A 72,089-nucleotide genomic window follows, 5' to 3' on the forward strand; every position below is an offset into this window, starting at 1 on the left:
GTATAAGTCACAAACGATAAGTGGTGGTAGCTTTTACCGGGCTTCCTAATCTGGAACAAAGGTTTATAATTAACCTATTAGATTCCTAACGGTCTTTTATTTGAGCTTAAGCTTTGACCGGTTAGTTTTAGGAATGATACGGTTTACGCACGATTAAGCGAAAGACCGGATAGAATGTGATTTAGACCCGACAAGTTTGAATACTTGTATATTATGGGTATACTAAATACATTCTGGATTTTGAGATAAAAATGATGACGTTTGACCCGGTTCGGTCAATTTACGCAAACTAGTTACGTAAACCGAACCGAACGCAATAAGGGCGATACGGGTAGCCAAATGATTCAAATGCAAGTTCCCTGAAGTAATATGCTTAGAATATGATATTATATCAGTAAGTTATGTTCTATATTGCCCGGAATAGTTTTAAACCCAATTTATGCCTTAGAAGGGCATTTTGGTCATTTAAAAGATAATAAAAGGATAAAATTAGAAATCTGAGTTTCGGGTCTGGTTCATACAGTAAATATACTTAATATAACATATTATATCAGTAGGGTATGACCCATATACCAAATATATCATTTAAAACCAAACTATGCACCGTAGGGGCAATTTAGTAATTTCACAAGGGCTAAAAATGCCAAAACTGGAAACCTGAGTTCAAAATATCATACTTACTGTTATTATATGAAAATATGTGATTTACATCAGTAGGTATAAGTTTTATAGGTTTAAAACAAGTACAACGCTTACTATGCGCTTAAAACGCTAAAAATACGATTTAAGGGCGTTTTCGGGTTTTCACAGTAAATCTGAGATTTTTATATTTCCAGAAGTCTTATAATAATTTATTCATCATACAAAATCAGTAGAAAAAGGTTTCGGGTCAAACGGATGTGTAAAACTCCTTTTATGGCTAAAACGGTCAAAACCGACATAAGCCGATATGACTAGGTGATCTAGGATCCGTTCAGCCAAAAATTACTTAAAAATCATCAAAATTCCCAGAATATTATATATAATCAGTTGGTAAAAAGTTTTGTACCAAAACGTGGCCAGAAACGGGTTCTACGCGAAAAGGACCGTTTATGTAAATTTATAATATAGTTTTACGCTAATGGCCATAACTCACAATCTGGACCACCAACTGATCCGAAACTTTCGGTGCAAGTTTATATAATAAAAATAAAGATTTCTATCCTTTCACTTTTCCAAAAATCCCGTTTTAAATCAAAAAGGGCAAAATAGTCAACTTTATGCATAAACCGGAAACAAGCATTCGAATAGGCTAAGCGTAGACTCAATCAAAGAAAATTCCAGAAAGTTTAACTAAAATAAAAATAGTCAAAAATACTTTCCAATACAGATCTCGAACATGCATGTATGAATCCGAATCGATAGTCTACGAAATAATCGTTTTACAAGACTTTCGGTTCCGATTCGTGGCTATACTATAGATTGTCGAGTTGATGATGATTAAAACACCTTTATATATATATTACAAGTCATTTTTAATGATCAATCAGTTTGCATGTCATCTATATCATTAATCATGTCATTTTTCACAAAAATCGCTTCTGTTGACTTTTTAGAAACAGGTTTGACTCGACATTAAGCATGCATGTAGTGGGAATCAGTTAGTAACCTTTAGAGGGTTTGTTTCCCACATAAATACCAATCTATAACAAGTTTCAATTCGAGAAATTACTGAAAGAAATCCGTTTAATCAGAAAGTCAAAGGTTATGAACACCCAGTTTGACTTTTAGCAATAATCACTACAAAAACGGATTAAAGAACGAATTGAAGGCTTACAAGAGTCCTATAGATGTTAAATGATCACTAGGAGTCGGCCTTGATCTTCAGAAATGCTCCAGAAAGCTTGCTTGAAGTTCTTGAATGTTGAGAGCTTATGTTCTTCAATTGCAAATGACCAAAAGTGATCAATAATCTGATTTAAACACAAATTTTCGAGGCCACTGTAGTTGTAGGCATGCAAGGAACGTTATTGGCTCAATTGGAGGCGAAACCAGCTGGAATGCACCCAAAATCGGACCCAAATCAGCCCAGTTCGCGACTTCTGTCGCTGGGCACTGGGTCGCGGCCCGCGTAGCACCTCAGGCGGGCGCCTGGGGTCTGCTGATCCAAACTTGGCTCATTTGTTGCATGTTTGGTCCCTGTACTTTAGATGCGATGGTTTGGCTACTTATCTTGACCCGTAAACCCCCAAACTTGGTTTCTAAGAACCTTAGGACTTTTACCAACATGGTAATGCCCTCGGATAACTTTGCGCTCAACCGAAAAGCCCTGAAATTCGACGTTGACGCTTTTAGTCCCTTAAGTACGGTTTTGGCCATAACTTTCTCATACGTTGACGAAACTTCATGAAATTTTTACCACATATTCTAGTGAGTATATTTTAGCTATACAAAGCTTCGGGTCTGCCAAAAGTTCACTCAGAGGTATAAATTAAACATGTTGACACTTTTGGCCCCTATAGTTTACAATACTTCACTTTTGTGCAATTTCCGCGTCGTATGATCCATGAACCATCCGTTAAAGGTTATAAACATTATGTGGGGTTATCATAGAGTCTATTTATCCATTGTTGACACTTTGGACCCTTACGTTCCATAGTTTTCACTGTTTGTCACTTTTAGTCCCTCTAAAGTATGTTTTCACATAACGGAACCTTATGACACGTGTCAAGACATTATTGGACGAAATTTTTTTCGAGGTGTTACAATTGAACTTTGGGAGTTGATGAATGCCTTCCACGAGGGGTTGTGTGCCGAGGATGCACGTGATTTAATGTCCATCACAAATGGGACTTTTGGCACAAATTATGAAGATGAGGATTGGGAGTTCTTGGAACAAATGGCCATTACCTCAAAGAGGAAAGCCCAAGCATCAAGGAGAGCACGACCGGCCGTCACGAGATCGCAAGTTCATGCAGTTGACGATGGTAATGTTCAAACTACTAATCAAATTTATGATGTTTGTGTTATTTGCAATGAAATAGGTCATGCGGCTGAAAATTGCCAAGGAGGTGATGGGCAATATGAAGAGGTTCATGCTGTGCAAGGTCAAGGAGGGGGTGGTAGAAACTATAATATGAATTCTAACACTTACCACCCCGGGTTGAGAAACCACCCAAACTTTCGGTATGGGAACCCGTCAAATCAAGCTAACCCGAATTTCCAAGGAAACCAAGGATTTCAAAGGCAATATCAAACGGGTCAAAGCTCTTCGGGTGGAAACGAAGTGATGGAGATGTTGAAAGCGATGCAAGTTGAAATGCAACGAATGAATCAACGTGATGAGGTTCGCATGCAAAAGGACGAGGCCCGTGATAAAGCTATTCAAACTTTGACTACTCAAATGGGTCAACTTGCAAGTGAAGTGGCAATTTTGAAGAAAGCAAAAGGCCAGCTACCAAGTGATACGGTGACAAATCCCAAGAACATAAAAAGCGTTAATATCAATGTGGTAAGCACCGTTCCTAATACCGAATTTAATGAGAAATGTCTAACCTCTTCGTGTCAAATAAATGCAGGTTTGAAAAAGGATGCCGAATTTGAAATGGACAAAGAATATGGAGTGCCAATCGTGCCTATCCGCGTGGGAAAATTAAAAATCCCTCACGCATTGTTGGACTACGGGGCAAGCATGAGTGTGCTACCAAGCGATCTATATGACATGTATGATTTCGGTCCGCTTGAAGATGTAGACACCATGGTGAGCTTGGCGGATGAGAGTTGGAGGCGTCCACGAGGAATAATTAAGAATGTTATGATTCAGTTGGGAGAGTTTGAATACCCGGTGGATTTCCTAGTTTTGGACTATGCTTCTACCAACATGGCATCACAACAAAGGGTAATTTTAGGTCGACCGTTTCTATACACGGCAAATGCTCAAATTAATTGTAGAGACGAGATTATTACCATGACCGAAAAGAACCGTAAGTTGTCTTTTGATGTTCAAACTAGAGTGATTAGTTATGAGTCCATTGAGGGGAAAGGTGGTGAGTCTAGTGATTGTATGAAAAACGTGTTTCAAAGAATGAGAAAAAAGCAACCACCGGACCGTGAAGAAACACATATGGGGTCAAGCAAGAGCGTATTTGATTACCCACTGAGTCAAAACAAGATGGATGCATTTTGCTCAATGGCACAAGGAAGTGATGGAAGTGATAGGAACCGGTTCTTTGAGCCACCTTAAATGAGGATGGCATGGTCTGGCTGAAGACTCGAAACTTAGCGCTGCTCGGGAGGCAACCCGGGGTTTTATATTGATCTTGCTATTTTTATCTTTCTATGTTTCAGGGCCATGGCAACACTCAAGTGTGGGGAAGATGTGCGGAGATTGGTGTGAAGGTGGTGATAGGAAGTCGGATTTTCTACAACATTTGTTATGTCAAACTTCACCAGGTCGATGTACTCTTTCCTTAGTCTTGTTGTGTTCTTTAGCTTTGAAATATTGATAGTTAGTTGTTTGCTTTAGTTTATGGTTGGGAGGTAGGGTGGTGTTTTGATGTTGATGTGTTTGTTGGGTTGTGAAAGTTGGTGGTGTTTTTAGAAATAAAAAAAAATAATAAAAAAAAAAAAGATTGGGGTTCAAGATGCAAAACAATTGTGGGTGTTCTTGTTGAATGCGACCTTTCCCTCAAAACCATACATTGGGACAATGTATCCCAAGTGTGGGGATGGGGGAAATTTTTGAGAAATTCAAAAATTTTTGCAAATCCAAGCGAAACGTGTAAAAATTTGAAAACTTGATATTGTACCATTTAACACACCGACACCCGTTCTTAGCTTTTTCTTGGTGAGAATTGAACCACATATGAGAGTTAATTCTTTGCTTGAGTGGCGGTGTTTGTAGTGTGTAAATAGAACTTGTGTGTGAATGCTTGTTAAATCCTAGAGTTGGCATGCTTTTGAAGATGATAAGGGACTTTTAGGATGCCTCATCTAGATGTGTGAGAGTGCGGGAATTGGTGGGTTGGATCTCATACGTTACATATATGAGCTTGGTATTGTGAGGGGTGGGGGTTTGGTCCATAGAAAGCTATATTTGAGCCTTAAGCCATTCGATTGAAACCCAAAGCCTACTTCCTATATAAATTATACCCTATTGAGATGACCCGGTTTAGGAATTTAGTTGTGATTGTGATGTCTTTGTATATATTGTTGAGTTTTATGTGTTATGAAAAAAAAAAAAAGAAAAAAAAAAGAGAAAAAATATGAGAAAAATACAAAAAGAAGTCATTAGTGCAATAGCAGTTAGAAGTTTATGATGTTTTGGTACATAGTCGTTTGCTTTGGAAATAAAACCGGGTCAAATCAAATTAGCTCTTATATATATGTTCCATCATTTTCCTACCTTTGCACCTAGCCCCATTACAACCCATAAGTTCCTTTAATTCAAAAGCATGCTAGATATTGGTTAGGAGGAAACTTGATTTTCATACAAGCTTATTGTCGCACACACACACATACGCATTGAGTGGTTTAGCATAACGTGCTAATTTTTCTTGTCACCGAGAGTTTTTGTGAGGGGTGTGTTTTGTGGTATGATAAAAAGTTAGTAAAAGGACGGCACTTTAGTTTGGTTCGCATGATTGGTCGCTTATGGTTGAAAATAGTTTTTGAAGTGGTTGCTTGGGACAAGCAACGGGTAAGTGTGGGGATGTGACGGGTGGTCCATAGGACAACCCTTAAAAGGCTTAATATAACGCACATTCTACATTTTATCCGGTTATTTGCTTGAATTAGGTAATCACAAGATGTTGATGATGCAGGTGTTAAAGTGTGCAAGATGCGGGTTTTAGGAGGCACGGATAGATACTAGAAGTTGCGGGACTTAAAAAGAGCGAAAGAATGGAAAGATGGAGAAGTCATGGAAAAGAAGCAAGCTCAGCGCCGTAAGCTACGCCACCAGGCCGTAGCTTACGGCCCCTATCCAATGCCAAAATGACCCGCCGTAAGACAGGAGCAACTTGGCGTAAAGAACACTGACTGCCGTAAGCTACGGTGGTCTGCCGTAGCTTACGGCTCCTAGTTGACTTGTGCACCTTGCTGACCGCCGTAAGCTACGGCAGGTGCCGTAGCTTACGGCTCCGACTGATCCCATCTTGTAACATTCGCATTTATTGGCCATTTTAAGGAGATTTATGATGCCTAATCATGCAATTTCGGTTACTACTTGGCTAGAACGAGTTGGGAGGTATATGAAGAGCACTTGGAAGCTAAGAAACACATCTTGGAACTATCTTTTCACTAAATTCTTGTCTAGTTTTTGTTGGTGAACAATATTTTCCATTTCTTGCATTATGTTAGTTAAAGCCATGAGTGGCTAGATACTTGAATGGCTATCTTGTGTTGAAGGTTTGTGGTAAACTTTTGTGTTTTTATCTATATTTCTAGAATAACAATTCCTTTTCGTTTGAATTGATTGTTATGGTGTATAATTGGTTGTTAGTAACTTGTTGATTCTTATGTTGAACTAATTAGAAACCATACGTTCTTGGTGCCGTTGGCAATCGAGATATCATGGGTATAGTTAGGTTTGGGTAAGGGTTGATTGATCATCGGGTGATAACCTCACGTTCTCGGAATCTGAGTACTTAGTCCCCTTTCATCACTGCAATTGGTTATACATGAACTATGTCTATGTAGTTCTTTCTAGTTGAATGTTAACACAAAAGTTGAAACAAACCGGATACTCAAGATAGTCGTTTATTTCTAAATTGTTTACAACCTCGAGTTTTCATTTTGCAACTTAATTAGTAATTGTAGTTTTAAAAGAAACCAATCCAACCAACTCTTGAATTTTATTTTCTTGCAATTAGTTTAATTTAGTTAACTTAGAGAAGCGCTTCAAATAGCACATTTTCCACAAACTCCCTGTGTTCGATACCCACTTGCCACTATCTACATAGTTGTTATTGGGATTAAATTTGCGTGACCACGACATCACGTCAGTCAACCGTCAACTTCCGACGCTATTTTACATATCCTTGATCCTAAAATGACATTGTACGACATTACACGACGTTCGGGTGCAAAACGGGCTTTAGAAACGAGATCGGGCGGTTTAAAGTGCTAGAAACAGGCTTGTGGGCCTTGGGCCCAAGCCCACAAAACCCTCACTATATAAAGGGTTTTACCCCTAAAATCTCTCATTTTCACCTAAAGTTTCTCTCTCTAACTCTCAAATCCTCTCAACTCTCTCTCTCTCTAGAAACAAGTCCGGCGAGAATTCCGGCGGAGTTCCGGCGACCGGCGAATTTTCCGGCGAATTTTCTGGCGAATTTTCTGGCGGCCGTTTTTCGGCCAAGAGTACACTTTTTCAACTATATCCGACGTTCCGGATCGCGTGGTGAGGTTAGTTTTAGCTAATTCTTAGCGGTTTGAGCTCTATGCCAACTCCGGCGAAATTCCGGTCAAATTCCGGCGAGTCCGTTTTGAACTTTTGACTTTGCAGATGCTTAGATCGGGACTTGAGGAGCATTTCTGCAAATTTTCAAGAAATTTTATTCTCCGGCGAAATTCCGACTTCTGACATGGTTTTGGCGAGGTTCCAGCCGTCCGTTTTCGACGAAAATTATATTTTTGGGCTCCTAGTGACCCGTAGAGTCCATACGAAACACTTTCGTCTCGGGTGAAAATTTAAGTTCGGGACGCTCTCGGGCTCGGGTCAACGCGGTCAACAGGTCAAACACGGGTCAAGAGGCAGTTTTGGGTCATTTTTAGTGCCTCGGTTTAGTTTCGGGTCCGGTCAACACGGGTCAAACGTGGTCAAAGCTGGTCAAAGGTGGTCAAAGCTGGTCAAACTCAGTCAACTGCTGGTCAACGCAATCAACTCAGTCAACACGAGGCTCGGTAAAATTTAAACGATGCGAATTTTGTTATATTATTTATATAAATACTAATTTAACGCGAAACCGAGCTCAAACCGACCCGACTAATGAAAACGACAAATATTATACGAGCTCGACACGACTAGCGAATTGACACTTAGTGACTTGGTTTTAAATATTTAGCGTTTTGATATATTTCACGTAAATTACATAATATGCATTGAATTTATTGAATTTTTGAAAAATATATCGACACTTAGTTGTCGGGGTCGTCCAAAAACAGAGGAAGCTCTGTCCGATTTTCGTTAAAAACCCGGTTTGCAAAACTTATATTGTATTAAAGACGACACTTATCGAGATACTAGTTTTCTTATAAAATAAATGTAGAAGTATATTTATTTTAGCGACGTCTTATAACATATGAAACGAGTTTATAACACTTTGACAAAAATGCATTACTAGTTTACGAAAACCCGACACTTAATTAAAATAAATATAATTCTTTATATTTATTTCAAACGACCAAAACTCGGAAGCTTTTACAACATAACTACAATTAGTTATATTTCATTCAAACGTCGCTAATTCGTGTGATTTTACAAATAAATATAATGTTTATATTTATTTCAAACATCGTGATTCGTATATTTTTGTAAAATAAATATAATTATTTATATTTATTTTAAACATCTTTACTCGAAGTATGATACTTTGCCGTAAGATTCATAACAAACGATATCATTAACCGACTCGATTCAATAACAACGAGCTATATATATATCCTAAACCATTCGGAAACTAAGTCATTTCCAAGACTTAGTTTTATCCCGATTATAAACGGGATCAAATAACCATCGATTGGTTATTCTAAGTCAGAATAAGAACACCTTTGTAGAGTCGTTTGTTAACGACTCGGTAGAGCTCGGACACGTAGTTTATCTACGTTTACATTAGAAAACTTATAAGTATTCCTTCGTAGGAATGTCGTAGTTGCACGCTAGCTACTTCACATTCTTGGAACGACACTACGGAATCACGTTAAGCTAGCTTTGCACAGGAATATTCAGGCGAGTTCATAACCCCCACTTTTTTTTTACTGTTTTACATTTTTGTAAATGTTTTCGGGGTGGAAAGACATGCACGTTTTGCAAAAACATACAAAGTTTTGAACAAACGCAAAACTCGCATTTCTAAATCATATTACGAAGGGATTTCGAGGACCTCAAATGATTTACGAAAGGTTTATACTAAACATACCGGTTTTTACAAAACAAATGCTTGTTTTCGAAATGAGATTGATTTACGGTCGGGGAGACCAGGGGTTTAGTCGGGGAGACCAGGGATTTGGTCGGGGAGGCTAGGGATTTGGTCGGGGAGACCAGGGATTTTCATACATATAGACATATTACAATTATTAAGGACATTTTTATACATGGTATGGTTAGCTTAAGGAGGGTTGGGACGTTCAGATCATGTGAGTGGTGGGTACAACGCTTAAAGCCATTAATCCTCATTGTTAGGACCGAGGGACACAAGAGTGATAGATCTATTTGGGTGTAGCGAGCCTACACCCGTGAGGTCAGGGTGACCCATAGAGGTGACTGTGTCTTCCAGCCGAGGCCCGGTACAAATTTGCTAGGTTTGAGTTTTCCTGCATCACTTCACACATGCCAGTGGCCTTGCAACCCATTGGTGATCTATTTTTCCTTATTGCTACATACCACGGACATTTTTACATCGGGACGTACTTAAACATTTTTACATCGGGACGTACTTTAAAGGTTTTACATACTCACTTTCACATGAACTCGCTCAACTTTATGTTGACTTTTTCCCATGTTTCTTTCTCAGATTGCATTTCTAAGACAAGGCACAGTTGGAATAGGAGAACCATGTAGAGTCGAGTACTTAACAGGCGTTCAATTTCTAGAAGTCTTAGCTTATATTTACTTCCGCTGTGCAATGAAGATACCAGTTCAGTCACGCCAGCTCTGATAATTTCGGGGTGTGACAGATTGGTATCAGAGCTATAGGTTATAGCGAATAAGGTTTTCTGTAGGAATACCTAGGCTCTAACCTCACTTTTCTCTGGGACTTAGACTATTAAGAGATTGAATACATACAGAACGCCTAGTACTCGAATATGGTCTCCAACCGTTGCCGAAAACAAACAAAAAAAATATTGTTATTGTGGTGTTTAACACACGGTACACGAAACAATTACATACAGTACACAACACTCTCAGAGTTTAGGAAACATGCATTTAAGACCTTCGGAAACTTATGTTGAAGTTCATTAAAGGTCATCACGTAGGAACCACGATTATTACTCGGGCACACACTATTATCCATATTGTCTATGATATTTTGACTTCCCGAGCAGGCAGCCTACGCATAACGAAACGCTAGTGCACAAGAATACATGGAACTCAAATTTTACGTCAACGGATGTCGGGGTACATCACATTCTACGCGGAACGTAACGCTAGTGCACAGGTATACGCGAAACTCAATATGTACATCAACGAAGGTTGAAGTACGACACATACGACTATCGAGGCGAGGCCTTTGAAAAGACACGGTGGCGCAATTCAACGACGAAACTAGATTCCTGTCAGCAGGAGAACTATCGATCAGGAAGTAGCGGCTTGGCACGCGTTCCTGCAAACGACACAAAACACGCCAAGGAGAAGATGTATGTCTCCTCATTCCCCTAACTTATAACGACGAATACTCCATGTTCGACATTCCATGGTAATGTCGCCTAACAACTGGTTATCACATGCAACCCCAGGTAAAGTCCTCAAATTTCTTTTATTGAAATTTCGAATTTCACATTTACTGAGTAGATTTTCGTATCTCTACTCCTCTTAATGGTCATTGCATCACAATAACTTCTTACACTATAGCGAGCACTCATTGCTTCATTTCTTGAAAATTTATATGTTACGCATGCATCGTTTGTTACGGATGTGGTTTCGTATCGGATAAGCGTTTCATCAAAATTCAAACATTGTTTGGCTAAACTTAATTATTGATTTGTGATTCGAATGACCCACTTTATTGTAATTGTTGGCTCCTTTGTTATCAAGTCAACATTTTTACATCGGGACGTACTTAAACATTTTTACATTGGGACGTACTTTAAAGGTTTTACATACTCACTTTCACATGAACTCGCTCAACTTTATGTTGACTTTTTCGCATGTTTCTTTCTCAGGTTGCATTTCTAAGACAAGGCACGGTTGGAATAGGAGAACCATGTGGAGTCGAGTACTTAGCAGGCGTTCAATTTCTAGAAGTCTTAGCTTATATTTACTTCCGCTGTGCAATGAAGATACCAGTCCAGTTACGCCAGCTCTGATAATTTCGGGGTGTGACAAATATCCGATATTCAAATGTAAACAGTAGGGTTCTTTTACATGCATAGACCTAATGACAAAAATCCCATATTCAACAAGTGACTATTTTCACCCTCCTTATTTATCCTCCTCGGTATCATCAGATTCAGTCGAATCACTACCTTGACCATGTTCTTTAGTCACCTCAAGCACAAGAGCATCAATGATTGCAGTGGCCTGAGCAGCAACTTCTATCTCATTCTTACCGTCTTCTTCAGTCGGATGCACGGGATCATTGGCAGCAGGTTCTACCTCCTTCTTACCTTCTTCTTCTTCTTCAGTCTTAGATGGATTATTTTGGTGAACCAGGTTGTATATATATATATATATATATATACAAGTGAGTGTGTGTGTGTGTGTATGAGAGAGACAGACGTAATCACCAATAAGATCACTATGTTGATCACAAACATTGCTGCATTTTCTCGCATATTTTTTTGCAATTTCGCTCAACATCTCTGAAGCATCCTCCAAAGGCACTCGAGGACTTCGGTAAATTTCACTGTAAAAACCGAAACATCAGTAAAGTAGAATAATAATGGGTGAATTGACAACTTGATGAAACAAGTCCACAAACCATAGAGTTGGGACATCGGTTTCATCAAAGTGCCCTTCACCATAGCTTTGATGAATCAACTCCGTAGCCCTGTGATCGGTAAACACACGAACTAAGAATCAGCCCAAGCTTATCGATTTCCAAGAGAATATAGCGTGTGGTCAACTAAATCTAGAGTAATTACCTAAGCTGATCCACTTCCACCTTTAAACTTTCAACATCACCTGAGATTAAAAAAATAAAATTGGTATTGTAGGGAGATAGACAAACGAAGTCAAATGGATATAATCACCTGCAACAGAATGAATATTCTGCTTATAGCGTGTAATATCATGACGTGAGTATTCAGACAACAAAACAAAGCGTACTCCATGTCTAGGTACGACTTACTGCAATTAATTAAGAAGAGGTTTTAGAAAGTTTTAATGATAATTCTAAAGATGAATCTGTCATACCAGAATTGCTCAAGATTAAGATCCTCAAAAGTCGTTCCAGTGAAATGCACATACACGGTTGCAGCCCGCCTTGACATTGCAACAGTGAAAATAATTTATTAAAAACGAAAATTGAATCCGATCTATAACGTACTCACGAGAAAACCGAAAATTCCTTTACAAACGACAATCAATCCCTATGATTAAAGCTCAATTTACACGTAAACACAAAACGGCTCAGTTTCATCCTAAACTCACGAGATTCGTACATGATTTGCATGAAAATCTATAAAAACTTGAACGAAATATGAATTGAATCCTAAAACACATTAATTCATGAATTTGAAGCGAAATTACTACCCTACAAATCACGTTAAGAAACGATTAATTGATCGATAATGTACGTACAAGATGTCCATGAAGATTGAAATCATGTTGCATGCAGAAAGAGAGAGTGTGAAACAGATGATTTTTAAAAAATGGCGGGTATATATTATATAAGTGTAGAAGTAAGTCGGTAAGTTACTATATAAGAATATAAGAGAGTAAGTCGGTAAGTTACCATAGGAGATATAAGTAAGTCGGTAAGAAAGTAATTACAGTTCATGTTTTCCAACGTAATGAATATGGTCACTAGGATAGAGGAGTAGCACTGGCAATTCTGACACGATACGATAACACAACACGAACCTACACAAAGTTAACAGGTCTCGTGTTTAATTACGTGTCGTGTTTGTGTGTTACCTGTTTCGTGTTTGTGTCTTATCGTGTTCGTGTTTTAACAGGTGTGTTAGACACGATATGACATGTTAAGATATGTTAAGACTTAAGACTATTATACAATATCTGTTAAGACCTGTTAATGGCTAAATATCAAACATGTAGTAACATAAAATAATATTTAATATTAAAAAAGAAGCAAAAATAATAAAACAATAATAACTAGTATTAAGGTCCCCGCGTTGCGGCGAGGGCGTAAAACCATGCAAAGTAGCACCAATGCCTCGCCAAATAGAAAAGGAGAAAATAAAACCGAATGAAAAGCAGATGTAAAATCTTTGAACCACACACACCTATTGCGTCATGTTAATGTGAAAAATTTAGGATGAAACATAAAACATAGAAAAATACCTAAGCCGATCTAGGACCTGCGCGTTGCGACAAACTTCTCAAACGGGAAAAAATAGACGATAAAACTTTGAACCCCAGACGCATGTTGCGGCGTGTTAACTCGTAAAATTTTGAACGAAATGTAGAACAAAAAACTTGCGAAAGATGAAAACTATGGGGGCCAAAGTTGAAAGTGAAAAAGTGTTGGGGTTAAATTGGAAAAGATGATAAGCTTTGTGTTAAAAGTAAAAAAAAAAAAAAAACAAAAGGGTTAAATTGCATAGATGAGATGTTTTGAGTTAGAAATGAAAAATATTAATAACTTTTTTGAAATACCCCCTAAACATAGTTAATAATAGTAGTAGTACTAATAATAATAATAATAATAATTTAATCACCAAAATGTAACATTTGCTCTGTTATTCAAACATATTTCTCTATCATTTTAAAGAAAACTAATATTGATGATTTCTTTACTTTATAGAGAAACATCTTATAAAAGACCAGGAAGTGGATGTATTATGGATATGTTAACATCCATTTGAAACGCTAGGTGGATGTTTTATGGATATGTTAACATCCATTTGAAACGCTATATATAATTTCATTTGTGTGATGATATTTTTTGTGTCATGCTAATTAGTGTTTTGTTGACAACTTCTCTTGATTAATCACAAAAACGGCAATAAAACGATATAAATCATATTCCAATTATGTATGATGAATTAAATGAACATAAATGAACGGACACTAATGCACGTAAACGAACCACTGAACGTTCACGCACATAATGGAACAAAGGCAACCCCTTTCCACGTTCGGTCATTTAATGTCTGTTTCTTTATTAAACGAACAAATGTCGCCATATGGTTTGTTAAACGTTTGGTTCGTTTACACACCTAATGGAGTGTGTTATCACGAGGGTTGTCGTAAAATGCTTTGGGCCTTGCGTATTAGAAGAAAATATTATTTCTATTTCTAGGCTATAGATAAGCCCAAAATATACTTGGGAGATGGTACAAGGTTAGGACGGCCCGTTTGTATTCAAGGAAGAGAAAGAGAAGGTTAACTTTTTGACTCCTATAGTCCTATTTGGTTTAGAGGGTGTTGAGAGGAATTGTGGACGAGAGTTTAATTGGGCCTGGAGGCATAGTGGTAAGGAAGCAACGTGTCATCAATCCAGGTACGGCCGTACGGGTATATAGTTTTTTCCCTAAGAAATTGTTTGGTCACCCCAAAAACGTTTGTTTACTTATGAATTGGTCTTTTTAGGTTGTGTCCGTGTGTTTTTATATTAAACGGGTCAAACGAATTAACCAAAAATCTAGCTGAAAGTCAAGTGTATCTTATCCGTACAAGCTCCTAAATTGTTTAAAGCGTTGAACTAAATGTACACCATGCATATTAAAGGTACTTCCCATTGAGTAAAGGAAGAGAGAAGAGATGACTACTTTAGTCGAGGATATATTCAGTAAATGAGATTAATAGAAAAAAGAAAAAAACCACTACCCTTGTTTAATGCATCGGCTATTTATAAATATGTTTTAAGTGGACAAAGTTAAAGGTTTACAAAACAATAATATAAATAGCAAGAAAAACATAAACCCAAACCCTCTGTTAAGTATCTCTATTACAATTCATTTACAAAACACATGACAAACTAAAGAGCTCAGCCAATTAGTAAGAATTATTGAGAATTTACCAAAAGAAATTAGGTAGAAAAAATTTCTAGATCTGTCAGTGAAAGGCTTGTTCTAAATTCATCATTTTCCTTAGACTAAAGGGTATGGTTCGGCTCATCCCCACGGGGATGAGCCTCTACGTAGGCGCCACGTAGGCGGCTCGTGGGGGATGAGCCAAATGAAGGATGGAGGGGGATAGAGGATGGGGCCCCACCTCGGTATTTTATAATTTCCTATGGTTTAATTTAATAACCCAAGTTAATAAAAACTTTATAAAATTTAAAAAACACAACATAAAACAACATAAATAATTTCATTTCATAACATAAAAAAAAATACATTTCCTAAAAAAATACCGAAAATAAAAATAAAAAAATTACGTTTCCTAAAAAAAATACCGAAAATAAAAATTAAAAAAAAACCTACGACGTCCATTTTTTTTTCACCTCTTCCTTCATCCTCCGATAAACCTCGCGTTCATCCTCCGGAACCGAGTCGAGATCCAACCTCATAATCCTAAAATCTTCCGCTCGAGCATAGTCGAACGACACGGTTTTCTTGTGAGTATACTTTTCGGCCGCGAACTCTTTGAACGAACGGAATTCGTTTATCAAGTCGTCCATTTTTTACGATGCCTTCTCGCCCCTACCTCCACTCGAGCCGCCACTCCACTCGAGCCGGCCACTTTTCGCTTTCCGGCCGCTTCTTTTTTTGCTTTGTCCCTCCCGGGGGGACGTTCCGACTCGTGAACGGGCAACACATCCTCGTCATCTTCCGGGTCGTCGTTTATGTCGATTTGACATCGAGCGGTGGAGCCTCCCGCACTATAACTTCCGGACTCGGAAGTTTTAGTGTGTTTGGCCGTTGCGACCTCATTTGGAACCGGCTTCCATTTTTGTTCTTTCCTTACAACGTTCCATGCTCGGAAGTGCGGGAAAAGCGTTGGATTTTGAGAGTCCCACTTGGCGGTAGCAAGGTTAAGAATGTCATCGTCGTTACTCCCGCTTGGAGGAGAAAGGTAAATTTGGTTATAAATTTGGTTAAAGGCGTTGACGACCTTGATCATTTTTCGCCACTTGCCCGAGACGGATTCGACATCACGAGCCGGACCATGCTCCATAATCGTGTTAAATCTATCCGTTGTCTTCTTCCAAAAACTACTACCCGATTGGTTGTTTCCTAAATTTTAAAAAATAGTGCATTAGTAAAAAAAAATTTTTAATTTAAATTAAAAGTTTGGTTCATACCGACTATCGGGCAAGTAGAGGCCTTAACAAACGCCATAGCTAGCGCCCCCTCTTCTACTTTCGTCCAAGGTCTCCCCTTTGCTCTCGGTTTTGGCGCGGTTTCGGGTTCAACCTTCTTTCCCTTCCCCTTGTTTTTTTTTTTTTGCGCGTGAGCTCTTGCGGTGGTGATTCGGGGACGATTTCTTCATCATCATCTTCAAGTTGAACCGGGGGTTGCGATTGCGATTGGAGTTGTTCAAACGTGTTGCGTTGCATGATTTGTTGGAGCGCTTGATATTGTTGAACTTGTTGAAGTTGAGACATTTGTGAGAAGGCGTTGGGTGTTTGTTGGAAACCCGAAAACGGAAATTGCGAAGCCCCCCACGAAGGATCCATAGTCGGAGTGTAAGCGGGACTCGAAAAAAAATTAGGTTGGTTCGGATTGGGATTATTCGGGTTGGGGTTGTTTGGGTTGAATGGATTCATGATTGGGAGAGAATGGTATAAAAATTATAGAGTGTTTTTATAAAAAAGGAAGAGAATTGGAGAAGAATGGGAGTAGAATGAGAGAGAATGGTATAAAAATGGATTAGATTGTGGTATTTATTTAAAATGAAAATGATTTTTTTTTATTAAAAATGCCGTTTGATAACGGCTAGTTTTCAAAGAATGGAGCGGCAACCCCGGCTGTGGGGTGCCGGGTTGGACGAGTCGAGCCCAGGGGGGCGGTGTGGGGGTCCGGCGCCGGGCCTAGCCGGGCATCAGCCGGCCCCCATACCTTCCAGTCTTACTAGTTGTACCCCCTCTTGTGAGAGAAAAGTGTGGGCCCTACCCTTTTTAAATCTATGTAATTTTTTTCATACGTTAACATTAAAAAAAACCACAAAAATGAACATTTTGTTATCTTTAATATAAGTATAGCATTGTTATAGTTTTTCTTTTAATTAAAAAAATTAATATGTTATGTGATTGCTAATGTCTATGTATTCTGGCGTATCACATAGGCACCTATCTAGTATAAACTTTACCGGTGTCTATGTATTCTAACGTATTACATAGGCACCTATCTAGCATAAACTTATATACAATATAGAGGGTTTGGATTGATTAGAAAGAAGATTTTACCTAAAATCTAAAAATGAAATTAACACAATGTGCCTTGTAATATTAGTTTTTTTTTTTTCATATGTTGTCAACGTATAACACTATGCCCAAGAATTTAACATATGTTGTCAACGTATAACACTATGTCCGAGAATTTAACAACCAATGCGTTAATTTTCATTTTGCACTTTTATTTGAAAAAAAAAAAAATCATTAAGTGAACTAAGTGAAATCCTTGCTAGAGCTCAAAAGAAAAAAAAAAAGACCTTACTTTGTTACCTGATTTAAATCCTATACATAACACACCGAGACATATATGTATATCAATCTAAAAAATTTTAATTTATGTTAAAAAGGGATCAAACCACGCCTATAAGCTTGTCCGTCATTACGAACAAGGGCTCAACCTTTCTGCCACAAGGTCATTAGGGGTTCAGGAGCCAGGGAATGGTTTGTGGCAGCTCGTTTACATAAAATCGGTAGACGATGTCAAGGAACATGTAGAGACACCCCACAAATCGACATGGGAATATTCCAAGCCTTTTGTAAGCATGATTTGGCATCTATGGTGCATACATTCTTGGAAGCGGTGCATTCCCTTATGCAGTAGTTCAGTAGTCACCTTGTAATGATATCAATGTTACAACACATTGTTGGGGGATTTTATAAAATCGGACGATTAGAGAGGCTTGTAATCACTCTCAGATCAAATTACTTAGGTGGTTCTACTGAATAATTCAATCGGATACAACTCTGATTGAGAAATTGAACAAACAATATGTGAATAATGAATTGGTAATGAACCAGAGAAAGCGACCAAAACTGTGTCTACGAATTTAGGGATTAACTTGCAGATAACTACCTTATTCAAATTTTAAAAAAATTGCCTTAAACTGCCTTAATTTTTTGTCTAAAAAATATGCCGAAATTTTTAGAAAAATATTTTTCTAAGGCATTTTCCAGGCCAGCTCGACTCCAGCCAGGGGTTCTGCCTCTTGAACCCCGCCAGGGGATGCCGCCCCTTGGACCCTGCTCCCAGGGCCGGTTCCCCCGAACCCCTGCCAAGGGGGCGTTGCCCCCTTTGAACCCCCATTCGGGGCTCCGCCTGAATACTTGGAATATAACAACGCAAACAAGCGTTCACTCCCGCATCTCCTAACTTGTTCGATATATATTATAGAGTTAAATGCCATTTTAGTCCTTATGGTTTGGGCCATTTTGCCTGTTTAGTCCAAATGTTTCATTTTCCACTGTGGGTCCAAAAAGGTTTCACCATGGCCATTTTAGTCCACTGGGCTAACTTCATTCATTTTTTTTGTTAACGAGAAGGGCAATTCGGTCATTTCATATGGCCGAATTGCCCTTCTAGTTAACAGATTTACATATAAAATGACCGAATTGCCCTTCTCGTTAACAGAGAAAATGGATAAAGTTAGCCCAGTTGACTAAAATGGCAACGGTGAAACCTTTTTGGACCCACAGACCAAAAATGAAGTCTTTGGACTAAACTGACAAAATGACTCAAACTACAGGAACTAAAATGACATTTAACTCTATATTATAATTCTTTTTGTCACCAACTTAATCCCGATTACACTAAATTATCTAACATACATATCTATAAACAATCAATACAATGTGTTATATCAATTACAATTTCACACATCGAATTCGGAAATCTCGACTACGAAGTAGTTGAAAACCCATACACATAATTTCGTTCATTTACTTTAAAAAATTATATTTTTATTTAGGTGTCGGTATTAATTTAAGTTGGTTTACGTTTAGACGTAAACGTTTTTAGTTTCTAAGTTTCGAGCTTACCCCTTTTGTTCCTTTACTTTAAAGAATTAATATTTTTTGTATGTACGTGTTTGTATAAATTCGAGTTGATTTATGTTAGATATAAACCTTTTTTGAAAACGAGCCAACTCTATATGTTTCCGTGTTTATTTTATGTTCACAGTTGGTGTACGTTTTGACGTAAATTTTGTTCCAGCCCAAGCCGGGTTAAATGTAATACCTTATCATTCGGTATATACTTGAGTTGCTCTATGTTTTAACCTCACGTGACGCAAGACAAGTAAAATTATAATTATTATTATTATTATTATTATTATTATTATTATTATTATTATTATTATTATTATTATTATTATTATATATCAACACTAAAGACCAAAGTTGTTAACGTTTACAGCTCCCAACTTAGGTCCTTTCACTTTATAAAACACTTATGGTTACCCTTTTGTGATTTCTATTCACGCTTTATGTTTCTTTGGTGCATTACGTTATAACTGTACGACATAAATTTGATTTATATTACGTTTTGATTCAACCGCAATACTTATATAAGTTACACGAAGTTGAACTGAGTACGTTGAAAAAACATATGTTTTCATATGATTAACATATGACTTAACGCTTGGATAATCAATTAAATGTTTGCAACGGCCCGCGGCGCATCGCCCGTGGTTCATATCTTATCTTACTATATTATAAAGTAAACTTATTTGAGGACACGTGTCGCTTGATGAGGGCTATTTTGCCTTCTTTTCCCGCTTAATGCCCGTATCTATTATTTGGGTTAACACGCAGATCCATGGATAGTTAAATAACCTGACCAGATTTTCCAATACCCTAAACCAATCTCGCTATACACTGTATTCTTCAAGTTCTAATGTTCCCTCACAAACCCTAACATCCAAATCCAAATCCGATCCTCACTCTCAATCAACACTGTGAATATACTTGCTATACACCGTATTCATGATTTTTTGATGTTCCCTTACAAGCCCTAACATCCAAATCTGATCCTCTCTCAGTCTCCATCAATCAACACTACGAAGTTTTGAACTGGTAACTTACGGTCAGTTGTCTGTATATTGTACATGATGTATGGTTTGATTGATGTTTTAATAACATATCTTTGTGGAATTGTTTGGTTGCTCAGCTGGAGTAGAATTGATCTGTGTATAAACTAAAATGGATTTTTGTTTATTGATGTGTTTTTAGGTCATCTTCATATAATTGTTGATGAATAAATGATGAATAAATTCGCAGATTAAAAATGATTCTTTTTAAATGACATAATTTGAATCTTAGTATATGATGATTTATTATACGCATATAAGTTGTATCGGTTTCTTATGGACATTTGCAGAATCAAGAAAACCACAAACGGTTCTTCAGGAGGAATAAAGGTTGAAGAACTACTAACATATTCAAGAAGATACGGTGATCTTAACTTATATTAAGCACTCACCAAGCATGGTAAGATCTCTATTCTTGCTTTCTTTTAAAAAAATCATTACTTCTCCAAATGTTTATCAAGATTTTACATAATCAAGCATTTTGGATCTCTTAAACAAATTGGAATATAACAAGTTATGAAGTTTAGATTCCCATATTCAAGATTCTATGGCAGGGTATGCACATTTTCAAGATTTCAACAATCTCTTTGTTATCAATTTATGTATATGTAATTGTATTGTATCGATTGATTGGGGTCATAGAAAAAGACAACACTGTTAGTTGACTATCTTGAATTGAAAACTAAAGATACTTTATGATTTCGATTGTTTGTTCTCTCTTTTTATGTTGCATATAGAGGCCAACGAATTATATATAGTAACAGTTATTTTTGGTTATTACATTTTGTGGAGCTTACATTTTCTATATTTTCAGATATGGGGTACAACTAGAGGGCTCTAATGTTGATGCAACTTTGGAATGCATAGCTGAAAACACACTAAAAATGAACCTGATGAAGAAATGTAAGCTTATATTTATATTGTTCGTGTAACACTTCCATTTTGAGTTGTGTGATTCTGGTCTCATCGCACATAAAGGAATGGAAGAAAATGATATAAATGAATAAACTAGAGTTGCAAAATGGGAGTTAGGGGAGGGGGTGGTCACTAGTGATAGAATTCTATCACTCACAAGCACCAATCAAGTTCCGCCATGTCATCAACCATTTTTTCATCACTCACAACCTTTTTTAGTCACCACCACACCCAACAATTTCCCCCAACCAACAACTACCCTCACAAACCAAAAGAATAACGCTGTGATAAAAATAACGAAAATCCGATTCCGTGCTACTATAACGCGTTATAGCAAGAGGCGGGGGGGGGGGGGGGGACTTTGGTTTTTCCACGCGTTATAAATGCCATCACGGGAACCGCCCCGTGTGGCCTTATAGCAGGTCAAAACGGGTAAGCTTTAGTACCAGGGCTGGGTTTTGGGTTTGGGTGGATGACCCACCATCACTTTTTTGTATTTTCTTTTTTGGATTTTATTTGAAATCCATGGTTCTTTATAATTCTATCTTTTAAGTCGAGCTATCTAGGACATCTTATGCATTGTGAATGCGCCTTAGGTGATTTTTGACCCACTCGACCCTTTTTACCTTTTTCTTTGTTTTAGTGATCCTTTTAAGTTACCGGTTTAACCTGCAAGACTGACTATAAGGATTACACTTTTTTTTGTTTCTTCACCTTTTTATGTGGATGAAGCTACCTCCCGACACGATTGATGTGGCAAGTGAGCAACAACAAAGATCATATTTTGGGTGTGAGTGTTAAAAAGTGTTTTCTTATATATTCCATGGGACTTGAGATGTAAAAATGTGTGTAAATCTTTCATTCGAGTTTCAACCTCGAGTCATGTTGATGATGGGAGTTGTATGGACATTTGAAGGTGTTGAAAAACTGCTTACTACAAGTCAAATGGCCCTTTCACTTCATAATTGGTATGTATATTTTGTTTTGTTGTGTGAGAGTAGAATTGGATGTGGCTGAGTGCTGTTGCTAATCTGCTATACACCTGTGTTTGTAAAAATTAACCCAAGCGCAGACTAAATTTTTGAACATGTAGCAACAAAATAAGCCATTTTAATCATAAGCTGTATTTAACACTGGTGTTAAATGGGTCGTGTTTGTGGGTTGATCACTCGAACATGACATGAACTCGAATATATGCCAGACACATGACACGTATTCGCTGTTTTGACACAAACACAACCTGTTTTACCCCAAAAAGAGTTTGCATGTTAATACTCTGAACTTATAAATTTACAATCCAAAAGTAGAATTATGTATAAAACAATTACATTTGTACTGTAAATCTAGTGTTAATTTCTATTTTAAATCTTCACCTAACTATATAGGTAAACATGTTTGCATGAAATAGTACTGAATTTGATTCAAATATGAGTAGTACATAAGAATAATAACTTTATTTTCTCAAAAAATATCCCGTTGAATATTTGAAAGCTTATACCAAATTCTATGTACAATATCTCTGTGGTAATTTTCACAAGCCCCAACACCGTTGGGTGTGTGAAACGAGCAATATTTCTAATTAAATGAACGACGGTATGGTAATCTTTATTGGGGAGGAAGGGGAGATTAATATAAGATAATTAGGAATATGTTTATTAGTTTGAATCCGTTTAATATTTTGAATCAAAATAGGATAAAGTCTAAATGCCTTGGTGGCCATGTGGTTTTCTATTAAAAATAGACTAGCTTGCGTTCATTGTAATTTGTCTCTCAAAATTTTAATATAATAAAAAATAGAGTGATTCGTCCAATCAATATTCAGTGGTTTTGCATTTGTGGTGTGATCCGTGAACATACGTGACGCATTAAATTTATTCCGAGTTTATTTTGACATGTTGGTAGTCATATTTATTGACCATCCAAAATTCTCATAGTAGGTTTTTAATACTTTTTAAGCTGTGGAATATAGATGTTGATTCGGGCTTAGTGGCAACCTTTCGGGTTTATTATTATGTGAGGCCTAAAGTGATGTATCTTGGTATGCATGTGCTCTGATTCACTGATTGTATATGATTAAATGTGTAATTATTTATTGCAAAATGTATTTACAAATTTTTTATTGCATCCTATATAGTACTCAATGCCATGAAATATTTAAAGACTTATAATTACTTTATATTTCTTTGTATTATTAAGAGTAAATTACAAGTTTTGTCCTTTATGTTTACGTCAAATTGCAGGCGTTGTCCTTTTGGCCAAAAGTTTACAAGCGGTGTCCTTAATCTTTCAAAATCTTGCACGTTTTGTCCTTTAGGCCAAACCTGGTTAGAAATCTCAGTTAAAAACTGTCCTCATGTGCATTGCACATGAGGGTAAAATGGTAATTTTCCCTCACCCTTACACTTTCCCTTCTTCTTCAGTGATTTAAACCTGCAATTTAATCACCTCTAGCCATACCCCTCAACTTAGGAAGTCGCCGGTAAAACGACATCTACAAATTATCACGGTGACGAAGATTGCCACGGTGACGGAGACGTTGACAGCAACAAGTATTCCTATGTCTCCAATGTTAAACCATTTTACTTCACTTTTATTCATACATCTTATCAGCTCTTAATATCAAAACCAGCTTACAGAACCAAATTCACAATAAAGAACTCTAACTTTAACCACAAACTCATATGCTAAACACAAAAACTCAAAGAAAAGTGAGTACCTTGAGAGAGAAATTGAGTGCAACAGAGGGATAATACCTCAAAACACTACTCCCATTCCCCCTCTAAAGTGACAAAACCCCTTCTTCTTTAACCGTACGAACAATGTAATCAATCATACCATTAAACCTCCATTAGATCTCTTTGGAAATTCGTCAACCAGTACGACTGTCATCACTATTTTTTCCGGTTTAGATCCCTCTTTTCCGCCATCTTCCGCCACCATCTCCACCACCACCGCCGCCATTAATCGATTTTGGGTGAAATTGGGGTGTAATTTGATGTGGGTTTGGTGTGATTCTTTGATTGATTCGATATATGATAACAAGATATGATTCTTGACGAATTGTTAAAGTGTTTTCAGCAAAGAGGGGCGTCTCGATTTGTTTAGGCATCACATATAGCTGCCTCGTGTTTACCCATTTTTGTGTTATCCAAATTCATTGAATATAATATTTCTTTCGAAGAGAATATAATAGTTATAAAGGGTTCTAAGTTGAAGGGTATTGATGGAGGTAATTAAATTGCAGGTTTAAATGATTGAAGAAGAAAGGAAAATGTGAGGGTGAGGGAAATTACCATTTTACCCTCATGTGTATTGCACATGATAATTTTTAACTGAGATTTCTAACCAGGTTTGGTCTAAAAGACGAAACGTGCAAGATTTTGAAAGGTTAAGGACACCGCCTGTAAACTTTTGACAAAAAAGACAGCACCTGCAATTTAATGTAAACATAAAAGACAAAACTTGTAATTTACTCTATTATTAATTTTTATCCCTTAAATGTAATATGCACTTTTTTATGTTTTATATTAGAGATTAATTTGCTCAACTCGTGTATCACACGGGTAAATAACCTAGTTAGTAGTTTATATATATAAAGTTGGGGCCTTTCCGATTCCTTCAAAGCGTCTTCTCTCCCTCCAAAATCCTCTCATATTCCCTTACACGCTTCCTCATACTCGCTTCATGATTAGGGTTTCATCGACATTCTCTCACCATTAATCTCTTCTTCATCCATCGATCTTCACCGGCGAAATGCCTCTGTTCTTGTCTGACGAAGAGTACGCTCGCTGCAACCACGATCCATCTCTGATCACACAAAAAGCCGATGCGTACATCAGAGAGTTACACAATCAACTCGACACTGAAAAATCTCAACACGATGCTGCTTCCGTAACCGCCGAACAAACGTGTTCGCTTCTCGAGCACAAGTATGTTTCTCTCAAATCGGAATTCGATACGTTGCAAGCGCAATGTTCGCAACTCAGTTCTAGTTTAGAAGAACGTGTCTCGGAAGTCGCTCAGATTCAAGCGGATAAACACCAGATTTATCTTCAATCGGTAGTTGTTTATTCTCGTTCTCTGTATATATGTTTATTTTTGTATTGTTATAGCAAATGAAGGTGTAAATATTCATTTATTATATTTTATTACATTTTGACTTGGTGTAGTGTTATGTTATTGTGGACACTCGATTGGAACTTGTATACTTTTAGAATGCATTTAAGTGTGGACAGATTGAAAGGAAATGTGCTGTTGGTTTAGATTTGTACAGTTGAGTAATGAAGTAATCGAAGTTTTTTCGCAATGTATTTAAGCGCGATGTGTACAATTTATATATGATATGATCAATTGCATATACTCTTGAACTAACCAATTAACCATCTCAAGTTGGCACGCGGTATATGTTTGTAATTTTTTTTGACAATATTAGCTATGCGAGTCCGGATGTGTCTTGCTAGCTTTAGTTAACAGTCTTGATTATCATTTGAAGTCATTTGGGGTCTAATAGCTTTTGTCGGTATTCAATAATTCTTGTACTCAGAACTGCTATTCTTTTGGTCTTATTTGTGATTTTGTTCATAGTTATGTTTTTAGCAGTTTTTTAAAAGATACAATTTGTTCCAAGTAGTTTGAGATTTAATATTTCAAGAGGGAGTGGGCATTATTATAATATTTTTTTAGTTCTTTACTTCTTCTTGAGGCTTCTAATCTTTAAATGAAGTTAATGTTATGTTTCATAAATACTTGTCTTCTTGCTCATCTTTGTTTACACAGTAAATTAGTAAAAATGTACCTTAAATCGAAAAAAGCCGTATTCAAGTTTTTTCACTTTATATGAGTTACCTTTTATGACATTTGAAATATTGCTGAAAAGACATTTTTATTTGTAAATATTCTGATCTAAATGCTTTTGTTTAGATTGGTAAAGATGGCGAGATTGAGAGGCTTTCACTGGAAACATCAGAGCTACAAAAATCTAAAAGTCAACTGCTACAGCTGATCGAACATAAAGATTTGGAGATTAACGAGAAGAATTCTAGCATCAAGGGTTATCTTGACAAGATTGTTTCTATGACCGACAGTGCTTCTTCTAAAGATTCACGGATTATCGAACTGGAAGCCGAGCATGCACGCATGAACGCTTCTTCAGCTCGTTTGACTCAAGAGAAAGAATTAGTTGAGAGACATAATCTTTGGCTTAATGACGAGTTGACCACCAAAGTCAACAGTCTTCTGGAGCTAAGAAAGGTACATAATGAACTAGAGGCTGATATGTCGTCTAAGCTTGCAGAACTTGAAAGAAAGTACAATGAAACTTCTAGCTCGTTGAAGTGGAAGGATGATAGAGTCAACGAACTCGAGTCAAAGCTTGAAGCCTTACAGGTAGGGGTGTCATCGGTTTGGTTTATGATTTATTCGGTTTCAATATTTGTACCCTAAATCAAAAAACCAAACCAAATCATGAATATGTAATCCGAACCAAATTTCGGTTTAGTTTTGGTTAAAGACCAAACAAACCAATTTCAACCAAATTCAACCGAATTAAACCTAAGTACCTTTTTTTTCCTAATTTATATTTCTATTTGTGTTCCGAACAACAAGTCAACTACTAATTTAAACCAAATAATCAAACCACACAACATATAAATAAAAGAAAGTTTCAAAGCAAACAATAAAACAAACAATTCCAGAAAATAGTCTTACATCCAAACACCTCAAAACACAAAAATAAATGGGCTTTATATTGAGTTGGGCTTTAGAATTGGAATTGGGCTAATAAATTTTATATGGTTTATTAAATATTATTATTATTTTTATTCAACAACTAATTTGATTAACGGTTTACTCGGTTATCCAAATGAACCAAAAAAGAAAAAGTGGAACCAAACACCGAATCAAAAACCAAATTCACAATTCGGTTTTGGTTAAGAACCAAACCGAACACTGAATTTGTTATTTGGATCGGTTTTTTGGGCTATGGTTACGGTTCGGTTTACGGTTTTTATTCGGTTTTTTCTCAACACCCCTACTTACAGGCTGAGATATGCTCATCTAAAGAGATGGCTGCTGCAACTGAAGAGCGGTTGTCTACTGAGCTGTCGACTGTAAACAAACTTGTTGAACTCTACAAAGAGAATTCAGACGAGTGGTCGAAAAAGTCCGGAGAGCTTGAAGGTGTTATCAAGGCTTTAGAGACACACGCAAGTCAACTTGAAAAAGATTATAAAGAACGCCTTTCTAACGAAACATCTGCAAGAATACAATTCGAAACTGAAGTTTCACTTTTGAAAGAAAAGTTTCAACAGTGTGAAAAAGAATTGGAAACTTACCGAAATTCGGACCATAATCTTCTTCAGCTTAGCAGTTTCAACACTAAAGCATATGAAGATAATAATAATAATAATAATCCAATGCTTGTTCCCAGTGTTCCGGCAGGTATTTCAGGTACAGCACTAGCTGCTTCTCTTCTTCGTGACGGTTGGAGTTTAGTTAAAATGTACGAGAAGTACCAAGAAGCTGTTGATGCTTTGAGACACGAGGAATTCGGAAGAAAACATTCACAATCAGTGCTAGAACGTGTTTTGCATGAAATAGAAGAGAAAGCTGAGGTCATATTAGATGAACGTGTAGAACACGAAAGAATGCTTGAAGCGTACACTACGTTAAATGAAAAGCTGCAGCATTCTCTCTCTGAACAAACTGTTCTTGAGAAAACCGCTCAAGAGTTGAAGGCTGAAGTAAAAAAACACAAACGTGACTATGGTTTAGCTCAAAAAGAAAACAACGATCTTCAGAAACAGGTGACGGTTTTATTGAAAGAATGTCGTGACGTACAAATGCGTTGTGGGTCCGTCAATAACGATTCTGTTGAAGTTCAGATGGATGTTAATTTGGATTCCGATGATGGTTTCTCTGACCGGATGTTGACTTTTAAGGATATAAACGGTTTAGTTGAGCAGAATGTACAGCTTCGGGGTGTAGTTCGTCTTTTAACTGAGCAAATCGAGACTAAAGAAGTTGAGTTAAAGGAGAATTTCGAGAAGGAATTTCAAAAACAGTGTAAAGAAACTGCTTCTAAAGTTGATGCGGTATTGGCTAGAGCCGAAGAACAAACACAAATGATCGACTCACTTCATACTTCTGTTGCTATGTACAAGAAGTTATATGAAGAAGAACATAAACGACACGTTCCTCAACTGCAATCTTCAGATCCCGCACCAGTTGACGTAAGAAACATTGTTCGACAATCTGAAGCTTTTTATGATTCTTCTTCAAAAAAGGCAAAGGAAAAGGCGTATGAAAGGATAAAGCTTCTAGAAGAAGAGATAACAGGTATTAGAAGCGAGATCATTACATTAAGGTCAGAACGCGACAAGTTGACTTCAGAGTCAACTTTTGCTAATGAGAAACTCGACAGATTTATGAAAGATTTTGACCGTCAACGGGAAGAAATGAACGGTGTTATAGCGCGAAATGTTGAATTCTCACAGTTGATAGTTGATTACCAAAGAAAGATACGTGAAGCTTCTGAATCGTTGCATATCGCAGAAGACTTGTCACGCAAGCTAAATATGGAGGTCTCGGTTTTAAAACGTGAAAAAGAAATATTAATAAATTCTGAAAAACGAGCGTTTGAGGAGGTTGGTAGTATGTCGGAAAGAGTTCATCAGTTGCAAACTACTTTGAATACAATTCAAAGTGCTGAAGAGGTGCGGGAAGAATCTAGAAACGCTCAGCGTTTAAGTCAAGAGGATTACGTTAAAAGAACCGAACGGGATTGGGCTGAGGCGAAAAACGAGCTTCAAAAAGAACGGGATAACATTCGTAAGCTAACACTCGAGCATGAATCAGCTATGCGAGGGTCCATGCAAAGAATCGAGGAAATGGGAAAAGAATTAGCTAACGCGTTACATGCTGTTTCGGTTGCTAATACTCGCGCTTCTGCTGCCGAAGAACGTGTATCTCAGTTTGAGAAAACAAAGAGTTCGGAAACAAACATTGAAAATGATGATACGTCAAAAGGCGATGTGGCTGTGTTGAAGGAGGAGATTGAGAAACTGAAAGCAGAAGCTAAACCGGATAAAGACCACATGTTGCAGTACAAGAGATTAGCACAAGTGAATGAATCTGCATTAAGAGAAATGGAATTCCGACACGAACGGTTTAAATCCGAGGCGGAAAAGGTGAAGAAGTCGTTAGAAGATGAAGTTTTATCGTTAAAAGAGCAGGTAAATCAGCTTCAAGACGGTTATATCTCAAAGGAAAAAGAAGCAGCTTCTGCTGTTTTATCACAGGAACACGCTCTTGCATCTTCAACGTCAGAGGTTTTTAAGTTACGGGAAGAAATTACCGCAAAAACGTTGCGTGTAGACGGTTTAGAGTCACGAATCTCAGCCATGAAAGATGAGTTGGAGAAAGAGCACCAACGATGGCGTATTGCTCAAGACAATTACGAAAGGCAGGTTATATTGCAGTCTGAAACGATTCAGGAGTTGACTAAAACATCACAAGAGTTGACCTTAATTAACGAAAAGTTATCCGAACTCCAGAAAGTATCCGACATACTAAAAACCGAAAACGACGAGCTAAAAACCAAGTGGGAGACTGAAAAGTCGGTTCTAGAAGAGTCCAAAGATAAAGCAGAGAAAAAGTTTAACGAAGTTAACGAACAAAACAAAATATTGCATGATCAACTCGAAGCATTGCACATCAAGCTTGCGGGTTCCGTTGCGCAAACTTCTGATGATGGTGGGTTACAGAACGTGGTGAAGTATTTGAGGCGGTCAAAAGAGATTGCGGAGACCGAGATCTCGTTATTAAAGCAGGAAAGGCTACGGTTACAGTCACAGCTCGAGGCTGCTATGAAGGCCGAATCAGAAGCTCAAGCGTTACTTCGTACTGAACGGGATAATTCTCGATCAGTGCATTTCACAGAGGATGAGTTTAAAGCGTTACAGGTTCAAGTTAGAGAAATGAATTTGCTTCGAGAAAGTAATGTACAGCTTAGAGAAGAAAATCGACACAATTTTGAAGAATGTCAAAAATTACGTCAGTTGTTCCAAGATGCTAAAATTGAAGTCGAGAATTTGAACGGCTTGATTGTCGAAAGGCAAAACGAAGTGGAAGGTTTTAAGAGAGAAATAGAGATGCAAAAGAAGAACATGAAAGATCGTGAAGATTATGTTCGATTGCAAGTAGATTTCCAACAGATAAACGTGAAATTATCCGAGAAAGATGGACAATTGGAGGAGATTAAGAAACGTGTTTCCGAAAAACAAGACGTGATAATACGGTTGGAGCGGGATCTTGAAAGAAGCAAAGTGGAATTAGATGTACGAGAGTCGAAGATAAACAACGTTGTGCAAACCGAGAGTTTGTTAAAAACAGAAGTTGACAAACAGAAGAGACTCATTTATCAGTTGAAGCGCAGATGCGAGAATTTGGCGAAAGAAAAGGAGGAAACATTGAAGAAGAATCAAGAACTTTCTGACGAGTTAGTTAAAAGAAGCAACGTAGACGGTGTAGGTGAACTAGCAGAGAAAGATACACGGATTCAGATGCTTGAAAAAACGGTTGAGAAGTTACGAGACGAGTCTAGAGAAAAAGAAGAAAAAGATACGAGAATACAGATGCTGGAGAAAATTGTCGAAAGGCTAAGAGATGATGTCAAAAAGGGTAAAGAAGAAGTCCGGATTGAAAAAGCGAAGAATCAAAATACCGATAATGGAATTCGCGAAGAACCGAAAGTTGAACCACGTAAGCTTGCACGAAAGTTAATCCGACCTAGTATTGTAAAGCCGGAGCAACCGAAGGGTGATGCGGATATGTCAGATGCCATTGATACTAATGTCCAGTCCTCTTTACGCAAACGCCCGTCTACTGCAGAAGCACCGGAAGAATCAAATGATGTCAGCGTTGCTGACGTGGCGCCACCTCAAGCTAAGAAATCAAGAGGTTCAGAACAAGCGCATGAGGTCGGCGATGTATGTGAAACTGTCACTGAAGAGTTATTCAATCCGGGGGATGAAACTCAAATTATGAAAGAGGATGATAATACTGTAAGTGACTATATTAGTGAAGAGAATGCGACCAAAACTGAAATCGAGGCGTCTGAGGACCAGCATAAGATTACTGAGGTGGCGCACACACAATTGCAGCCCGTAACAAGTGATCCTGAAGAGGGAGATTTTGAGAATCAGGTTAGGTCACCTCCACCCATGCCGGTTGAAGATGAAATGCCGGAAGAAACCTTAGCGGAAACGGAGGTGAGTTCCGCTTTGCTAACTACGGAGGATGATGAAGACAAACACGGAGAAGAAAGTGAAGTAGAAGTAGAAGAGACCACCCTCGAGAATTCAACAGATAAGTTCGATAACGACAGTGTTGGTAATCAAGATAGTAGTGCCGTTAGCGGTGTCTCCACATCAACAGGGCCCACAGAAGTAAAACCAGAGGAGCCGGTTACGGGTTTGCGCATCACTAGTTTGAATGAGAGAGCAAGGCAGAGGTCTCTGCAAAGGCTGTCTGGAGCGCAATTTTCGCCACCTGTCACTAGGGGTCGTGGAAGGGTTATACGTGGTCGAACCCGTGGTGGACGGACTGCCCGTGGTGGTGGTCGAACACCTGGCTCTCAAGGTATGTGAAATCCGTTCCCATTAATACTTAAAAACTCAGATAAATATTACTAAATTAATTAAAGCTGATGTCAACTATTAGCTTCCAAATCTCTAACTTAGTAAACGACCTTCCATTAATTGTAGTTTTTTTTTTTTCAATATCATTAGATCTTTTTATAGTTTTTTTTTTTCTCATTTTTTACTGTTGAAAAAACATGTAACGGCTTCGTATGGAATTTGTAGGAATGTGATGCACGCTGTGGCGCCCACACTTGATGTGATACATGCGATTTATCCATTGTCAGGTACTTTACTTTTGAAATGTCTATAACTTGGTGCTTGCTGTGTCTTTTGGATATTAGTTATACACACACACACACACCCTTATGTATGTATATATATTTAGTTGCGGGTCTTTTGGATATTTTTTATAACTTTATTAAGCGTTTTGAATGCAGAAAGGCGGGGCCATACATATTTGAAAGTAAATTTTGTGATAAAGCTATAGAAGTGTTGATGTTTGTCTTGTAAAGCTGGAGATAGAGGTATATTTTGATTTTTTTTCATTTCAGGCGTTTTGTTTCATATCCGTTCATCTATCCTACATTTATATATATATTTTCTTTTGTTAAATATAGAAAGGTGGAGTTGTGTTACAAGCTTGAACCCGAAATTTTGTTGGATTGCAAGGTTCTCTGCTCATTTCGAAGTCGGTCATCCTGCATCCATATAACTTTCTGAGTAAATCCGATGTTTTGTTTTTGAGACCTTAATGACTAATTTTTGGTACGAATCATGACGTGCTTGGTGGAAGCGGAAGTATATGGAATTGGTTGGCCTGTTTAAACTGTTATTTTGGAAACCTTTGCGTTTGCTACGAATTTCCATCAGAGAAATCTTCTCTTGAGGTTTTTGGTAATCTGTACATATAGAACTTTGCTTTGTTTTGCAATCCTCGGTCGAAGCATGTTTACTTGTTTGTCTTCAATTAAGAAATTTGTAACTATAACCCTTATAAGTTGATTAGCACTGTGCATCCCCATGTGGTTGTGAAAGCAATCCAGACCATCGAAGATGTGCATTTGGTTGAGCTTGTTTAGGCAGCGTATTTTTTTTTTTTTTGAACGGCCAACAAACTCAATCCCGAGCACTCTCAGGGCACCCACTGGACAAACGGAGTACTCCGAGAGTAACCCGAATCCACTACCAATTCCGGGGAAAACCCGGTAACCCACCCGCCCGTAGGCACGACAGTGAAATTACCGGTAAAACCCGTTTGGCTCAAGGATCCAACCCAGGTTTCCCTGGGTCTCCTATCATGGTGAAATTACCGTATTACTCTAGACAATTGTGAAATAGAATCACACTATGATGTAGGCACCAATGAGTTAAGTTTTTCTCTATTTCAAATAAAAACCCCATTGATGTGGCTTCAATTTAGATTTAAGGGAAAAAAAGGTAGAATTCAATATAGTGGGAAGAAAAAAAGAATACCTGTTTTTTTTTTTTTTTCTTCAAGGTGTCCTTTATCTTAATCACTTTCTTATGTAATAATTTTTATCCTTTAAGAGTAACCCAGTTAAAAAACTTAGTTAATCTTAATTTAACCAAGTGTAATTTCATCCATTCACATGCTATTGACTAAAATGTAATTTAATCAACAAAATATTAACATTAATTTAATCCAGGGTAATTTTGCCACACCAGCCCCACATCCACCTCCAATCGCTGCCACATCTAGCCCCCACCACCATGAACCCAACAGTTGTTCAACGGTTAAGCGCCAAATCAATGGTTGTTCAACGGTTAAGCGCCAAGCCAATAGTAGCATGTGAATGGACGAATTTACCCTTGGTTAAATTGAGGTTAACTGGGTTTCTTAACTAGGTTAATTCTAAAGGATAAAAATTATTACATAATATAGTGATTTTGGACAAAATCTGTAATTGTTTTTTTAAATGGTACGTTTCATAATCTTTCTATACTAATAAACAAAAATCCTTTTTGGACACGTGTCATTCTCTGGTAATTTCTTACCCTTATTTTTATTTATCTATTTATCTCTTTTATTTTCATAATTTGAAATTAATTTCTTTTTTAACTCTAAAGTTTCAATCTTTGGCAATTTAAGTCTAATGTTTTAATCTTTGGTATTTTAAACCCTTTGATTAATTTGATTTTTCACTTCCAATTCAAAAGTTTTCATCTTTTGCAATTTAACCCCTTTAATTTTTTTACTTTCAACCCAAAGCTTTTTATCTTTTGCAATTTCATCTCAACACTTTTTTTACTTTCAACGTTAGTCTCTTATATACCTTTCATCTTTCATAAGTTCTCCGTTTAAGGTGTTATTCTAAATTTCCGAGTTAACACGTCGCAACGCGCGTGTCATGTTCAACGTTTTTTCATCTATTTTTTTCCTGTTTAACACGTCCGTCGCAGCGCGTCTATTTTTCACGTTTGATAGGTCTGTCGCAACGTGCGAGTCAGAGATCGACTTAGTTATTCGTATTGGACTACTAGTTCTACTCTATTAAGCCAAATATGATTTGTATTTTTGTAAGTGAAATAACTCAATTTGTCATAAACAAGCCGATTTTATAAAATCAGTAATTTTATAATTTGGAAATATTTGATAATTTTATTTAATCAGTGGATAATTTGAGAAACTCGAAACATGTTGAGGAATCTATCTACTATAATAAAAGAAACCAATTTTTAGACACGTGTCATTCATTGAAGGCATCCTCAAATATGTACTTATTTTATATTAACTAACTAAATAAATAAATAATAAATTAATATTAAATCTTATCATACTTTAATAAAATATTATCCTCAAATCTAAATTGTTAATTTAATATATTTTAAAAACAAATACCTCTCTTTCCTACTTATCTTATATTTAAAAATATAAATAATAAATTAATATTAAATGTTATTCTAATTTATTAAAAATATAACTGTTTTTATTATTTGGTATATAAAATTATATTTATTCAACTCGTGTAAAACGCGGGGTTTTAAAAAATTTAACTTTTATTATTTACTATACAAAGTTACATTTATATAACCCGTGTAATACACGAAGTTTTTAAAGATATAATTTTTTTTTTATCATTTGCTATGTAAAATTAGATTTATTTAACACGTGTAATAGACGTGGTTTTTAAGGATATAATTTTTTTTATTATTTGGTAGATTTTTCAACCCGATTATACGAGGGTTTTTTAAAGATACGACGTTTTTAGTATTTATTACATTTATTTAATCTGTGTGATACACATGGTTTTTAAAGATATAACTCTTTTTTAGATCTATTCAACACGTGTAAATACGGGGTTTTTAAGGATGTATTTTTTTTTATCATTTGGTAGATTTATTCAACCCGATTATACACGGGTTTTTTTTTTTAAAATACGACATTTTTAGTATTTAGTATACAAAATTACATTTATTTAATATGTGTAATATACATGGTTTTTAAAGATATAACTTTTTTTACTATTTGATATATAAAATTACATTTATTTAACCCGTAAAATATGTGAGTTTCATAAAGATATAACTTTTTATTATTTAATATATAAAATTATATTTATTCAACCCGTGTAATACACGGGGTTCTAACCTAGTATATAAATAAACGAATTGAAATAAATTGTGATTTTAATATTATAATAATATATAATTTTTTTAATACTTTTATTATTTTAATATTATAATAATAGTTATTTTCTTCATTTTTTAACTTTAATCATTTTTTTAATATCAGGGGTTGGGATAAGCTTGGTGTCAACCGGTACGGTCCTGTTCGGTATCAGTACATAAAGGTAAAACCGGCACTAATACAGAAAACGCCAAAAGTTGGTGCCGAATTGATATTGGAAATCTTTTGGTTCGGGAAATTCGGTGCTGCTACCCGGTGCCATTTGCTCATCCCTGATCACGGTTACCGTACGAACAAAGGTATCGTACAACTTTTTATTTTCTTCAACTTTTAATTTTTTTTTCTTTTTTTAGTTTCCGGGGTAGGGATGAGTTCGGTGCCAACCGATACAGAATCGGTACTGATACCGAAAAAACCGGTTACGGTACCGGTATATGAAGGTAAAAAACGATAGTGAACCGGTACCGGGCACCAAAAGTCGGTACCGAATTGGTACTTAAGATCTTTCGGTTCGGAAAATTTAGTACCGGTACCCAAAACAATTTGCTTATCTCTGACCACGGGTTTCATACGAACAACATCGTTACCATACAACTTTTTTAGTTGATTTTGTTTCGGTTATCTTTTAGTGTTTTTTTATACATTTTCTTTTTATTCTTGTCAGCAGTTCCGTCTTTTAGGGTTTTTTTCTACATTTTCTTTTTATTCTTGTCAGTAGTTCCGTTCGCAACATGCTCGTAGTAATTTCAAAACACATGTAAACACATACTAAATAACAAAAAAAATTCGCCGCAACGCGGCGAACTCCTTTAAAGCTAGTTGATGTTTTAAGATTCAAAGTATCCATTCAATAATAGAAATAATAGTTTTGATTAATTATAGGGTGTGGTCATGACTAGTGGTGCAAACGAGCCGAGTGGCTCGCGAGCTCATCGAGATCGGCTCGAGAAAAAGGTCGAAACGAGCCGAGCCTTATCGAGCCCGAGCCGAGCTTGAGCCTAAAATAAAGCTCGTTTGCTTATGGAGCCCGAGCTCGAGCCTCACATGTGAAGCTCGTTAGGCTCGTCGAGCCTTATCGAGCTTTAGTGTAAATGAGCTGAGTTGAGCCGCGCTTATTCAAACGTGTTTACAAGCCGACCTCGAACCTAAAAATAAGCTTATTTAGTAAACGAGCCCGAGTCCAATCTTCACTTATCGAGCTCGCGAGCCTAAAAAGTCTATTATTTTTATTATTTTTATTTAATATATTAATTAATAGATAATAAACGAGCCGAGCCCGAGCCGAGCTCGAGCTTGAGAAAATATAAACGAGCCAAGCTCGAACTTGAGAAAATATGTAACACCCCAAAACTCGAATTACCTAGTTGTTAATATGTTATCACATTAAAAGAAAAAGATGTGGTAACTAGATTATTAAACCTAGTTAAATGCCTTGATAAAAGGAATAAGGATATAAATTTGGGTTAAGTATGAACAAGGGAGAAACATGAGGGGTTGAAAATGGGCAAAGAGAAAGGCAAAATATAAAACAAAAATTAAAAATCACACAACCCATTTCTGTGCGTGTGTGTGTGTACGAGCAGAGGAGAAGAAAAGAAGGGGGAGCCCTTCTCAAACCCTAAGCAACGAATTGGAAGGATTCTGGCCGAAATCGAACCTGCATGAACCTTAATAGTGATAATCTAAGCAAGATGTAACCAAGGTATGTCTCGATTCTCAGTTTTGGAGAACAACCGTGAAGTGGGTTTTGATGAATGTATGAATTCGATCAAAAATTGGCATGAATACTTGCTAATGTTATCATGTTTAAATCGAATCATGGCTGAATTTTAGTAATCTTAGGGATTTAGAAGGAAACCATGTTTATGAGTATGAGAAAGACTATGATGAACATGTGTTTAGTGATGATTTTGATTATGTTGATGCATGTGTTATGTATTAGGTTTTGATAGTAATATAATGTAGGTGACAATATGATTTTGTTTGAATGTAATGGTTCATGATATGAATTTGGGAAGAACATGCTTAAACCACTTGTACACTATACTTGGAAAGTAGATCGCACACCAAGTGTTTGATGAAATGCCTAGTATAGGTTAGTATTTGTTATCACTTGTATGGAATGTTAATTAAATAGTAATGAAGGTGATTATGTATTATAAGTATGAAAAGTGCTTAGTTATGATGTTATGTACAAAATGACATGCTACGTGTATCAAGTAACAAAGCTGATTAGAATTAAAATTTGTTGCGCAACAATTTTGCAAAAATCATATAAAATCATAGGAAGGACCTGTGAGGTCGAGCCTTATATGCTCAAAAAGCTATTTAAACATACTACGTTTTGTGTTTGAACATGTTTGTTGAATTCGGATGTTAAACAGGCCAAAACAGTGCCCAAAGTCGGCAATACTGTTTTGACAGCAAGCTGTTTGGAAGCATTTCAGCTTCTGTGCTGATTTTGTAAAAATCATATAAAATCATAGGAACGTCCGATTGTTACGATCTTTATATGCTTAGAAAGGTCTCTGAGTGTAGATCATTTCATATTTGAACATGAAGAACTGAATCAGAAGATAAATGGGTTAAAATGTGTCGTGAACAGCTGCTGCGCAGAAAGTTGCTGCACATTTTTAGTATAAATATTAAGTAAAAATAGTTGTATTGTTATGCACACTTGTATGAATTATGAACTACTGATTTTAATAAATTATTAGTAAGTTATTTGATTGTTTTAAGTGTCTAAAACACTTACCAACTAGTTTATGCATATGATTGCACCAACGGGTCGAAACGGGTTGTTGATAGAAAATAGTAGAATGGATGTGTAAAAAACCAAGGTGTTAAGAAATGGTATGAAATGTTTAACGTATGCAACAAGTTGCCTAACTTAGAAAATGTCATCATTCTAAGTATGGAATTTTGAAAGAATAACGAACATGATGTAAATACATAATTATGCATGCTAGAAGCTCATGTATGACTTTTGTGATGATGGAATGATAAATTGTTAGATTGATTAGCATTGTAGTATTATGATACATGTTGAACTCGTTAAGCGATTGACACGTGAATAGAAGTGTGATTAGTGATGCGTATGATTACGTATACTAACTATTGAATGGATGTAATGGAATGAGATAATAGGAACGTGTCAAGGAGAGCTCAAGCATAGGAGGATAACGGGTCAAGATAAGGCAAGGTGACAAATACACTTATTGGAGTACTCAAGGTAAGTGATTTCTGTAATCACTTCTTATTTTATTTAAGTAAAGTAGCGTTAGTTGATTAAGCATGATGAGGTTTGAAGTTTCATATGGTTTTGGCCGTATGAAATTGGTAATTTTAGCTTAGTAGACCGAATGGGACAATATAAGGTTGTAATGATATGACGAATAATGTCTATGTAATGGCTACGGTATGTAACCGGGTAATGGCTAAAATTTGCACATAAGTGCACCAACCGAGAATGGGGACTTAGGTTAATGGGTCAAAGTGAAGGTATACTTTAGCACGAAACGTTTGTACAAGCAATGTCGATAGTATTTCATGTGCCCGGTTAGTGTAAGGTGTTATAACATTAACATTATGTGAGCCTTAAGTGTAAACATATGAGTTGTTGATAAATGCATGACGGGTCGAATAATTCGTAATGAATAATAAGCCGAAAATGTATAAGTTAAGAATTTCCTAACCCGGATGTTGGATTTTAAGTTCACATAATAGAATGTTAGTTTACAATCATGCAGGAAGAAACGTGAGGTTAATCGGGTAAACGGTTTAAAAGCTATGCAAGTTTTTGTGCGTGCGAACGACAAAACAACACAGCAGAAAAATGGCAAAACTAGAGGCCGTCGCCGACGCCCCTATGGGCCGTCGCCGACGCCTTGTGCATTTTTAGTTTTCTCCGACGCCTAATTTTCCTGTCTACGGAGGTTTCTGGCTACGCGAAAAACTAATAGCCGTCGCCGACGCCCTATAGGGCCGTCGCCGACGGCCTCCACATGTTTTAAATGCTGAAATTCGTTAATTAAGTTATTGTGTGTACCGTAAGCTTCGGTATATTAACCGTGGTCTACGATGGGCCTCCCAAACATAATTTTGAATGTTTCCTTGATGTTTTTGGATCATAAATCCAAGTCTAAGCACTCCATAATTAATGTACGAGTATGATAAGTGAATGCGAATAAGTTAAATCAAGAATTGAATGTAAGTAAGTATGTGTAGACATGATTATGTAAGCATTTAGTTATGTATATAGATAAGTAGATGTGTAGATATGTAGGTGCGTATGATTAGACGTATGAATATACGAATGCACGAAGTAGGATTTATCGCCTATGAAAAGAATGGGACAGGTATGTATATATACATGGTTTCAATACGTTTGAGTATGGACGTTACTAATGATGTGCTTGAGATTGGGATGTAATGCAGGAATGAGAACGTCAGACTCTTGTAGAATTGAAGCCGAACCTGGAAGTCGAACTCGAAACAAAGGAATCCGAGAGGATAGTCGAATGAATTAGAGTTTATGTTGTTGAATGTTATATTATTTTTAATTGTACCAGATTATTGTTGTATGATGTTGTCAATGACTAATGGTTAAGTTGTATGTGATGTCCACAGGTACTACACGGATTTCTTCTACCACTATCGAAGATAAGCGGGCATAGATCGAGTCGAATAACAAGGATTGTACGGAAAGAACGGTTACGTAGTCTTAATTTTGTAACGCATTAATTTGTAAAAAGGGGAAGTGAATTTTGTAAGCTTCTTCTTGAATGTGTGTATTATTTTAAAGATCGTAAAGGAATTTTTTTAAAGCTATTTTTCCGCTGCGTTATCTTTAAGTTCTTACACGATGATCTTACAGGGAATCGTTCTTATTACGAACGGGTCATGCCCGAATTTTTTTTTTCTTAAATAATAGTATGGTAATATTACTTTTCGGATCAAGAAATATGGGCGTTACAAGTTGGTATCAGAGCCCAGGTTTGAGAGAATCAAGTAACAGGAGGTAAATACTTGAACTCAAACCGGTGTGCTCTCGTGACCGAGAACCCGTGCAATCCAAGACTCGATCGAGGCTTAAAGGCAAAAGCGAATGTAAGTACGTATTAGATTATGTATTTGGAGGAAACTAATAGTATGTTTTGTGAAGGGTAAGCGCAATTGTTGGAAGAGATGACCCGTGAATGCGGTCTAGGACCGGCATCGAGGCAAGTAATAAAACAAATTGACCCCAGGTACGTAAACCTAACGTATGGGCGTATGAAATGGTATGGGTAAGCAAGTGAAAGAAAAATTTTGAACAAACTATAATAACGACATGGTAAATAAGTTTTGAAAATGTTACACGAGCCGAAACTAAATTCTTCGGACATAAGGTGGCAATTACGCGAAGACACGAAACTAGTACGTGGAATGTGTACCTGGCCAATACACAAGAAACGTATGACGTTCGTGAGACCGTGATAATTATTACAGGTATGTCCGATAGAGTTTGGTAGCAGCTAGGCGTGTGGGTGAAATGGGTAGTAAGACTCTCGGGGGATTGAGAGTACTTTGAAGGAATGAAATATGCGAATGCAATGCTTAAATCCGCGAGACGGATTCAAGGAATAAAGTATGCGAATGCAATGCTTGAATCCGCGAGACGGATTCAAGGAATGAAATATGCGAATGCAATGCTTGAATCCGCGAGATGGATTCAAGGAATGAAGTATGCGAATGCAATGCTTGAATCCGCGAGACGGATTCAAGGAATGAAATATGCGAATGAAATGATTGAATCCGCAAGACGAATTCAAGGAATGAAAGGCATGAACGAAATGACTGAATCCGCGAGACGGCTTCAAGGAATGAAAGAGGTGAATGCAATATTTGAATTCATTAGACGGATTCAAAACATTAAAGGTACGAAAGGTATGAGTAAGGTGTTCGAATCCGCGAAATGGACTTAAGGTATAAACGACTAAAGCTAGTCTACTTGAGAAGAAGTCAATAGTCTGACCATAATTATGTCACACAAGACATATAAGTAAACGTAAAGCAAATGGACAAAAGTATGATAGGAGTGAAAATATCCGAAGGTGTAAGGAATTACGAACCAGACAAGTAAATGTTTCTTAAGTGATATGATTCAAACTATGCTTAAATTTTCATATATATATTTATATATATATGAATGTATTTATGTGAATGCATTGCATGCGAGAAGGTCGAAAGGATAAACGGGTCATGCGGGACAGATGGCGATTGCCAATTGGGCTCGTTAGTTAATGTTTTGATACTTTAAGTTTTGTACTCGTAGGTGAGCTTGATGAATGGACATGCAATGTCACTAATCGGAAAGGAATGATCTTCGTAAGGTATGGATAACAAATCAACGGAATCTACTTCCGTCAGGTATGTATAAAAAGAGTTATAACTTAAATAGGAGGTTACGACTCGACTAGAGACTAATGTAATAGAATAGTATATATATATATATATATATATATATATCAAACCGAAATGCAAAAATGTAGAATGAATTTCAAAATGTTCGTAATGATCGCCAAGTGGTATAGAACTTGAATGCTCGTAACTGTGGAAATCCTGATAGAATGTAAGAGATGACAAGTATCGTAAGAAATACTAACCTTGATGCTCGGCTTGTTGGCCATGTTCATTTGAACAAGACATTGTAGAAAAGATACGCATGGCATAAATAACGATAGTAACCATGGAAATAATGCTTAGTCTCCATGGTAAGTACGGATAAGTAGGTTTGAGAGGTTGTAATAATAAGTCTTTGAAAGATTATAGTACGTGTATGATAATGTATCGACCCCTCCTAAGAGCTTAAGGGTAATCTGAAGTAATGATAATAATGGAATGTTTAGGATGGCTCATAGTGAGCAAAATGAAAGATAGCATATGATGTATGAGTAGTATAAAATAAATCGATTTATTTCGATTAGCAAATATATGAATGTAATATGCTTATATAGGAAGTTAGAAACAAGCCACAGGCTTAGGTTCGTACGACTAATAATTATATACAATTGGAATGAATTCGATGAATGAAACGCTAGTGATGATATATGCTAAGAGCCAGTATTATAAAGTAAAAGACACTAAAAGAGCTCTGGAGCAGAATTTAAACATAAGTATTGTGGATGAACAACTTGAAAGGGGTAAGAGTAGAATAGGTTTGGTTTGAATGAGAAAGGTTTCGGGGACGAAACCTCCTTTAAGGAGGGTAGAATTGTAACACCCCAAAACTCGAATTACCTAGTTGTTAATATGTTATCACATTAAAAGAAAAAGATGTGGTAACTAGATTATTAAACCTAGTTAAATGCCTTGATAAAAGGAATAAGGATATAAATTTGGGTTAAGTATGAACAAGGGAGAAACATGAGGGGTTGAAAATGGGCAAAGAGAAAGGCAAAATATAAAACAAAAATTAAAAATCACACAACCCATTTCTGGGCGTGTGTGTGTGTACGAGCAGAGGAGAAGAAAAGAAGGGGGAGCCCTTCTCAAACCCTAAGCAACGAATTGGAAGGATTCTGGCCGAAATCGAACCTGCATGAACCTTAATAGTGATAATCTAAGCAAGATGTAACCAAGGTATGTCTCGATTCTCAGTTTTGGAGAACAACCGTGAAGTGGGTTTTGATGAATGTATGAATTCGTTTTATCAAGGCATTTAACTAGGTTTAATAATAGTATGGTAAAGGAATTTTTTTTAAAGCTATTTTTCCGCTGCGTTATCTTTAAGTTCTTACACGATGATCTTACAGGGAATCGTTCTTATTACGAACGGGTCATGCCCGAATTTTTTTTTCTTAAATAATAGTATGGTAATATTACTTTTCGGATCAAGAAATATGGGCGTTACAAAATACAAACGAGCCGAGCTCGAGCCCAAGCTCGAACCTTGAAAACCGAGCTCGAGCTCGAGCCTGGTCAAGCTCGGGCTCAGCTCGGCTCGTTTGCACCCCTAGTCATGACCTTCATAGTCACCATGATCCTCCACATGAGCGTCATGTTAGCCACTTCTAATCCATCATTCAAAACCACTACTCTAAGGGTGTGGTCATGACCCAAACCACTATTCTCCTACTTTAATTTATTTTTGTGAAAATGAAAAGGAAATATTGAAAAAAAAGGGGGCCCATGGTTGCCATGGTTTAATCCATGCTAACCATGGTGGATGAGACAAGGGGATGGTGTAGCAATCCATTAATGGTCCTACCTGGCAATTGATGATCCAACCCATGCCCCCCAGACCCTTTAGGGTTTAGGGTTTTGGCTGAAGGGTGTGGGGGGCATGAGTTGGGTCATTAATTGGCACGTAGAACCAGTGGCGGAACCAGAACTTCTAAACCGGGGGGTCATAGTAGAAATTTATTATCACTCAATGATTAATATAATTTTATAACTAATTGCTGTACTACAAGCATAAGAACAATAATATGTAAATGTCTTTTGTACCATTCAATACAATACAATACAAACCCCTTTTAGCATTACTTTCTTAAGAATTTAACATATCATTAATGAAAACTTGATACTTTTCACTTGTATGTTCACAAATACATCTCTAACTGATAAAATTCATACAAATACATTGATGAATAACTAAAAATCAAATAAATAACAAACAAAAAAACAAGAAGAATGCTACGTATTTTCAAACAAATCAATAAAGTGAAACCAAAAACTAATCATATATATTATTTAATAACAAAAAAAAAAATCAAATCAAAATGAATAATAATAAACTAGAATGGTAAAATATTGCAACAATAAGAAATCTTGTTACTCCAAGACTAATTAAAAAAGTACATGTTAAATTAAAAATTAAATTTCAATCATTTTTAACACTTTCTCTGTACCATTGATGTCATCCTTAGGGAATTAATGGATCATCTTTATCTCTGAAGACAAATCAACGGTGAAGATAAAATATTAATTATATTAAAGTTATTATATTAAAGTAAACACAGTATGAGCCAAAATTCAAGATAAAAGCCTAAAACGACAAAATAAAAGACACGTGACTTCCCATCTTCTTCTTCTTCCCTCTATGATACCACCGGAAACCTGCATCCACACCTTAGACCGTCGTCATCGGGCACCGAAATTTATTCGTCGACTGAAGACACATGTCCGAAGCCGGACATGATCCCAGAGACGAACCGGACTACACTCGGGCGGGCATCCAAAGCATGTCCGCCCCATATCAGAAAGCTCCGAGGACGAGCCCCCGTTCAAGTGCGTCCAAACGGATGACGTCATCTCAGTTGACTACTATAAATACCCCTTCAAGTACAAATCCAAGTACGATTTCTCTGAACCTTCGTCCCTATTTTCTCTCTCTATTTTCCCTCTCTACCAATACTTATCCTCACGCCGGAGGGTGGTCGCAGAGTGGCCCTCCCATCTCTGCGGCGAGCCTAACGGTTTTCTGTTTTGCAGGAAACTCTCTCAACCTTTAACAAGATCCAGATCTTCATTTACAGGCTTCGGCCTGAACTTGATTTCTTGGTTCTTCAATTGGCGCCATCCGATCTTAAAGCTCTTAGTCCTTCACTTTAGTGAACTTCTTGAGCAAAGAACTGACAAATGGCGGCCCCAGGTTCTTTGAATCTGGGATCCACGGCTGTTAGCACGCAAGTTACTGCACCAGCAAGTATTGTCTCTACGACCTCAGCTACTTTAAGCTCAGGTCCAGGAACAACCTTGCCTTTCATCTTACTCCCTACTTCGCAAACATCAGAGTTCGATGCAGAATTTCTCGCCAAAAACGCAAGTCTTCTACGAAGATTAAAAGCACAACAGGCCAGAGATGAACAGATCCTCGGTTTGCGAACCAGGCTCTTTCATGACGAAGCACCAACGGGGACTATGGGCCCGACAATGATCACTCCTACATTTTCCACAGTCGTCACTTCGGAAACCTATACTGGATATGTACAAGGTTCCTCCGGACCTTCACCAGTAATGACTACGCGAAATGAAACACAGATGGATGTAATTAGCGATCCGGAACTTACCAAGCCGTACCATCCAGTTTCTATGACAGCCAAGTCGAAGTTTAGTGCTCGTATAACACATGCCAAACTTCCTCCAAAGCTCAAAATGCCAACTACGGTGAAAAAGTACGACGGCACAACTGATCCGGATGATCATATGTTCGATTTTGACGGAGCTGCACGAGTTGAACAATGGCCGATGCCAGCATGGTGCTTTATGTTCGCACAAACTCTAACTGGAGCCGCACGAGTATGGTTTGATGCGTTGAATGAAGGTGAGATCAACGACTTTGAGGAGTTCCGAAGGTTATTCCTCCAAAATTGCAGCCAACAAAGGCACTACTCTAAAGAAATTACCGAAGTCCACAACATCCGAAGAAAGGACGGAGAGTCTTTAGACAGTTTCATTGACCGGTTTAACCGGGAAAGCATGCAGATCAGTGGGGTAGTTGATCAACTACGGATCTCCGGATTTTGTCACGGCGTTCGGAATAATCAGCTAGTTGAAAAATTGCACGAAAATCTCCCGAAGACGATGGAGGTACTAATGGAACGGGCCAGAGCTTTCGCTCGAGGCAAGAATGCATGTAATCCTACTCCAGAGTCAGATCACAAGATGTCTTCGTGGAAGAAAAATGGTGGATCGGTGTTTGATAAGACTCCACCGGGGAGCAGAGGACGATCACACCCTTACAGTAGAAACGACAGACCTCCGCGAGGGAAAAGCTCCGGGTCACGATTTTACAATTTATCGGATCTCTCCAAAACTCCCAGTGAAATTCTCAGTGCGGAGGGGATGAATTTCCCCGCCCCACCAAAACTTCGAAACCCAGGAGACAAAAATTCTAAGAAATATTGTGACTACCATCATGCTCGAGGTCACAATACAGATGACTGTTGGTCTTTGAAGCAAGAAATAGAAAAGGCAGTACGGTCCGGGAAGCTATCGCACCTAGTCAAAGAAGTAAAGGAAGGAAAATCTTCAGGGAATTCGGGAGACAATCCGAACAATCAGCCGGCAATTTGCATGATCCGCAGGGCAAACAACCAAGGCATCAAGCGGACCAGTCAGCATTTGGCCGCCTGGATGCAGCAACCCATTGGTTTCCCACCCGTCAGCTTGGAAGATATCAAGGACGGACCGGTCATAGTGTCCGCAATCATTGCAGGACACAAGGTTCGAAGAGTATACGTCGACAGTGGAAGCGCCACCGAGATTATGTACAAGCAGTGCTTTCAACAGTTAGCCCCACAGACAAAGGCGAAATTGCTCCAAGTGTCGATGCCTCTGGTCAGTTTCTCCGGAGAGGTGGTCCAGCCTTTAGGCCAAATCACTCTTTAACAACGATGGGGGAAGGGAGTTTGGTTCGAACTGTCAACTTGACGTATCTAGTGGTTGAGGCACGGTCCGTCCACAATGTCATACTCGGAAGACCTGGTATGTGCGCCTTCGGAATGATCAGTTCAACCATACATGGAGCATTAAAATTCCCCACCGAAGCGGGAATAGCAACACTGTACTCCGAATCAACGATCGGTGTAGCTGAAATACGACAGAGCGATGGTAATGCCGAGCCCCCTAATACTCTCACAGAAGAATGGGCTATACACCCACATTTTCCAGAACAAAAAATTGCAATCGGGGCTCAACTTCCCAAGCAAACTAAGAAGAAGTTGTGGAAACTACTGTCCAATTCACTTGACGTGTTCGCCTGGCAAACCTCCGACATGGTTGGAGTTCCCCGGTGTTTGGCCGAACATAAGTTAAAAGTGTCACACTCGATAAAACCAGTAGCCCAGAGAAAAAGAAACATGGCTCCGGCTCGTAACAAGGCCATCTCCGAAAACGTACGAAAGTTGTTGAGCGCCGGTATTATAAGAGAGGTGCGTTACCAAACCTGGGTCTCCAATCCAGTAATGGTAACCAAGAAGGATAAAACCTGGAGGATGTGCGTTGATTTTTCAGATCTAAACAATGCGTGCCCAAAGGATTGCTATCCTTTGCCGGAGATTGATTTAAAGATAGACTCCCTCTCAAGTTTCCGTCTCAAGTGCTTCCTGGATGCGTATAAGGGTTATCATCAAATCCAAATGGCTTCGGAAGACGAAGATAAGACCGCGTTCGTAACAAACGAGGGACTGTTCTGTTATACTAAAATGCCATTCGGTTTAAAAAACGCCGGAGCCACGTACCAGAGATTGATGGATAAAGCGTTTAAAGATCAGATCGGAAGAAACTTGGAGATCTATGTCGATGACTTGGTCATAAAAAGCCGGGCGGAAGACGACATGATAGATGACATACTCGAAACCTTTACAAGGCTTCGGAGTATCAACCTCAAACTCAATCCCAAAAAATGCTCTTTTGGCTTGGAAGAGGGAAAATTCCTCGGGGTATGGGTTACACGATCCGGAATCCAGGCGCACCCGGATAAAATCAAAGCGGTGGTATGCAGCCTCCTAAAACTATCAAAGAGATCCAATCCCTAAATGGAAAACTCGTCGCTCTTCACCGTTTTGTTTCAAAAGCAGCAGACCGCTCCATCCCTTTCATGAATGTATTAAAAAAGCGAACGGCAAAAGGCCAAATAGAGTGGACGCCAGAAGCAGACTCGGCATTTCAGGAGTTAAAGGTATGCCTCGGGTCCCTACCCACTTTGACCGCACCGTCAACCGGAGAAACTGTCACGGTATATCTATCTGCGTCCCACTTTGCGATAAGTGCAGTACTCGTAGTACACCGGAACCAGGCACAAATCCTGGTCTATTATGTAAGCCGTATCCTGAAAGACTATGAAACTCGGTACCCGATGATCGAAAAATTGGCACTCGCCTTGGTACATGCTTCCAGACGCCTCCGAAGGTACTTCCAAGCTTTCAATATAGAAGTACAGACTGATCTCCAGATCCAGCAAATCCTCAGGAAGCCAGAGGTCTCCGGACGTCTCACCAAATGGGCAATAGAGCTCAGTGCCTTTGATATCACCTATCGTACCAGAGGTCCAGTAAAAGGGCAGGCAGTAGCAGATTTCCTCACCGAGGTCCCGACCGGAGAAAGCGTCAAGGGAAAACCCATCTTACCGAAGGTATGGAACCTGTATACAGACGGGGCCTCCAGTAAAGAAGGGTCGGGAGCAGGGTTAATCCTAATAGATCCGGAGGGAATAGAGTACACTTACGCGTTGCGTTTCGAATTCAAGACGTCAAACAATGAAGCAGAGTATGAGGCTCTCCTTGCAGGCTTGCAAACCGCAGCCAAAGCAGGTGCAACCTCCGTGTTAGCTCATGTCGATTCGCTATTGGTAGCCAATCAAGTCAGCGGCGAATACGAGGCACGAGAGGATAATATGGTTCGGTATCTTCAGCAGGTCAACAGTTTAATCTCCTCTTTCGATTCCTGCAAAATAGTGCACATACCGAGGAGCAAAAACAAAAAAGCCGATGCTTTGAGCAAACTGGCATCCGTAGCATTCTGCCATTTATCAAAAGAGGTTCTAGTCGAGACCCTGCAGATTCCGGCCATCCAACAGACGAGGCCAGTCATGTCAGTTTCCGTGTCCGTAAAGTCTTGGATGACTCCGATCGTAGATTACTTGAAAAATGGGACGCTTCCAGAAGACAAGGCTCAGGCGCGGAAGTTAAAAGTGAAAGCGCTGCAATATCAGATGCACGATGGTCAGCTCTACAGGAAAACCTTTTTAGGTCCGCTCCTAAAATGCCTAACCCCAGAGGAAGCAAGTTACGTTATAAGGGAGATACATTGGGGAATATGCGGCATCCACGCGGGGCCAATGATGGTTATTGCAAAAGTCATGAACGCCGGGTATTTCTGGCCAGGAATGCACCAAAGCGCAGTTAACGAGCTCCAGTCATGTGAAGATTGCCAACGCCACGCTCCCGTAAGTCATCGTGCCAAAAACAATCTCGTACCCGTAACCTCGGCTTGGCCGTTCCAGAAATGGGGAATTGACATCGTAGGTCCTTTCCCCGTCTCCACCGGAGGAGTAAGATTCCTGCTGGTTGCCATCGGCTACTTCACTAAGTGGGTCGAAGCTAAACCCCTCCGGACGATCACAGGAGACCAAGTGCTGAGGTTCGCATGGGAAAACATAGTGTGCAGGTTCGGAATGCCTCTTTGCATAGTGAGCGACAATGGAAAACAGTTTGCGGAGAAGCCGTTTAAAACATGGTGCCAAAGAATGAGCATCGAACAGAGCTTCGCTTCGGTGGCCCATCCCCAGGCCAACGGGCAAGTGGAAAGAACCAACCGGAGTATCGTGGAAGGAATTAAAAAACGGTTGGGGAAGGAAGGCGTTTCATGGGCAGACGAGCTTCCGCATGTCCTATGGGCACACCGAACCATGCCTAAAACAAGCAACAAAGAAACTCCTTTCAGCTTGACATACGGCACCGAAGCTGTCATACCCGCAGAGGTAGGGATCCCCACGCCCCGCATACAATTAAGCCAGCAAGAGAATGAAAGAGAACTCCGTTTAAACCTCGATTTAATCGAAGAGAGGAGAGAACTTGCGGCAATCCGGGAAGCCAAGTATAAAAAAGAGTTGGAAAAACACTACAACTCCAAAGTTAAAGAAACCCGGTTCAAAATCGGAGAATATGTTATGCGGAACAATGAAGCGAGCTTAGCTAAAGGAACGGGGAAGTTAGCCCCCAAGTGGGAAGGACCCTATCAGATCAAAACAGCAGGAAAAGACGGCGCGTATACTTTAAGCAAGATGGATGGAACCTCCGTTCCACGTACTTGGAACGGAGTGCACCTAAAAAAGTGTTATCTTTAGAAGGTTTTTTAAACAAATAATTGTAAAACGGAAGCTATGAGCTCCGTCATATTTTAATTTTCCTGTAAAGCGGATGTTTTTTCCCGCACCAGTTAAATTACAAGAACCGCGGAGGGTAGTACCTGCGGATTGATTAAAAATGTTTTTTACTTTGCATCTATCGGAGAAATTCAAACTCCGAACCTGATAAATAAAATGTTAGGTTTCTCTAATAAAAGTTGCAACTCACGAATACTCATCGGCCGAATCCAGGGATCCAACCCTAAAAGGAAAAGACGAACTGGCATCGTTCGTATTTCCTTCAAGTTATCCTTAATAAGACAAAATCGGATCCGCATTTAACAAAAGAACGTTCTAGAAAATTCAAAATGTACACCATTAACATGGACGCATGTGTAAAGTAGTTACATCAAATATAAACCGGACATAAACAACCGGAATAAGTTTTAATACCATTCACAAAAGGATAACAAACAAACAAAAGTAAAAACATCATTACAAGTCCAAAAAAGCAGGACATCTGTCAAAGTACCGAACGAGCTTTACATTCATCTGGACTAACTAAAAAATACCTAAGGTGCATACCCCAAGAAGCCGGGCATGTCCACCTCATTCATCCGAAGAATCATCGCTAGCAAAACGAAGGGCCTTCTTAATTTCAGGAAGGGGTGCGTCGCTGAGCTTCGGAAGATCTTCTATTACTGGGAACTTGAGAGTATCAAAACAAGCGACCGCCACCTTCAGCTCCTCCGTAGCATTACGATTCAACAGTGGAATCTCCTTGAAAGGAGTCTTTTTCTGCAAAGCATGAACGTAGCCGGAGTGCAAGCCCGAATTAATGCCTACCGCGCTCATCGCATTGTTGACTCCAGCCACAGCAGCAGTCATCTCCTTGCCCTTGTGAATATTCTTCGCTAGAAGCTGGGCACCTTCCGTAAGCATCCAAACTTTCGTCTCGCGGAGATCAGTCACTTCCGTTTTCAGAGAAGCATTCTCGCCCTCCATCTCCTCCAGACGACCCTTCAAATCAGCTTCCCCTGTTTTAAGCGCATCACGCTCTGGGAAAAAAGTTAGAGAAAATAGAAGAAATAAGAATTTAGTAAAACGGAAATACGAACGTACCAGCCATCATACTCTCATACGCAAGACGGGCACCGCTGAGAGATTCCTCCATTTTCGCCAAAACCGCCTTGTGCTCTTCGTCCTTCTGTTTCATAGACTCAGAAAATACCTTGAATTCCGAAGAGATTTTATCCCTGTCCTCAGCAGCGGCCGCGGCAGCCGCCTGCGATGATTGATTCAGAGCCATCAAAGAGGTGACCTTTTCTTGCTGAGTCCGAAGGTCTTGAGTCAGCTGGGCTACCTTCTTTTCCACCTCCGGGCTCTTGAGAATTTTACGTTTCAAGGAACGAACTTCCTTCTCCAAATTCTCCCGCACAGACTCCGCTTCAACCCACCTATGATAAAGTTCCGTCACGAATATGTTAGATTGAGCCTGGTTAGTCAAAACCGCGGCCCCTAGATCCGGGTTTTTCATCTTCCGACTTCGAACATGGTCCATCGGAGTATTTATATTGAAGAGCATCATCTTAGCGGTCAAAACATCCAGGACCGTATCTTTGTTCCGAATGTCCCAGTCGGGAATAAACTTCTCCTCAGCGGTGGATGGGTCAATCTCCATATCCTCCGAGAACAGATCTGCATATCGAAAAAAGGACATCAACTCAGGTCCGAACCAAGATGAGGGAAGTGAAGACACTTGATCTTCCTCATCATCCATAAAATAGTCCGGACCCAAAGAAGAGCCCAAGTGCGTACCTGAAAAAGTGACCACCTTCGGCTCACTATGGGCCTTACCCTTATCCACGCCCACCGGATTCTCCATCTCCATGCTCTCCACCTCGCTATCAGGGACAAAACCACCTGACTAAGCTGGAGTCGGTTTACTGCGGGCTAAGGCCGCTTCTTCCCTTGAACTCTTACCCCCAGAAAGATGTTCGTCAAGCTCCTCCATCACAGTGCCTTCAGAATAAGAACTCCCTTTCGTCTTCTTCAATCTTGGCATGGGGAGAGAATCGAAAGAACGTATCTGAGCCGATTCACCCTTCCTCTTGCGGGATCGGATTACCAGATCAGTGTCCGCTCCAACGCTTTTACTCTTCAAAGATGAAGGCTGATGCAGGAGTGCCTCGTCCAGACTGCGGATCTCCGGATCATCATCCACGTCGTCAAGAATGGACTTTCGCCCAGCATGAGATCCGGACGAACCTCCCGCCTCCTTAGAAGATGCCGGCATATGGGAAACCGCTTCAGCAGTTGCTTGTTCGGAAGAGTCCTTCGGAACGGAAGAGGTCGTTTCAGCAGCAGACGATACGGGTATGTTCGTATCCGCCTGACCACGAACGGGATGAGCAGAGGGTGCTACCTGCTTCATGAACGGAACGTCCTCCTGCTGCTCAAAATCAAAGTCAAAGGAGTCCATGCTCGGAACCTTTAAGGCATCAAGAAGCGACATCGCAGCACCTACATTTCCAAAATAAATAAAGAGTTAGCAAAACTATCAAATAAAAGAGCCGAAGGGGGTATAAAGAACCGGAACTTACGATCACTCTTCCGGCGTATAATCGGCCAATCCTTATCCCCCCGGGCCCACGAAAAACTGACTCGACCTAACCAAAGGAAATGCTCGGGAAGAGGACGAATAGGGGACTGATGCTCAACCAAAGCACGACCTAAGCTTTCGTTAAAAACAAAGTTTTCGTCAAGATCAAACGACATAGACTGGTCCTTAAAATGCCACCTCATGTCCTCCGGAAGGCAACGGTCGTCTAACCAAAAGAAGTTATCTTTCCAGTTTTTTAAACTAGACCGTTCGTTGGAAGACGGAGAAGGGACATTCTTCCGGTGTGCAAAAGTGTACCAGTCTCCGGCCGAGATAAACTCATAAAAGTACCGGAAAACGTTCAAATCCGGTTTCTGATCGAGGGCTCGACAAGAAATCTCAAAATGGTTAACACGGCTAAGGCCGAATGGGTTAACCTGACAAACGTGAACTCTAAAAAACTGTAAAACCCTAATCAGAAAACGGGAAAAAGGAACCCTATACTTGGCGAAGTTACAGACGCGAGTGTAAAAGGGGAATTTCCCTTGACGAAAGGGATATATGGCTTCCGTATTAGAAGAGAGGACCGGATGTAGATCTAGGGGAATCCTATATTCTCTAATAAACTTATCCAACTGACGTTGGGTAAGCACGCTCACACTCTCCGAAAGGTTCTCCTTACCCGGAGCCATAACTGTAAAAAGTAAAAAGGAACAAAGACGCACCTTTTTTCTTTGGAGAAGAAGAAGATACTAGAGAGGATAACAGCAGAGGAGAATGAAAAAGAGAGAAAAAAAACGGTAAAAATGAAATGGTGAAAAATTGAATTTATAGAAAATGTAAGTCGGTTGGGGCCAGTCACATCAACCGTCGCTTCCCACGATTCCCAACAAGGGTTCCGTTACCGTCACGTGTAGGTGACCGACGGTCCAGATAGTGAAGGTCACCCACACCATACAAAACACGCCACGTAATCAATTCAAAACTACTCCTGCAGTGACATGTCATCTGAACGAGGTAAAAAAGCTTGGAATAATAGTTTGTCAAGTCTTCACAAAAGACTTCCCAAACTAGGGGACTTGAAGACACATGTCCGAAGCCGGACATGATCCCAGAGACGAACCGGACTACACTCGGGCGGGCATCCAAAGCATGTCCGCCCCATATCAGAAAGCTCCGAGGACGAGCCCCCGTTCAAGTGCGTCCAAACGGATGACGTCATCTCAGTTGACTACTATAAATACCCCTTCAAGTACAAATCCAAGTACGATTTCTCTGAACCTTCGTCCCTATTTTCTCTCTCTATTTTCCCTCTCTACCAATACTTATCCTCACGCCGGAGGGTGGTCGCAGAGTGGCCCTCCCATCTCTGCGGCGAGCCTAACGGTTTTCTGTTTTGCAGGAAATTCTCTCAACCTTTAACAAGATCCAGATCTTCATTTACTGGCTTCGGCCTGAACTTGATTTCTTGGTTCTTCATCGACCATTCTGTCTTCACCTTTTTTCTTCACTTAAACTACTTTTAAGGGGGTCAAACTGTTAAAAGAACACCATTTCAGATACCCTGTTAACCGATGATTTCCAAAGTCGGAGGGTCAGTTGACTCTCCTGACCCTCCTGTGGTTCCGCCCCTGCGTAGGACCATTAATGAATTGTTACACCACCCCCTTGCCTCATCCACCATGGTTCACATGGATTAAACCATGGCAACCATGAGCCTCCTTTCCTTTTCACAAAAAAATAAATTAAAATAAGAGAATAATGGTTTGTGTCATGACCACACTCTTAGGGTAATGGTTTTGGATGATGGATTAGAATTGAGTGACATGCATGGGCGGACCTAAGCCTAGCCCAAGGTGGGCGGGCGCACCCCCGGGAAAAAAAAATTAGTGCTAAGTTCCGTCGAAAATCCCGTCCGCACCCCTTGGATTTTTTCGTCCGCACCCCATGGAATTTTCCGTCCGCACCCCTTAGGTAAAAATTGTTATTAGCTTATATTTTAAAAATATTCTTTAGTAAACTCTTATTTTATAAAAAATACTACCTAAATTATATAACTTTTAATACCTAAATAACTAAAAATACCCAATACATTTAACTAGCCCACTACTAAGGCTTAGCCTAATAAACAAACCCAATAAATCAACAGTATTTCAAACTAAAATAAAATAAACAAGCTCAAAACCCTTACATATTCTATCCTGCTCTCTTTATCGTCCTTGCACGCCAGCGATCAGAACATCAACAGCGACAATAGTGAATAGTCAGCAGCCACCATACCACCACCGATCAAACACGGGTAAGTTTCTTTTTTATTTTTGATGATTTTTGGTTGATATTATCCACCTCCAGCAGCCTATTATAGCCGCATACTAACCATACTAGACATGTGTTTCGTTTTGTTTTCATTATGTTATGTTATGGTGGGTTATATTTTGTTAGTGATGATATTTTGCCTTTTTTTTATAGCCGCATACCACAGTATGTTTGGCTTTTTTTACATGACTCGACTGGACCCGAACCGACCTGATACGAACCGATTTTTTATTTATATACCTTGGGACCTAAAATTTTTAAAAATGTTCCGCACCCCCATGGAAAAAATCCTAGGTCCGCCACTGGTGACATGACGCTGATGTAAAAGGTCATGGTGACCATGAGGGTCATAACCATACCTTATAGCCTTAGTGATAAACATGTGAAACTATATAAACATCAACAATTCGTTCAATAAATTGTCTATTTATTCTATTGCGTTAATTAATACTTAGGCTATAGGGTGTGGTAATGACCCTTCACCATTACCCTCTATGTCAGCACCATGTCACCCCAACTCTCATCCACCATCCTATATGGTGTGGTCATGATCCAAATAACCATCCCCATTTTTTTAAATTTATTTTGTGTAAAATACATTGAACTAATTAAGGAAAGCAGGTGTATGGTTGCCATGGTTTAATCCATGCCAACCATAATGGTTCCCTAAGGGGGTGGTGTAGCACATCATCCACCATCCTAGATGGCAATTGACCAATTCCATGCCCCCAATACCTCTTAGACTTCCTGTATAAATACTCATTAATCAGTACTATACAATTTGTATGAAAACTAATAAATGTTTTTAACTTTTTTAAAACGATAACTCAACACTATCCTACACCTGAACTATACATATGTCTATCATAAAACTGAAACCCTTAACCTCAACCTCAGAATAGGAACTTCATTATGTACACACCGTAATACCAATAGGCTACAAGCGATTTTATAAATGTCGCAAAATGTATTTTAAAATAGATATGCAGTAAACATCAAGTCTCTCTCTCCCCTCGCGTGTGCTCTCTCTCTTTAATGCATAATAAAAGCGTATATATTAAATTAACGATATTTGATTGACATTTAATACGAAGATTAAAAATAACTATTAGGATTTTCCAAGTTTTGCGACACACATTCATTTGGTATCACTTAGGTTGGTTACAATACTTGTATAATGTCGGCCTTCGGTAAAGCAATCGAAAGAAATAAAAAAACGAATAGCAATACTTGTATAATGTATAATATCATATAATATTATTGATATATTCCATTCCATTCCATTCCAACATATACATTTACAAGCTCGGAGGAATAGTGTGAGGCAGTTGCCTGACACTCCCTATTGGATCAACCCGTTTTTAATTTAATTTTATTTACAGTTTAAATTTACGCTTTCGTCCTTCGTTTAAAATTACGGTTTTGCCCCCAGCTAAAAAATAAAATTATAATTTTGCCCCTAGCTAAAATTAGGTTTTCGCCCTCAGCTCAAAATAAAATTATAATTTTGCCCTTAGCTCAAAATTACATTTTTGCCCTTGATTCAAAAACTCATTTTTAATTTTGTTCCCAGTTTAAGATTACGGTTTCGCCCTCCGTTTAAAATTACGTTTTTGCCCCCCAGTTCAAAATAAAATGTTGTTTTCCCCTCTAACTCAAAATTACGATTCTGCCCTCAACTCAAAATTACGTTTTTGTCTCCAGTTCAAAATAAAATTATGTTTTCCCCTAGCTCAAAATTATTAGCTGTATGTCACTTCCCTATTGGACCAACTCATTTTTTTATTTCATTTTATTCCCAGTTTAAAATTACGCGTCCTTCGTTTAAAATTACGTTTTTGCCCCCAACTCAAAATAAAATTATAATTTTGCCCTAGCTCGAAATACGCTTTTGCCCTCGGTTCAAAAACTTTTTTTTTAATTTTGTTCCCAGTTTAAAGTTACGGTTTCGCCCTCCGTTTAAAATTACGTTTTTGCCCCCGGTTAAAAATAAAATGTTGTTTTTTTCTCTAGGTAAAAATTACGATTCTGCCCTCAGCTCAAAGTTACGTTTTCCCACAGTTCAAAATAAAATTATGTTTCCCCCCTAGCTCAAAATTATGAATTTGCTCTCAGTTTAAAATCATGATTTCGCCACCTGTTCAAAATATAATTCCGATTTTGCCCTCTGTACAGACATACATGTTATGAGAGAGAAATATTTGCCTTATTACCCCGCAACGCGGGCGGGGCAAAACTAGTTAGTTATCAAAAAAAAAAAGTCACAAGATCACTATTCAAATTCTTTGTGTTTATGTCATTTGTACATTATGTTCTTTCATTTGTACTATATTATTTTGTTTAAAAAGTTATACTGTTGGTCCTTGTGGTTTCTGTCAAATTTCAATATCGGGTACTAATAGTTTTTTGTTGCAAAATCAGGTATTAACGTTTTAATTTGTCACAATTATGAGTACTAAATCCAAACCGTGTTAATTTTTTTAAGTCTTACTAAAATGAGTAAAATGCTCTTTAATAACTAGAGGGTCTACTTTTTAATTAATTATACTTGATCACGGTGGCCCTTATTGTAACTTATAAAATTCATCATCATCATCAGTAAATCCCACCAATAGCAAAGCTAACGTAGGGTTTGAGGAGGGTAAGATATAGACAGCCTTACCTATACCCCATAGGAATAGAGAGGCTGCTTCCAGTGAGACCCCCGACTCGATAGTAATTTTGCATCAAATCTTGGACATAAGGCACATAACACTCAACAATTAAGACAAAGGCCGATTAGTGCATGTACTCCCTTGTCATTCGGCTATCAACGCCCCCACATGATACATGATTAACCATCCCCCACTTTTGATGTTATTTTCACGAAATTGGTAAATTAACGTTAAAATTAGTGCACTTTAACTTTTGCGCCCCGAACGCCCACACATATATACATTATATGCGCATACCGCAAGCGGGACGTATAACTTATAAAATTCAGAATCTTATAATTAAAGAAACCGAATTATATTTGATCACTGGGTTTATGAATAAATTGAACTAGGTTATTCTCACCCGCGCGTTGCGGCGGGGAAATAACCTGTTTAGCAAAGAAAGTGTGCCCATTTCAATTGACCCTGATTCTGCGGTTGTTCCTTAGCACTGCTTACCATCCACAAACGGATGGGCAGAGTGAAAGAACAATACAAACGTTGGGAGATATGCTGCGGGCTTGCATTATTGACTTCGGAGGTAGTTGGGATGTCCATCTACCCTTGGTCGAATTTTGCATATAATAATAGCTATCACGCGAGTATTAAGATGGCCCCGTATGAACTGTTATATGGCAGAAAATGTCGAACTCCGGTATGTTGGGGAGAAGTGGGTCCTCGAGGGCTAGCACCTACCGATATAATCCGAACTACGAATGAGAAAATCGACATAGTTCGGGCACACTTGAAAACGGCTCAAGACCGGCAAAAGGCGTATGCGGATAAAAGGAATAGGCCAATTGAATTTCAGGTTGGCGACAGGGTTATGTTGAAAGTTTCCCCATGGAAGGGCATTATTAGATTCAAAAAAGGGGGAAAACTAAGCCCAAGATTTATTGGGCCATTTAGAATCATTGAACGGGTTGGTAAAGTAGCATATCGTCTTGAATTACCCGGAGAGTTGAGTGGGATTCATAACACATTCCACGTGTCACATCTCCGAAAATGTTTGGCCGACGAAACCGCTCATATCCACTACCATGATATCGAGGTGGATAACAGCCTCAACTATGCAGTAAAACCAATTGCGATTTTAGATCGTAAGGAGAAAAGTTTGAGGAACAAGGTGATAAATCAAGTCAAGGTCAAATGGGAGCACAAAAAGGGTCAGACACTACGTGGGAGTCCGAAGAGGAGATGCGACGTCTCCACCCTACATTATTTGGTACGTAATTCAGTTTCGGGGACGAAACCCTTTTTAAGGGGGGTGGACTTGTAACACCCCTAAAATATAAATCCTTATATTAGAAAATTCAAAGAGTTAATAAACAAGAATTTACAAACTAGGAACTTAACCTAGTTAAATTCAAGTCTTGAAATAATTCACAATAGGGTTAAAACACATAAACTTAAGAATAAAACAAAGTTGAGGGTCTAAACTTGTCAAAATTGAAACATGGGTTACTAATAGTAACAAAACCAAACCAAACACCCCAAAATTTGGGGGTCTGGTCGAACAAAGAACAGGGGGCGACCAAGGGAGTGTCTTCAACCCTAGTTCCACATCAAATCACTAAATTGGAGCTTCAAATCTGCCCAAAATCAAGTCTTGAACACAAATTAGTGATCCCCTTGTAGTAAGGATCATAAAGGTATGTAAAATTTTGGGATTTTGTTCCATCTTGAATCTTAGGTTAGAAAGGAGAAACTGAAATTAAGCCTAGATATGTTATGCATGTATGAATCTTGAAGTAACATGATGTCTAGAGTTAAACCCTAGGTGATTCCTTGTCAAAACCTTGCATCATGATTATAAGGTTTGGGGTTTTCATGTAGGAGACAAATGATCTTGAAGGAAACTTGGTGAATACTAGAATTATGACTCTTAATCTAGCAAAATCTGAATTGATAAAGTAAATTCAGAAATATTGATGTCAAGATGTATGTAAAATTTACTAATTTAGAGTGAAATTGGATGTTAAATTGCAAGTCATGAACTTGGTAATGATTGTAGAAAATCTGACCCATTAGGTGTTTGTTGAAATGCCTAAGTGAGGGTTTTTATGCTAAATTTGATGGAAACGCAGATTTTGATCATGTCTCATAAATGATGTGATTATGGTCATGAAAAGAATTCTAAACAAGTTAAAAACTGAATTTTCTAGGCAAAGAGTCCGGATCATCAAGCGGACAAGCCGGAGGGAACTCACGGGGAAAAGGCGTGCTCTAAAGGTATGAAATTTATTATTTCATTACATTATATTTATTGTTGGTTATATGTTGTTATTCAAAAACATGACAAACAAGAATTTCCAATATGCCATGAATTTGACTAAAGTCTTAACAAGTGAAAAATATGGAAATTGAATTCCCGCAAGGTGCTTAATTCAACACCCAAACGGGTCAAAACAAGTCTTATAGTAAACATGAAGTTAGATACCATTACTCAAGGAATGGTCATAATTATTGTATAAGTCGTGTATTGGATGCGCTAAATTAGTTGCGAAATCTAACTCCTAATTCAGGAGACAAGGTTTTGATTTGATGAACATGTTCAAGTTTAATTTACTGCGAAACAGGAATAGAAGGACAACAACACAAAGCAAGAAAACATGTACAGGGGCTACCATAAGTTACGGTGGTACCGTAACTTACGGTAGCAAATAATTTGCTATGGTGGGAACCCCCTGCCTTACGGCAGGTCATAAACTTTCAGAAGCCACCGTAACTTACGGTGGCTACCGTAAGTTACGGTGGCACCCAGTTCCAAACAATAAATTTCATTATTTTGGGTTATTTTAACTGGTCTTAAAACATCGTATTGATTATGTTATTGTCTAAAGAACTTAATACTAACATTGGTCTAAAATGTTCAGTTTTCAGGTTTCAAATTAAGGATGATGATCAAGCATAAGTATCTGAACCGAACACTCAAACAAACGCTTCCGCACATGATCTTTTGTTTTAAAAACTATGTAAACAATTGTAGTTATCGTCTTGATTATGATTTCGTAAGAACAATACATGTATGTTGTGTCTAGTTATGGTTTAAAATATTGAAAGTTTTTGTAAACTCTAAATTTTGGCATCAAATGTAAGGTTCTCTGTTATTAAATCTAGTAACATAAACTGGGTCTTACAAGTTGGTATCAGAGCTCAAGATTGTCAATAAGTGTTCGGTTCAAGCTTGATCATGTATCCGGTAAGAATTAATTATGTAAGTAAATTTTGATAAAATAGAAATAAATCACGAACAAATATGCATGGAAAAGAGTGTGTAAACACACTCAAACACAAGAAAAGTATAAAACAAGAACGATAGAATCAAGAGTGTGTAAACACACTCAAACACAAGAAAGGCATGAAACAAGAATGATTGAGTCAAGTCATGAACTTGATTAAATCAAAACAAGTAAAACATGTGTTACAAATGGAATGTTTAACAATATATGTAAACATTTCAGTATTAAAGATGGCGGATGGAGGTGATGATGATGCGGTGCCAAGAGTCACCGAACAAATGAGGATAGTGATTGAGGAAGAGGTTGGAAAGGCGATCGAAAACAGTTTGTCGAACTTCATCGATAAAATTCAAAACACGGTTTTATCAGTAGTAGAAGAGAGAATCAAGAAGCTAGAGGATAATTCGAATCTAGCAAAGGAAAAATCTGGAGGACGAAAGCCTTGTTCATACAAGGAATTCATGGCTTGTAAACCACCCATATATAATGGGGAGGTTGATCCAATTGTGTGCCAACGATGGATAGGCGATATCGAAGGAGTATTCGAGAGAACTCATTGCGATGAAAATGACTACGTAGCTTATGGTACGGGTCAATTAAGAGGTCAAGCGAAAGACTGGTGGGATAATAAAAAGAAGGAGATTGGAAGTGAAGCGGCTAAGACCATGACATGGGAGGAGTTTAAGACGCCGTTTCTTAAACACCATAGTCCCAAAGCGGTCATAAACAAGATCAAGGAAGAGTTCATGCAACTCAGACACAAAGGTGAATCCATAGACAAGATCACGGGGAAGTTTATGGACAAGATGAAGTTCTGCGATGATTTGATAACGAATGAAGAGCAAAAGGTCTATTACTACCATAACATTGGAAGCGCAGAGTATAGAGAGTTCATAACCCCTTCAAAGTACGAGACCCTTACCAAGATTGTCAATGCTGCTCGGGAAAGGGAGATCGAACTGAAAAAGAGTATAGAACGGGGTGAACGAAGGGCACAAGATGTGAATCCAAGCCCTACCAAGAAAGCAAGAACGAATGAAACAGCGAAGAAATCAGACGCAAAAGGTAGTACACCAAGTTGCAAAATTTGTGGGAAGAATCATAAGGGTGAATGTCGCTTCAAAGATAAGCCTTGTCCCATATGTCGAAAAACGGGACACATGGCTATATCATGCCCGGAGAAAGTGACTGTTTGTTACAACTATTACCGAACGGGTCACAAAAGATCGGAATGCCCGGAACTGGTTGGAAAGAAAGAAGGGCAAGAATCGAAAGGTGAAGCCTCGAAAGCAAAAGCAAGATCTTTCCAATTGACCGCTGCTGAAGCAAAGGTCGAACCTGACGTGGTCTCAGGTATATTCACTGTAAACTCAATTCCCGCACGTGTATTATTTGATACTGGTGCGAATAAATCCTTTGTTTCGTATGGGTTTATTCGGCACCCTTCATTTGTTCTAACAAAATTACCTATGCCTTTAGAAGTAGAGATAGGTAATAACAAAAGCTTTATTGTTTGCGATGTATGTGAAAACTGTAAAATGAACATTGATGACGAGGAATACGCAATAGACTTGATTCCGATGTCGATGGGAGAATTCCAAGTGATAGTGGGAATGGATTGGTTATCCCGTTACCACGCGAAAGTGGTTTGTTTCCGAAAGGAAATAAAACTAACGTCTCCTAGCGGAAAACAAGTTACGATATATGGTGAAAAAGGAGGAAACCCGGTGATATGCACAATGCTAGAAGCCCATAAACTCATGAAACATGGATGCAAAGCTTTTATGGTATACGCAAGCGAAATGGAAAAAGAGCCCCTCAAAATTTGGGATGTACCGGTGGTGCGGGATTATGAAGATGTGTTCCCGGAAGAACTACCGGGGATACCACCAGAACGGGAAGTAGAGTTCGGGATCGAGTTGATTCCGGGCGCAAAACCCGTGGCCAAGGCGCCATATCGACTTGCGCCATCGGAGTTACAAGAATTGATGTCTCAAATTCAGGAATTTCTTGACAAGGGGTTTATCCGACCGAGTGTGTCTCCGTGGGGCGCACCAGTCCTATTCGTGAAAAAGAAAGATGGCAGTATGCGCATGTGTATCGATTACCGAGAGTTAAACAAACTCACGGTGAAGAATCGATACCCACTCCCAAGAATTGATGATTTGTTTGACCAACTACAAGGAGCAAGTTGGTTCTCCAAAATTGATCTCCGATCTGGTTATCACCAATTGAAGTCAAGGTGGAAGACGTACCGAAAACGGCCTTTCGTACACGGTACGGGCATTATGAAATCCTTGTAATGCCCTTCGGGTTGACCAATGCACCCGCGGCTTTCATGGACCTCATGAACCGGGTTTGCAAACCTATGCTAGATAAACCAGTAATTGTATTCATCGATGACATATTAGTATACTCGAAGAATGAAGCTGAGCACGTGTGTCATCTGCAAGAAATATTGGAGACACTCAGACGAGAAAAGTTATATGCAAAATTCTCTAAGTGCGCTTTCTGGCTAAGAGAGGTGCAATTTCTTGGACATATCATTAGTACCGATGGAGTACCAGTGGATCCGTCCAAGGTAGAAGCGGTGTCAAAATGGAACCCTCCAAGAAACCCCTCGGAAATCCGAAGCTTTTTAGGGCTTGCGGGATATTATCGGAGATTCATACAGGATTTCTCCAAAATTGCCTTGCCATTGACCAAATTGACTCACAAGGAGGAAAAGTTTGTATGGGGCGTTAAGCAAGAGGAAGCCTTCCAAACGCTCAAAGAAAGGTTGACCCACGCTTCGGTGTTAACATTACCGGAAGGGACTGACGACATGGTGGTTTACTCGGATGCTTCCCATTTGGGGCTCGGGTGTGTTTTGATGCAACGAGGTAAGGTCATCACCTATGCCTCGAGGCAATTGAAGGTTCATGAAAAGAAATACCCGGTTCACGACTTGGAATTGGCGGCGGTGGTGTTCGCCTTAAAGATATGGAGGCATTACTTGTACGGGGTAAAATTTACAATCTTTACCGACCATAAAAGCTTGAAATATTTCTTCGATCAGAAGGAATTAAACATGAGACAAAGGCGGTGGTTGGAAACGGTCAAAGATTTCGATTGTGAAATACATTACCACCCTGGGAAGGCCAATGTAGTGGCTGATGCGCTGAGTCGCAAAGCAGATTATACCCCGATACGGGTACGATCAATGCAACTCATTGTGACTTCGAGCTTACTAGAACAAACTCGAGAAGCACAGGATGAAGCTGTAAAGACGGAAAATTGGAAAAAGGAAAGAATTATCGGCTAAGTTAAAGACCTTGAGATAGGCAGTCACGGCCTGAAGACTCGTTTCAATAGAATCTGGGTCCCTAACACATGTGGGGTTAAAAAGCTTCTACTTGATGAAGCACACAAATCCCGTTATTCCATTCATCCGGGAGCGACCAAGATGTATAATGACTTGAAACAAAACTATTGGTGGCCCGGAATGAAACGAGACACCGCGAAATACGTAGAAAAGTGTTTGACATGTCTACAAGTCAAGGCGGAACACCAAAAGCCATACGGTAAACTCCAACCATTGGAAATCCCCGTTTGGAAATGGGAACACATCACCATGGATTTGTTGACCAAATTGCCCAAAACTAACCGCGGATTTGACGCTATACGGGTAGTTGTAGATAGATTGACGAAAAGCGCTCACTTCTTACCAATTCGTGAGACCTATACATCTGAGAAGATGTCGGAAGTGTACACCAATGAAATCATAGCACGACATGGAGTACCGATATCCATTGTGTCAGACAGAGATACTTGGTTCACTTCGAAATTTTGGCGTGAATTCCAAGAACAAATGGGAACTAAATTGTTCCTTAGCACTGCTTACCATCCACAAACGGATGGGCAGAGTGAAAGAACAATACAAACGTTGGGAGATATGCTGCGGGCTTGCATTATTGACTTCGGAAGTAGTTGGGATGTCCATCTACCCTTGGTCGAATTTGCATATAATAATAGCTATCACGCGAGTATTAAGATGGCCCCGTATGAACTGTTATATGGCAGAAAATGTCGAACTCCGGTATGTTGGGGAGAAGTGGGTCCTCGAGGGCTAGCACCTACCGATATAATCCGAACTACGAATGAGAAAATCGACATAGTCCGGGCACACTTGAAAACGGCTCAAGACCGGCAAAAGGCGTATGCGGATAAAAGGAATAGGCCAATTGAATTTCAGGTTGGCGACAGGGTTATGCTGAAAGTTTCCCCATGGAAGGGCATTATTAGATTCAGAAAAAGGGGAAAACTAAGCCCAATATTTATTGGGCCATTTAGAATCATTGAACGGGTTGGTAAAGTAGCATATCGTCTTGAATTACCCGGAGAGTTGAGTGGGATTCATAACACATTCCACGTGTCACATCTCCGAAAATGTTTGGCCGACGAAACCGCTCATATCCACTACCATGATATCGAGGTGGATAACAGCCTCAACTATGCAGTAAAACCAATTGCGATTTTAGATCGTAAGGAGAAAAGTTTGAGGAACAAGGTGATAAATCAAGTCAAGGTCAAATGGGAGCACAAAAAAGGGTCAGACACTACGTGGGAGTCCGAAGAGGAAATGCGACGTCTCCACCCTACATTATTTGGTACGTTATTCGGTTTCGGGGACGAAACCCTTTTTAAGGGGGGTGGACTTGTAACACCCCTAAAATATAAATCCTTATATTAGAAAATTCAAAGAGTTAATAAACAAGAATTTACAAACTAGGTACTTAACCTAGTTAAATTCAAGTCTTGAAATAATTCACAATAGGGTTAAAACACATAAACTTAAGAATAAAACAAAGTTGAGGGTCTAAACTTGTCAAAATTGAAACATGGGTTACTAATAGTAACAAAACCAAACCAAACACCCCAAAATTTGGGGGTCTGGTCGAACAATGAACAGGGGGCGACCAAGGGAGTGTCTTCAACCCTAGTTCCACATCAAATCACTAAATTGGAGCTTCAAATCTGCCCAAAATCAAGTCTTGAACACAAATTAGTGATCCCCTTGTAGTAAGGATCATAAAGGTATGTAAAATTTTGGGATTTTGTTCCATCTTGAATCTTAGGTTAGAAAGGAGAAACTGAAATTAAGCCTAGATATGTTATGCATGTATGAATCTTGAAGTAACATGATGTCTAGAGTTAAACCCTAGGTGATTCCTTGTCAAAACCTTGCATCATGATTATAAGGTTTGGGGTTTTCATGTAGGAGACAAATGATCTTGAAGGAAACTTGGTGAATACTAGAATTATGACTCTTAATCTAGCAAAATCTGAATTGATAAAGTAAATTCAGAAATATTGATGTCAAGATGTATGTAAAATTTACTAATTTAGAGTGAAATTGGATGTTAAATTGCAAATCATGAACTTGGTAATGATTGTAGAAAATCTGACCCATTAGGTGTTTGTTGAAATACCTAAGTGAGGGTTTTTTATGCTAAATTTGATGGAAACGCAGATTTTGATCATGTCTCATAAATGATGTGATTATGGTCATGAAAAGAATTCTAAACAAGTTAAAAACTGAATTTTCTAGGCAAAGAGTCCGGATCATCAAGCGAACAAGCCGGAGGGAACTCACGGGGAAAAGGCATGCTCTAAGGTATGAAATTTATTATTTCATTACATTATATTTATTGTTGGTTATATGTCGTTATTCAAAAACATGACAAACAAGAATTTCCAATATGCCATGAATTTGACTAAAGTCTTAACAAGTGAAAAATATGGAAATTGAATTCCCGCAAGGTGCTTAATTCAACACCCAAACGGGTCAAAACAAGTCTTATGGTAAACATGAAGTTAGATACCATTACTCAAGGAATGGTCATAATTATTGTATAAGTCGTGTATTGGATGCGCTAAATTAGTTGCGAAATCTAACTCCTAATTCAGGAGACAAGGTTTTGATTTGATGAACATGTTCAAGTTTAATTTACTGCGAAACAGGAATAGAAGGACAACAACACAAAGCAAGAAAACATGTACAGGGGCTACCGTAAGTTACGATGGTACCGTAACTTACGGTAGCAAATAATTTGCTACGGTGGGAACCCCCTGCCTTATGGCATGTCATAAACTTTCAGAAGCCACCGTAACTTACGGTGGCTACCGTAAGTTACGGTGGCACCCAGTTCCAAACAGTAAATTTCATTATTTTGGGTTATTTTAATTGGTCTTAAAACATCGTATTGATTATGTTATTGTCTAAAGACCTTAATACTAACATTGGTCTAAAATGTTCAGTTTTCAGGTTTCAAATTAAGGATGATGATCAAGCATAAGTATCCGAACCAAACACTCAAACAAACGCTTCCGCACATGATCTTTTGTTTTAAAAACTATGTAAACAATTGTAGTTATCGTCTTGATTATGATTTCGTAAGAACAATACATGTATGTTGTGTCTAGTTATGGTTTAAAATATTGAAAGTTTTTGTAAATTCTAAATTTTGGCATCAAATGTAAGGTTCTATGTTATTCAATCTAGTAATATAAACTGGGTCTTACACCTCCCATCCATTTCAGGTAACAGACCACCGCCACTAGCACGTCATCACCACCCTTCTCCTTCTACTAACAGACCTGAGACCACCACCACCGCCAACACGTCATTACCACACATCCCCTTCTGCCGCCGGACCTCACCGAGCACCGCTGCTACTACCCAACCTCAACCACCACCACTGGAAAAAGCCCTAACCCCTAATCCCCTTAAGTTCCCCAAAATCTTATCAACACCACTACACTACCAGATCCACAACAATCCCACAAATCTAACAACACATGGTAAACCGATTTGTGTGGAGGTGCTCACCGGATTGACTTGCAGGTTCACCGGATTGTGTTGCAGGTTCACCAGATCCACAACAAACCCACAAATCTAACAACACATGGTAAACCGATTTGGGTGGAGGTGCTCACCGGATTGAGTTGCAGGTTCACCGGATTGTGTTGCAGGTTCACCGACGGGGGACTAATGTAAGAGACAAAGAGGGCCGGTGGTTGCAGGGGTGCGAGACGGTGGTGGCAGGTGGTGGTACTTGGCGGCGAGAGGGTGGTGGAGGGATGAAGATGAGGATTGTTAAAGATGAGAGAGAGAGAGAGATGAGGGATGAAGATGAGGATTGTTGAAGATGAGGGTTGTTGAAGATTTGATGAAATGAAGAGATGAGGTTGTCGAAGATGAATGTGTATGGTTTAATTAAAAATGTGTTATAATAATTCCAAAATGACCAAAATGCCCCTGAGGGTAAAGACAAAATAGCAGGGTCATTAGTGGGGAATCTGACCTGATTTGAGATTTGGACTAAAATGGCAACAAAATGTAAACCACAGGGACCCAGATGTAATAAGTTTGAGATTTAGACTAAAGTGGCAAAACTGGCCAAACCACATGGACCAAAATGGCAGTTTACTCATTTATTTATTAATCTTTTTCTATGCTTTTTTTTAATTCTTCTATCGAACCAATTCAATATCCTTTGATGTTTCTTATAATCAACTAGTTTGAAAAGCCAAAGCTCCCATGGTTCACACTTCTATCAAAACTGCACACGTCTCTCTGATTGTCCGGTTTTATGAAAATTCCCCAACACAATGTGATTCTAAATCTGGTGTTGTGCATTTGATGTGCTTTAAAGGGACGACCACAACCGTTCTAGAGACAGATATTTGACCAGTTTCAAAAAAAAAAAAAACAATCTAACATTCTACTATATCTGAAAGGACAAAGTCGGTGGCAAAGGCCACCGACAACACACCTCAAATTACAATTGTGTCCTTTGATGTAATTTCCATTTTGACTCCTTCAGTATTTTCCATTTTGGCTCCCTCATTTTTTTAACTAATTTGTTTTTCTCCTTAAACTTATACAATAACAAATCTATTATCTAAATTTCTAACTTTACACTTTTACTTCCTTAGTTTTTATTTTTTTTTCTTTTTTTCCCTTTGTGTTTTTAGTTTATATCATGTTTACATGTTGCTATAAATTCGAAATGGGTAGTTGGTTCGTCACAACTTAATACATTTCATTTAATCGTACCGTATCTTTATACGTTTCTTTCGTGTGCTTAAACACGTTAATGTCACCGTGCCAACGTGCTTAACGAACGATAATGTGCCCTTAAATGTCACGCCACAACGCGCGAACACCTTATTTTCATTCTTTAACATAAAAAAATTATTTCCTCACGTGTTTATTTTTATGGACATTTCGGTACATATTCATGTATTGGCATTGGACGTAAACAATACACGTTTACGTTTCGACCGAAAGGTTTCCTATAAATGAGTCGGGTCTAATATAATACGTTTTTATGCCTATTTTATGTATGTTTTAAGTTGTTATACGTTTTGATGTAAACACTTTATTTTCTCACATGCTCATTTTTATATGTACATGTCAATATAAATTCATGTTAATAAAATGGTCAAATATAATGCGTTTTCGTGCTTATGTTTATGTACGTTTTTAGTTGATTTATGATATGACATTCGAGTTACTATGCGCATTGATGCCACTAAGTCTTAATGAAAATGTAATGGTTATGTAGTAATTAGGTGGAACCCCACTAAATGAACCAACCCGGTTTGAATTTTGTTATTTGATTTAAATGCTTATATAAGTTACATTGATTTATATCGGATACGTCAAAACACAAGTTTTTATATGATTTACATATTACATAATGTTTGCGGTAATCTATTTGATGTTTGCGATCTACCCATGCCACAACACGCATGGCCTTGTTACTAGTTTACTCTTGAAATCATAGTTGGCTCCGCTGGTTTTATGGGTTAATAAACACATTGAACAAGTCAAATTTAACAATTATCGTTAAAAATGATTTCATAAGCATATGCTAAATAAATAAATAAATATTTACTTCACAAAAGTTATTAATTTATTTATCCAAGGCTTATTATATTTATATAATATTAAAGAGAAAGGTCGGTGGCTTTCCCACCTACCCTTTCTCTTTACCTTTTCCTTATATCATTTTCTTCCCCTCCTTTCTTCCAGATTTTTCCTGCAACTCTCACTGGACGTCTGAAGCTTTGCAAGGTGATCTTTCTACTTCTCCTTTTTCATTTGGTTTAATTTACCTTTTTCTTATATCATTTTCTTTGACTCCTTTTATCCAGAGCTTTCTAGACATGTGAAGCTTTGCAAGGTAATCTTTCTACTTCTCCTCTTTCATTAGGTTAGTATTAACTTCTTCTCTTTTGTCTCCGAATTAAATTTTATTTTTCTTCACGCACAAACACAAAAACCCTAATTTCACCCCTATTTCAACACATTCTTCACAGGTATCTCTTTAAATTTTCGTTAATTGCATATATTCTTTACAGAATATACATACATACGACGTGTATCTGTAGGTATTATTGATTAATCGTGTTTTTATTTTCTTTTTTTTTATAATAGATGAAGTTAATCGATCATATTGTGTGTTTAGGTGTTCCTGTGTTCAGATCTGGATAAAATTTTGAATTGCGATGTATATTTGTTCGTGTATTTATGCTATTTTGCGGTCATTTAGTTTTTTTTTGGTTATGTTTGAAGATGTGATGTTTCTGGAATTATATAGATGTTGATGTTGAGGATGTTTGCTTGATTATGTTAAAGTGCTTGGTGATTGATAACAACTTAAATTTGGTGTAATATATTTACAATCTTATACTAATGATAAATTTCCATTCGTAAAGTATTGATATATAGACCCATTTTTAATTTGTTGCTATACTAGGATCTTCACCTACCGCGCGTTGCGGCGACGTCGAAAGTTATAATAACTTGCAGTTATAGTGTATATTTGACTTGACTCTTTCTCTAAAACAAAAATTTACGTCTTCGTCGAATGAACACGCATTATATTTGACCCGACTCGCTTTCGAACACAGTTAAGAAAAATGAGGACATCTTTGCGGTGATTTGAATCAGATTTTGAAAGTTGGGACTAATTGGGACTTGGGGTACACTTTTTTTGTTATTTAAATTACCAAATAAAAGTCGGAAAAAAATCTATTATCATAAGGAACCACTCAATATGAAGGGTTGACAGTAATTTGTATATATACAGTATATCAAGTATACGCTTTTTTTTTATCTTCGCAACTTTCTAGCAAATATACGTGCTTATAACTCTATGTTCTCAATGACTTCTTTCGGTGGCAAAGTAGATGAATGGGTCTGCGCCATACGTGTTCAAGGTTGAGGGTCAGGTTTATCATTCGTTAGGTTCATCAGTGTAATGAATGTGGGTTGTTAATTGTAATGTAAGTGTTCATGTATATCAGTGTAATGAATGTGGGTTTCTTTTGGGACTGGTTAGGCTCTGGGGTTAGTTAAAGATTTAAGTTTTTGGTTGAATCCCTACATTAGAAGATTGTTTAGTGTGTTATGTTATGTGTAGTGTTCATGAAGGCTTAATTTGTATGAAGTCTTCAAATACAGTTTAGCTTTTAACAACTGAACTTACAAGATATCTGTTCACATTACTAATATGTTATTTTCTCTATTTCTAGGTATTTCTGTTTCTGACTTCATCCAGATTAAGTACTTCAACAATGGATTTAGACGTTATATATCCTATGCTTTTAAATAAGTGAAATTTAGAATCCTATGTTCATCTATGTATAACTGCATGCTATTGAAATTGTCAATGTGTAGAGCTTGGCATTCTATGGACAACTTTTTAACCTTTTCCTTTTTTTAGGAGGCTCGGATCGTTTGAATATTCTCTAAAGTTCGCGACTATACTTTTAAGGTAGGTGTTAACAAATTATGTTTTATGCCTTATTGAAGTTTTGTTTGTTTCTTTTGCGGTTTACTAAATTTTTCTTAACTTTCCGTCTGGATATGCATACATGTTAGACGCTATCGTGTTTA

At 38.3% G+C, this 72,089-nt stretch overlaps 3 protein-coding genes and 1 long non-coding RNA gene across 8 annotated transcripts; 3 read left to right on the forward strand and 1 right to left on the reverse strand.

The window, feature by feature from the left end:
- Positions 1-7,205: 7,205 nt before the first annotated feature.
- Positions 7,206-32,870, forward strand: LOC110872019 (nuclear-pore anchor). 5 transcript variants are annotated; one of them, XM_035976419.1, is made up of 12 exons: positions 7,206-7,386; positions 7,487-7,884; positions 8,842-10,656; positions 11,083-11,508; positions 20,539-20,648; positions 21,063-21,151; positions 21,896-22,131; positions 26,084-26,548; positions 27,202-31,801; positions 32,026-32,087; positions 32,241-32,327; positions 32,421-32,870. In XM_035976419.1, the coding sequence occupies exons 8-10, from the start codon at positions 26,237-26,239 to the stop codon at positions 32,031-32,033; spliced, it is 4,920 nt and encodes a 1,639-aa protein (XP_035832312.1). In that variant the 5' UTR covers positions 7,206-7,386; positions 7,487-7,884; positions 8,842-10,656; positions 11,083-11,508; positions 20,539-20,648; positions 21,063-21,151; positions 21,896-22,131; positions 26,084-26,236; the 3' UTR covers positions 32,034-32,087; positions 32,241-32,327; positions 32,421-32,870. The 5 variants fall into 5 exon arrangements, with proteins under 5 accessions (XP_035832312.1, XP_035832313.1, XP_035832315.1 ...); XM_035976420.1 differs by lacking the exon at positions 21,896-22,131; XM_035976422.1 differs by lacking the exons at positions 7,206-7,386; positions 7,487-7,884; positions 8,842-10,656; positions 11,083-11,508 and adding an exon at positions 19,879-20,244 and having other exon boundaries at positions 21,063-22,131.
- LOC118480911 lies at positions 11,342-16,329 on the reverse strand. Its single transcript, XM_035975898.1, has 6 exons — positions 16,293-16,329; positions 15,676-16,224; positions 12,004-12,043; positions 11,841-11,909; positions 11,639-11,765; positions 11,342-11,545 (listed from the first exon to the last, which is right to left on the reverse strand). Exons 1-6 carry the CDS (start codon positions 16,327-16,329, stop codon positions 11,342-11,344), a joined length of 1,026 nt encoding a protein of 341 aa, XP_035831791.1.
- Positions 32,871-37,005: 4,135 nt separating the features above from the next.
- Positions 37,006-40,282, forward strand: LOC110872020. Its single transcript, XR_002554060.2, has 2 exons — positions 37,006-37,154; positions 38,600-40,282. It is a non-coding gene; the product is annotated as an uncharacterized LOC110872020 (long non-coding RNA).
- A 4,794-nt stretch (positions 40,283-45,076) lies between these two features.
- Positions 45,077-46,828, forward strand: LOC110869533. The gene has a single exon (XM_022118774.1). It carries the CDS (start codon positions 45,077-45,079, stop codon positions 46,826-46,828), a length of 1,752 nt encoding a protein of 583 aa, XP_021974466.1.
- The last annotated feature ends 25,261 nt before the right edge of the window (positions 46,829-72,089 follow it).

This window comes from Helianthus annuus, chromosome 8 (genome assembly GCF_002127325.2).
Source record: "Helianthus annuus cultivar XRQ/B chromosome 8, HanXRQr2.0-SUNRISE, whole genome shotgun sequence".
Classification (NCBI taxonomy): Eukaryota; Viridiplantae; Streptophyta; class Magnoliopsida; order Asterales; family Asteraceae; genus Helianthus; species Helianthus annuus.

What these genes read in the sequence shown, in the direction of transcription:
- LOC118480911 (XM_035975898.1), bottom strand. Translation starts at nt 16,329, where the DNA reads ATGGCGTTTGTTAAGGCCTCTACTTGCCCGATAGTCG. An exon ending in CTCTACTTGCCCGATAGTCG is followed by an intron (nt 16,225 to 16,292) that starts GTATGAACCAAA and finishes TTTAAAATTTAG; the next exon opens with GAAACAACCAATCGGGTAGT. An exon ending in GGTAGGGGCGAGAAGGCATC is followed by an intron (nt 12,044 to 15,675) that starts GTAAAAAATGGA and finishes TTTTAATCTCAG; the next exon opens with GTGATGTTGAAAGTTTAAAG.
- LOC110872019 (XM_022120775.2), top strand. Translation starts at nt 24,917, where the DNA reads ATGCCTCTGTTCTTGTCTGACGAAGAGTACGCTCGCTGCAACCACGAT. An exon ending in ACCAGATTTATCTTCAATCG is followed by an intron (nt 25,223 to 26,083) that starts GTAGTTGTTTAT and finishes GCTTTTGTTTAG; the next exon opens with ATTGGTAAAGATGGCGAGAT. An exon ending in CAAAGCTTGAAGCCTTACAG is followed by an intron (nt 26,549 to 27,201) that starts GTAGGGGTGTCA and finishes CCCTACTTACAG; the next exon opens with GCTGAGATATGCTCATCTAA.
- LOC110869533 (XM_022118774.1), top strand. Translation starts at nt 45,077, where the DNA reads ATGGCGGCCCCAGGTTCTTTGAATCTGGGATCCACGGCTGTTAGCACG.